Below are 72,089 nucleotides of genomic sequence, written 5' to 3'. Positions count from 1 at the left end.
TTTTCAGTTTTTAATTTTATTATTTAATATATTTATTACAAAGATAATTTGTTATTACTTAATGCATTATAATACATGCAATCTTTACTAATGTATTTAATGTAATGGTTCAAGTGTGTTTTACTTATATATATAGATTGTTATCCTGGAGTAGGAGTATTTGATAATCACACATGTTCTATGTAAGGTGCAAGATTTAATGTTTTTTCAGGAATAATTCATACTTCAATTACTCAAAATAGGCTGAAGCCGTAAATACATCAGATTGAAGGATAGGTTCAAGACCCACAGCATGATCCTCTATCCAAGTAACCACAGGACAAGAAAAATTAACTGTTCTGATTTAATTTTTTCTTCCAACTTTTAAGCTTTTTTGAGACTGGATCCCTCAAAAACTTAAAAATTTGTGTCTTCGATTCATTAATCACAACTCTCTTGTCATAATTCTCAATTGCATGCCTTAATATAGTCAGCACACAGTAATTATGGAACTAGGAATATTTTAACTACAAGAGAGTTGTGATTTATGAAGTTTGATCTTTTGCTTTGAAGCCACTTCATAAGAAATAAAAGAAGAAGATTTCAACTACAATGATTTTTGTAAAGGAAATAGTAATACAATGATGCAACTGCTTCTATTTTAGTAAGATTTGAGTTAAATCATCTTAATTTTACACTTATTTTAAATATTTTTGGGGAGTTGTCTAAAATGAAATAATTATATTAATACTGAATATTGATAAAAATATTGACTATAACTCTTCACACATGTGAAAGAATGAGACAATAATTTATTGAATAAGTTGTCTACATAAAATTCTCCACAAAATAGCTGGAAGTTGTTAAATCCTAGTAGTGACTCGTGTCATTACGTTTTCATATACAGTTGTAGTATAAACTTTAGAAGCCGCGGCTGTTAACGAGTTTTGGAAGTTGCGTGTCAGATTCTCAGTGGAGCCTACCTAACCCAATCTATTCACAAGCTTCCCCACGCGCCACTCCTACCTTACCTTGAGTAAAGGAGATAAACAACGTGTCACGCTTACACGCGCCACCTCATGAGCGTAGCCTTACCACAGTGTTCTCTTGCAGTCCAGGGGACCTTTCAGCAACGGCTACTTTCCCACTTGCTGAATACATCCCGACAATGAAATGAAATATACATCCATCCAAAGTAACCCTTTCTTTCCTCTCTGGCCACCTATAATATATTAATTATTAATCAATTAATTTCCACCATACTATATATATTTACCCAATATGCACCTATAACCTACCACATTTCAAGTGTTAATTAATTGTTGCAGGTTCTTAAGCCACACACATAAACTCCATCGATCATCGATCTTCCAATTCATAATATTCATGGATTGTTTGGTGATGCCAGTTTCGTTGATACGGCGGCGCTCCATGGGCTCACGGCTGAGCTACAGGCCTCTTACCGACGATGGGATGTTGGAGGAAGAATATTCCGACAGCCGCGTGATGGTGGTGGTCGGAAAAGAGAAGAGGGTGTTTCTGGTGGACCCTTTCATCTTGCAAGAGAATCCGTTTAGGCTTTTGATGGATATCTCCATGAGGAAGGTCCCTGCAGCGGAGAAGAAGAAGAATCATTTCCACCATTTTACAACAAGCAAGAGGAAGATCATCTTTGTGGATGTGGATGACATCTTGTTTGAGCACATGTTGTGGCTCATGAACAATGATGCTTCTTCTCTGTTCCAGCTTAATTTGAAGGAGATTATTGATTTCTATGCTCAGGATATGTAATTAATCATCTCAATTATATTAGAGGTATACTCTGTTTCACAAATTTCAGTTCTTTTTGTAAGACACGAAATTAGGAACACCTAGCTACTTGTATTGTGTGTCTAATAATTAACACTTACCATTACAAATTAAACATATTATTATACTCATCAATTGATCTTACTCTTTCTTTTTATTACGAAATTAAACCTTGATCATACATTCACTTGATATATGGTTGGTGTCTGTTAATTTCTGTTTCATACTTTCCTTTCTTGTACATAAACACAACACAAGCCATATGCTTGGCTTTCATCGCTCCTGTATTATGCCAAAATTTTCTCTAATCTTTACTTGCATTAATAATTAATTCTAGGTTAATGGTTATAAAAATAATAATTCTAGATTACATTAATGAAATCTTGCAGGAAAAATATTGTGAAGCTTGATTAATTTTTTGCCAGGTAACGTAGGTGACACTTTGAGGGAGGTGGGTGGTTGTTGGAAAGGTCACTTCGTCCAGGCTCCAGAGGCTTAAATGAAACGTACATTTAATGCTTTCTTTGAAGTTTTGAACTGAAATAGAATCGGCGCTAGCTACTTTCTCTGTATCCCTACGTGAAGCAATCAAATTGCACAAATTAATTGATTGGATGATTAATTGATCACCATCCTTACCTCTCTCTTGACCGGGCTGTCTGGCACTAATTTACAAGTTCACATGGTTGGAGTTTGGAATTTAGTGTGTGTACTACAATCTCAGATAATTAGGTGATTATCAACTATCTTGATTTTGTAAAATTAATTTTGCTCAAAATCGAGTTTGAACTTTGAAGTGAAGCATAACTTATTAATTTGTCTTCTGAAACATGCTTATTTGAGTATTTTTAATCATTAGTTTTTCAATTCATGGTTAATATTTCATATTTTTTCCTCCTGATTACGCAGATGGATTAGTTGGTTGACATGTGGTTATCGATCAGCTCCCGGGATTGCTGGCATGTTTTATAGCCTAAATAAATGAAGTATTGACTAATGCCTACAGTTGAAAAAGGAATGAAACTATCACTATATGTGCCTTTTGTCTTTTGGGCTAAATGTAAGTAGAAGCACTGCAGACAAGATATATATAGGCCCATGTTAATGAGTATGTGCAGCTGGACACAGCACTGCAATTTGCCAATGATCTCTTTACAAAATAAAAAAGGCCTCCGAATCAGGCTTCACCTTCTTCTTGTTTTATTTTTGTCAAAGGCCTCACATTCTAAATTCTAATATATTTTTAACACAGCATGACTTACAACCAATGTTGGCCCAATAGACATGTGTTTCGGTAGTGGGTCGACTGCGCTTAATGGGCTCATCTAATGTCCTTAAGGTGGCTTATTAAAGAGAAGTAACTCGATCCCCCGCTTATTTTAAAGTTTAAACTATCAGGATTATCCACTGAGACAATCATGTTTAAGGATATGGTTTTTTTAAGCGGAAAAATTCTTTCTACTAAGTATTTAACGCACTGCATTAACATGAACTTAAACCCAAAATCTTTCTTAAGTTATAACAACATTTGTGTCAGTTGATCTACTCACTAGTACAGCTACACAATATACTTTTTTCTTTTATCTCTCTACCGATTTTTCTAAAATTATGGGTTGCACAATGTCATTGATCATATATATGTTTATTTTGGCAGGTGTCCTTGATCATATATTAATGATGAATCCCAACCATATTCTTTTGTGGATTTTATAAATATGTTAATCCTCAATGTCTTTTGGATTGAGTTACTGCAGTATAGTTATAATTAAATCAACAATTTTTATCATACATGAAGTGATATAAACACATATCTACATCATGACTTCAATTTATAGTAGTCATTACTCCGACACCACCATTTTTTATTTAAAATTTGATTAAGAAACTCAAAGCAACTCCATAGTACTCTGAGATCGACATCATTATCATGTTTAAGCCCATCCATCATGGGCATGGCCGCTACACGACAACACCATTAGCAGCTCGAAACGTGATTATCAGTAATCACTTCAGCTATGTTCCACAAACACACGTACACATAATACACATAATTATATCAAAACACAAACTAAATGTTTTCTTTTGAAAAATATAAAACTCAACTGCTCCCTAGGTATGATTATATTAAAATATACGAACGAAGTTGACAGCCAGCTTAGGAACAAATGGGTGCAAACATTAAAATGAAATGATTATATTGCACAAACGACTTAGTCAGTTTGATAATTTAATTAATTCAAACCTTTGTCATCTATTTTCCCATTTAATTAATTGCAATAATTTATCTTTTCAGTCAGTCATAAGATGATGCAACTTGACATGGTCAAGATTGTTATACAATTGAAAGGATCCTTATCCTATTAGAGTATGATCCAGAGATACATAAGACACATGAAGAAATCAGTTTAAGAAATGAGACCAGATTAGTGATTGAACACCACATATTGATTAGTAATCTAACTATCTGAAGATTGGTTGGACAGAGAAAACCAGTATATTGAAAGCATATATCCTTAAAATGATGTGCTTAATGGAATCAATCAACTAATGCGAGTATCGGATAACTATGAAGCGCCGCTTCAACTTGTTTGGACAAAGCACGGTATGGCTTCACTACTGTGTCTGTGCGCAAATTAAAAGCCAGCACTTTGTTTTCTCCATAAGAAAACGCAAAGCATTTTAAGTGGAGAATGAATAATTAAAGTTAGTTGACGTTACTTCTTAAATTGCAATATTTAAGCCGTGGGCGCCGGCAACCTAGCAGCTACCCCTATAATTGGCTGATCTACATATATAAATAAATAAATTTAGGGTAAACTTGCAATTAACCTTCTTAAGAGCATCTCCAATGGGGTTGCTTAAATCTAGTTGGCAACTTAAGCAACGTTGCTTATTTTGGAGCACCACTGGAGCAACATAACGTGGTAGTTGGGTTGCTTAAATTTAAGCAACGATTGCTTATTTAAGCAACGGTTGCTTATTTAAGCAACGGTTGCTTATTTTCTCTCTCCTTACTTTTTGACTAAAAAATCATATTTTCTCTTTGATTCATGTACTTCTATAGTGTCATTACCTTGAAATAATATAAATATAAGAGGTATAATGAGACCCAACTAAAAGTAAACTAAGCAACCGTTGTTTGAGCGAATTCTGATTGGGTTGTTTAAATCCTATGTGTCAATTTGGACCCACCGAAATAGTTTTTAAGCAACCCAACTAGCAACTATGCATTGGAGATGCTCTAAGAAACTCAAATGTAAGGGGCGTTATATTCTAAGGTAACTTTCACTATTTTTTGTTTTTAATTAAAGTTCTATTTTTTTATAAATCAAATGATTGCATTCAAAACAACACAAGAGGTGCTAACCCGAATACAATAAAAAGAGGAAACTAATTAGAGTTCTCAATTCTCATTGCTAATTTGAGATGGATCTAATCTCTCTGAATGATAGTTCATATGAGTTGGGGAGGGAAAGATCCACGATTCAATTCTTGGAGGGTGTAATTTAATCTTTCAACGTAAAAAAAAGGAGACGGAACTAATATAAATTGCTTATAAATACCGGTACACCGGTGTAATTTAAACAAACCTAAATAGCTTCCTAATTAATATTAGTAATTAGGTATTAATTAGGAAGCTAGCTATTTAATCATACATGATGTAAGTTATACAACTCATGTCCTCTCTAACTTAACTACAAATTAATTGCATGCAATGATCTTTCAGATTTGAAAGATGAGCAATATGTCTAAAACCCAAGCAAAGCATTAGTATTTTTTATAGGCCCCAAGCTAAGCATATATTGTAATTAAGCTGGTGCAAATCCAAAGTGCTCAGCGACTTAGTTAGAAAAGAACAATTCCCCACAATCTATAATTATGTTGATAACTAGCAAGCTTAAGCACATAGATAAACCAAATGGGGGTTTTAATATGTGGAAGGCAACATGAAGCTAATTATCTGCATGCTGATCACTTCTCTTCTCCATTGCTCCGCTAAAAGGTTAGGGCATTTACCTTTAGGCAAAGACGACCCCTTTTCTACCAAAAGATGATTAATTTACTAGCTGGAGAACTGGACTTTTAATTCACTAGCTCATCACTTAATCTAAGAGCTATATAGGTTTCATCGTATAACATCTGACCATGAAAATAGAAAATTGAAAATTGAATCTGAGACAACGTACTCTTTTCTGTTTGCTAAACTCTTATTTTTGTATTGAGTTGAAATCTTCGTTGTACTTTCTATTCACTTCAATTTTGTCTTATAACTAAAAAAAATTAAGTTATTGAATGTATTGATGAATACCAGTTTTCACTTCCACATCAGCCTCAAACAAAATGTTAGGGAGAAACATAATGCATCTGACATGTGATATGACTGCTAGCTAGCCACGATAAACATACATTAATTAGGCAATTGAGTTTACCAATAACTAGCTTGTTGTTCCGGTATGGAACTATCCTCTCGGGCTAATCGATTTAGAACGAAAGAATGTAAAATAGACCAATGAAAAATCAAGCAAGGGCTAAGCAATTGAGAGCGATAAGGAACAAACAAGATGAAAAATGCGTGAAAATGTTAGATCCCCCACCGCTTGGGTGGTGTCTGTCTTTTATAGCTTGGTTTTGACCCGCTAGGGATCATGGGTCGCCTGGCCCAATAATTGTACCAATAATGGGAAGCCCAATACATAAAGCTGATACGCCCATACCAGTACACAAGCCCACAAGACACCAAGTCTTAAAAACTTTAAGATGAAGTGTGTCTTCTGATCAAGCCCACAAGTAATCAACTCACCCAACACTATACAAAGACTAACAAGTAATTGACACGCCCAAAATGTGCAAAGGAAATAATGGGCACACAGGCTCCAAAATCAAAATTTTAAAAGGCATAAAAAAGCTAAGTAATCATTCCTTTGTCATTTCAACTTATGTTGTTACTTCTTGATCTTTGTGTAGCGTGTGCAACCCAAATCGTCTCTTCGCATCAATCACAGCCTCACTGTCATTATCATGATTAATTTTCTCTTCCCCTAAACCATGATCACAACCTGCTCTCATAATACCACAAGTAATAATGCACAATAATTTGAAACTTAGACAAAATAAAAGTTAAAGACTTAAATGTAAATCAATAATATGGAACACACTTACTTCACATCGCTTGCACATTCATCTATGCTCAGTGTAATGCATCCTTTGTAAGATGAACTTTATCATAAAAAACGATATTGTTTAATATCACCCAAAGGACGATATTGTTTAATATCGCCCAATAATCTTATCATTTTTCTATCAAGTTCGAATACGACTTTTCATCAGAATCATCCCGCCTTTCTTTACTGTATATAGTAAAATACTCTTGAGTAAATCTCAGAAATTTTGTAAAGTTTAAACTTAATCAACTACTTTGGAATCATAAGGCCTTTGTGTATATAACTTAGTCAAAATTTTTATTTTTGACATAGTTATTCATGGAAATCAAAGTCACGATATTTGATTTCATTAATATGCTCGCGTGGAGACTTGTGCTTATTTTGGACAAGCTTAAATCCAATTTAAGACTGTGCTTATGAATTCGTGGTCAAATGCTCTTGTTTTAAGAGACTTACTCTTTTCTCAATTGTCTGACGTCGCCCAATTGATAGACCTTAGTTGATAAGTTTCCGCTATGGGAAGAAATGAAATGTTACGCCCTTGAACATTTTTAAAAAGGTTATGCCTCGTTAAAAACTCTCCCGCCTGGGGTAGAGAAAAGAGTGCATATGAAATGTTACGCCCTTGAACATTTTTAAAAAGGTTATGCCTCGTTAAAAACTCTCCCGCCTGGGGTAGAGAAAAGAGTGCATACCTGTTGCTCCTTTCTTTTTCTGTACATAATGTTTTATGCTTTGACTGTTTTTAATCAACTCATCACCTGATTTACGGATAGCATGAAACAAATCAAATCTGCCATGAAGGGGCTGATAAGCGAACCAACCTCCCGGCGAAGGACACTTTTGAAAGTCACCAACACATATGCCATATCTTTGCGCCTTTGAGACTTTGGAAGGGCGGTCCAATTTGCGTCTAACCTTGACATTGAGCTTCCTAAAACAGTCGATGTGCCAGAAGTATTCCTTTACCCAGCGGCTTTCACAATCCTCATTTTCGCAAGTAAACTGTATTAGATTCTGAGAAGCAGTAACTCCCAGGAGCTTTTTCTGAGTTCACAATTGCAATAGTTAAATAATCCAATAAAATGTTAAAATACAAGCATGGTGGAAAACTTGGAATTTTCACCCTCTTTAAGATCCTGAAATATGTGCTCTATGTGCAGATTTTCAGCTTAAATAAAGTATCCGAAATAAAATCAGTTCCAGCACAGGCGTGTATATTTAAAACAAATATAACCAAGCATAATTCTGTTTTGATACAATGTCCATTTACTTCAAAACTGAATGGCATTGACAGGATAATTGATAGTACAAAACTAGCAGGTATGGATGAGCGCAATAAGTGAGGAAAGACTAAAACATTATGAACATTAATAGGGAAGTACTTAGCACAATTAAGTAAAAGAACTAACTAATTAACTAATGACTATCAAAGCATGAAGTTCAAAATGTAACCAATGTCCTTAAGACACTCACTTTTCCTGTATCAAAGACCATTTTACAGCCTACTCTGCCACTTTCTTTCATTTGGCCCAACTCATGGCAAATCATGCTTCAAAGCATAAATAGCAGAAACAAGCAAATCATGCTTTGCAACACAAACATCAGAATCAAAATCACAGCAAAACAAGTAGCATAGCACGTAGAGCTTAAAATAACAGGTTCAAGAATATTTCCCTTTAAACACTTTTAAAAACTGTTCAGCAAGCACAAAGCATAAGAAATATGCATTGTTTAGGAAAGAAGGTTAACATGCTTCAATTACCAAAATCAAATGATCACTCATTCTATTTAATAGCTTCACAATACAGATAAGATTAATTTCACCATAATTTTCACATAATGAACTCAAACATGTCAACATACATTCAGACTCATATTCAATTACTGATTAACACAAGCACATAAACATTTCATCCAACACATAAAAATTCAGATAAAGATAAGTTAGAATGTGCAAACCCAACATGTCATTTGGACTCCAGTTCTTGGCATTGTTCGAACACTAATGTCAATCAGTTCGCCTAGTCACCATCGCCTCAGTTTGCTCAACCAAAATCAATAATCTGCCATTTTGTTTGCAATCACTCTCCGCTATGCCGACACTGGATGTACCGCTACCAGCAACAGGAAAGAAGTCATCCTCTTTGTGCCGATTCTAAAACTGTGGCATGCAAAAAAACAATGCTTTTCTGAAGCATTTCGTCAAACAGTTGGCATGCTCCAACTCATAGGCTTATTCTTCTTAATCTACCATGCTCCTCTCTGTCTCATATCAAAAGCACAGAAGAGAATGATGAAATTAATTTTAAACTATTGATAATCAAAGCACAAATCTAATGGAAACAGAACCGAAACAAAAAGTAGAAGAAAAATTTGAAGAAACAAGGATCTATTGGAATGGTCCTGAATCAATTTGGTTTGATGCAACTCATATGCAAGTATGAACAATTTCGATTCAGAGATGGCGGTTGAGACAAAATGAGCGGTTCCAACTCCGAAGTGGCAGTTGAGACAAAATGGCTATTAAATTTAGAGTTGGCGGTTGATATTGAGTGGGCGGTTTCAACTCAAAAGTGATGGCTTCAACTCCTAATTGGCGGTTGAAATTGTATATCCCGTCGTCAAGCATCAATTTCGCCCGCGCCTGAACTTCCGCCCCGCCGTTGGAGACCGCGCCGCTGCGAATTTCTGTTCTCCTCTTCGTCCCCTTCCCTTTTCCTCGATCTATTTTGTTTTCTGGTTTTGTGAATTATGGGTAGTTTGGTGGCAGATCGATGATGACGGCTCAGAGGATGATGAAGAGAAAAATGGTGCTTAGCGATTGTAAATTCAGAGAAGAGGATTGATATCGGTTGTACGCTGCCATGAAACTTAGTTACTTGCTTGTGACCAATGATGAAATGCGAGATAACATATTTGAACTCCAGATGAGGATTGGCAAGGGAAAAGGATGAAAGCGGTGGTTGGAGAAAAGCTTGTCATGATGATCCGGTGACGGATGAATTTGTGGAAGTGGGGAAGTTTTACCTGGCCCCACGGTGGGCGCCAATATTCCGGTATGGAACTATCCTCTCGGGCTAATCGATTTAGAACGAAAGGAATGTAAAATAGACCAATGAAAAATCAAGCAAGGGCTAAGCAATTGAGAGCGATAAGGAACAAACAAGATGAAAAATGCGTGAAAATGTTAGATCCCCCACCGCTTGGGTGGTGTCTGTCTTTTATAGCTTGGTTTTGACCCGCTAGGGATCATGGGTCGCCTGGCCCAATAATTGTACCAATAATGGGAAGCCCAATACATAAAGCTGATACGCCCATACCAGTACACTTGTGAAGACTGATAAATGTAGAACCAAGAGTTTTTTTATTTTTTATAAGCAATGCAGAACCAAGAGTGTGATTTATAGTTCAGTCTGATCAAGCAAATATAATTAAATCTGATCTTATATATGTGCGATTGTTGATGAGTTCTTCCAGGAATAAATTAATCACAGTAAATTCAATGCCAAAACTTAAGTACCTATACATACAAAATATAGATATATCTATATATATAGAGAGATATTTAATTATTGATACATTAAACCATGGAGGGAAGTTGTTTTTAGCTGGATGGTATTTAAAATAGAAACCAACCTGCAAGTTGAGATGTGAAGTAGAAAGGTGAAAAATCTAAAAATAATGGCTAGTTGGTATGGGAGCTACTATATTGCTTCATGTTTAACGACAACAAGGTGTGCCATCCATGTGGCCTGTGTAAATGCTTGTCTAAAGTCTGAATCCCTCAAATTAACATTTAAAGCAGAAAAAGTAAGAAACTGACTAAGATGTATAACTAGTTCACCATATACATAGTAGACACAAGGGAATAATCCCAAAGATCGATATTCATATACCAAAACCCATGAGAGTACACCAATTAATTAAGTCGAACAAGTACAACTCAAACTCACTACTACATCTTACAATCCATGAGCAACAGAAACAAGAAAACAAGATGAAGATGACCTAAATTATATCATCATATAAATGAAGTGCATGAATTTGCTGACCTCAATTCACCATAGTTTGATCATCAACTAGCGATGGATCAATATTCAACCACATTAGATTAACAAAACAAACAAACACCCTCAAAATGAAGAACGTGCCGCCGCCGAATTTCCCGCCCAACCATGATCCACAGCTGGCAATGAAACATTACTCTGCATCGCCGTCGTCAGCGGCAAGTTGAAAAACGGAAGCCCCGACGACGGGTCTGGAAACGCGTTGGTGGTCACCACATCGCCGCCACCACCACCAGGCGTAGGTGGTTGTTGCATCTGAAGCTGTTGTTCTTCTTCCTCATCCAAAGGTAACCGCTCATAAGCCACGTTGGTGAACGAGGCCGCGATCACAATCACGGGACCCGCCGCGGTCAACTCCCCCACCACACTCCCACCAACTACCTGCCCCTGCCCTCCGGCCAAGTAAATCGTCAAGCTGGTTGCCCCCGGCGGAGCCGGCGGCGGCAGAAAAGATCCCGAGAGTGACAGTATCTCAAACCTTCCATGGAGGGAAACAACGGATCCCGCAGACGCCGGCTGCCTCAGGCTGACATTGGTGACGGTGCCGCTGCCGCTGAGCACACAGATCCCGCGCTGGCGCCGCCGCGCGTAGGTGGCGACGCAGTCAAACACGTCGCAGCCGTTCCCAACTTCAAGGATGTGTGCCCGGAGCGTGTTGGCGCTCTCCCGAGTTATGATAACCGGCGGCTTCTGCTTGTTCTTCGACCCCGGTGGCCGGCCGCGTGGTCGACGGCCAACCAAGTCGCCGGAGCGTGGTCCATCTTCAGCTGAAAACGGGTCGGAGTTGTGGTTGGGTTCTTCCTCCGATTCCTGTGGTTGTTGCTGTTGCTGCTGCTGAAGGTTGAAGTGATCTTCTCTGTGGAGGTTTTGAAGGAAGTGTGATGATGATGGTGTGCCTAAATCCAAACCAGCCATGGACATATCAAACGAAGAGAGAGATATACAATTTTTATTCATAAAAAAAGGAAAAAAAATATTGATATTAGTAAAAAATAGTAGAGCAAACTATGTTTTAAAAAACCCTTGCTTTTGTGTTTATGGTTTATTTTAAGAGAAGTGGTGAGTGGAGTGAATATAAAAAAAAGTTGTGTTGATGGAAAAGGAATTGATAAACAGACAGAAGGAGAGTGCAGATAAAGAAAAGGGAGTAGAAAGAGAGCTGAAGAGAAGAAGAAGAAGAAGCAAAGCAAGAGAGAGATGAAGGAGACAAATTAAAGACCCCAGACACAGTCATTTGTTTGGGCAACCAAAGTTTAAATAATATATATAGCATAAAATAATGGGTTTGTACTTTGTACTTTACATACCAACTTGTATATTCACGATGAGTTTAATTTTTGATGTATACTATTCACCGGTGTAAAATCACAATCAATAATTATTTATTCACACCTCAAAATGAGGTGGAATAAGGTGGAGGAAGAGAGAGATAGGAAGAAAATAAAAAGTTAGAGTGAGAAAGTATAAGATGTGATAGATAATAAGATGAGAGAGATAGAAATAAAAATAGGTGGAAATGAAGTGTATAAAAAAAGAGGTGTGTATATATCATTACCCAAACCACAATCATTCAAACTATGTCATATAAATTAAAAATAAAATAAATTTTTGATATGATGGAAATCAATTGAATATTGTGTAAAAAACTTTTCCAGTTTCAGAAATTTTTTCTAAATTTTGTGTAGCTTGTTTAAATGAGATATCTAAATGAGGCATTTCCTCTGGTACAAGCAAAATTTTTTTGGGTTAAATTATTTATTTATATTATTTTGGACTTCTTGAAACTCTGAATCCACCCTGTATGTTTATTGTAATAATAAACTAACCCTATAACATTCCAATTTCCGAATTCAGTCCTTATGTTAGGTGAAAAAATAGGATGTTGAATGAGATCAATTTGTTGACCTTCTTTCACCTCGTTTCACTTCTGTTCACCTTCTTTTCATCCTCTGGTTTTAGGGTTCTATCTCTTCTTCTGATTTGGTCGCCTCACCTTCTGGGTTTGAATTCGCCTCACGTTCCGGGTTCCCTTCGCCTCTGATTTTCCAATTGTGATCAATTCGCCTCACCTTTTGTGCGCAATTTACTGAATCTGCATCGAGTTGGTGGTTTGGGGCTCCATAGAAAGGTTCCAGTTAGGGTTCGGAGTGCTTGGGTTCGAAGGCTTTAGTGTCAATCTGAGATTCGTTTCCCGTTGATTTTATAGATTATGGAATCCTTGTTGATTTTATCGTGTTCTATAGATTATTTGGAAATTGGGTTGCCCTGCCTTGTTTTCCTATCACGAGTGAATACATTTTGGGGGTTTTTTCTGTATCCATTGAGAGTCACATAAGCCTGGTTGACTACCTCCTTGTGGCGTCTGGGTGTATTTGTGATAGTTTGGTAGGAAATCGTGTCTGTGACTGTTTGAATTAGTGTTGGTGGGTTGGGTATTTTCCCTGTGTATACTTGGCAGATGCAGGGGAGTTATGCGTTGTTTCTCCCTGCCCCTTGCTCTGTTTTAATTCGCATATTATATTAATCAGATTGCAAAGTACATTTCTGCACTAGGATAATAAACTTCTTGCGGATCAAAGAGCACCTTGAAGCTTATTAGGTGTTTCAATTGTTGATAAAATTCATCAAGTGTTGGCTCTCCTCTAGTCTATATTAAACTGGTCTCTAATTGAACCAGACAAGGAAGAACACGACAAACACAAGGAAGAATTAAGCTTGACGGCGTGCACAAAGGGAAGAATGACAGAGAATACATACAATCCACGCATTTGGTGGAAGTTCAGCCACCCTAATCTCAATACATGGTAAAAAGTAATATTAACAGTGGCAAAATATTTACATACATAATTACAAAAAAGAGTGAGGGCATATTTAGTAATCTATAACTCAATTGGGGTCATAATTGAATAGTGTAAATAAGGATATAGTCATCACTTGTCATATTAAGTGTTCATATATTACTGGTACACCTCACTCCTGTAGCCTACACTCATTTGAATTTATGGGCATCCAAGCAAGCACCTCTAAATGAGACTAGACACGGTTTGAGTTAAATCATCACAGTTTTAAGTAAACTAATAATATTTAAGATACAAATACTTATATGTCATTAGTCTACCAAGAAATGGAGTGACTTAATCTAAATTATATCTAGAGTCATTTAGATAACTCACTCGTTAAATAGACGAAAAAAAACTGATCATTTTATCAAAGATGAAAATTCACATATGTGGAAGGAATTTCCATAAGTTAATTAATGTGATATTTAATTTCCGTGAATTTTTTTCCAGGCCAAATCATTTATCAACTGTCTAGACCACCGATTATGTATGGTTATGTCAATACCTAGTCGTGGGTAAATTTTACTGACAAAACTTATACCTACGAATTCTAGACTGTCAGCAATTCGTTAGAATTTTTTTTAAGTTCCAATTTGCATTAACTAAGAGGTAAAAGCTTCAAAACGGGTACAACTTGCAGCATCATGCTGGATCAAAAGAGATGTACCAGAGGAATCAAATCCTACCTAAACCTGATCCTGGTAATCAAAAGCTAACTTAGCTAGGTGACCAACTACACCATTAGACAATCTATTACAACACTTTAAACTACAATTAAGAAAGGAAGAGCAAAGTGACTTGCAATCCTAGACAATTGAAGGCAGGTAATTGTTGTGGGGACTTAATCTGTCCCAAGCTTGGACAAGTTGGAGGCAATCTGATTCCAACTCAAGGTTTTGAAATCCCAATTCTCCGGCCAGGATGATGGATCTTCGAAGAGATAGGGCCTCTGCAGTCGTTGGTTCATAATTTGCCTGGATGAATGAAGTTCCTGCTGCCTACGTGGTCCCTGTATATCACTCCCAGACTAGTCCTCTTCCTTCGCGGATGGAGGCGTCGAAATTCGCTTTGCGCTAGCCTATTCCTGGGGGTTTCCAACAAGGGGGAATTGGGGACTCCTGGTTCGATTGGCGCTCCTTTGGCTCAGCTTCTGGTATCATCATTCTGGACGCTTGGAGGATCACTTGGTCAGGTGGCAACTTCTTTTGGTCAAAGACCCACATATTTCTTCTTTTCCAAATGGCCCAACCCAAAGAGAAAGCCATTGTTGTCCAGAGTCAGGAAGGGTAGATAGCAAATACTCTAGCCAAGCTTTGAAGTCCATGCCTTCTACTAAGTTGATGTGTAGCCCAAGCGGGGAGATGAACCAAATGGCTCTAACCTCTGGACAAGTGAGGATAGCATGGCAAGCTTATTCTTGATCTTCACCGCAGAGGGGGCAGATAAGGTCTGTGGAGATACCTCTTCGTTAGAGATTCACCTTAACCGGTAGGGCGTTATGGGCTACACTCCACATAAATTCTTTGCAGCGCGGTTGAGTGTTCACTTCCTAGATAATGGGCCAGATGGAGCTGGTGTTTGGATTGGAGGTGGAGCCCTCATCGATGTTGGAGAGGATTGAGTGGTGCCCCGACTTGACCGTGTAGTTCCTCTGCTTGGAGTGATTCCACATGAGTTGATCTTCTGTAGCTTGAGATGGCAGGGGGATTTTTAAAATCATTTCCGCTTCTGTTTGTGTGAAAATTGCAGCAATCCTTTAGGTGTCCCACATGTTAGTTTCACTTTTGACTGACTCTGAAACCCAAACTGGTTGTAGTTCAGAGTTTTTTGTCTCGATACTTGTCCTTGGTGCTAGCATATTAGGCAACCATTTCTCCTGCCAGATTCTCACTGAATTACCATTTCCTATTCTCCAAATTGACCCGCTGTACGTCTATCACTGATTTAGCTCCCAGGATGCTTCTCCATGTGAAGCTGGGGCCAAAGCCAAGTTGTGCTTGTTGATTTTTGGTCATTACATATAGATGAGAGTAATACCCAATTTTCTTGCGATACAAGTTTGCCTAAACAATATTGATACCTCAATCAAAAGTTAGCTACTAATCAATTAAACAAATTGACGAAGGCCAAAAGCTCCTATCACTACCGACTTGATCAACATCTCTTTTTTTTTTTTGCTACATCGGAAAATAATCAACATCTCTCTATATATAAAAGTTTAATTACATTGTAACCTAAATATGATTAAATTGATTTATATTGCGCTTTTAGATTTAAAAAAAATTATATAATTTATTAGTAACTTGAGCATTAAAGTATCTTTTGTATGAATTTTGTGTATTAATTCTCATTTTCTCATTGTTCCACACCTGATCTCAGCCACTCACACGATTGTGCACCACCACGATTAAGCAAAGAATTTGTCTACTTATAATTTGGAATAACAGTATTCAAACACAAATTATTTAGTATTTTTTTTTTGAAATGTACAAATTATTTAATTGGTTAAATGGTTCTATGATTTTTCCCAAAAAGGGGGGTTAACTGCTCCCACACATGTTCATATGACTATGCCATCTTTGGAGGAGAAGTCAGTGCAACAACCAAACCAATTTTAACGGGACATGAGCAGCAGGAGAAAAAATAATAAATTGGGAAGAGCACGTGGAATGGAATTAAAAATTTCGAATGGATTTATGGTTCAAAATGCAACATCTTTGAAATGTCCTCGTAATTGAAATATTTAATAAGAAATATTGAAAACTCATGTTGACTATATTTTTTGTAAACTTTGTAACAAGAACGACATTCATAATTGATGTCTTGTGCTAGTTGTGTCAGTAATGGTGGCAGTTGACATAACATGCTAAATTTATTAAATAAGGAAAACTATTGAACTTGTCAATTTTTTTTTTCATATACTGATATTTAAATTGGTTGCTCCTAGCTACATATTATGCTCATGCGAGAATTGTAGGAAATAATATGCATGTAGCCGATCTTATTGGAAACTGATGAAATCGGCTAAAATTAGTGAACAAAATCGGTTCAAATAAATAAATCATTGGTTATGACCAGTTCAGTACTAATTCTTCTATGGTTTTAATAAGCTCCAATTAATTATGAGGGTCGAACCGAACTAGACAATGGTTCTTAATCAGGTTGGTTGAATATCCAGTTTGATTCGATTCTCTCAACAATGGTAATAGTGTGTGGCATATATTGTGATGAAAAATGCTAGCAATAAATTAATTGTTTCAAAAAACAAACTTTAATATATTTATTGTAATTGATTTACTTTTCAAATACTTTCTCCCACTTCTTAAAAAAATGAGTTGAGTTGTTAAAGAATAAATTGAATTCAATAATGAAAAATCATAGTATTTTTTAAAATAGTCTATTCTATTGGTACATATCAAATCGCAAATTGTTTTTTCCCTAAAAAAAGAATACTATTAGCATATGAACAGAGAGTAGTTTTATGTGGATGGGGTTAGTTGATGGAAATTGGAAGGTTGTGACACTTGAATTTGGGAATGTTGTGATTGTGGGCTGTCAGTAGTGTACTAACCGTGGTTTATTAAAGTTGACTAAATTGGATTGAGTATTTGAGTTGGGTTTACTTGGAAACTTTCTCTTCAATAATGAAGCTGTGGAGAGAGACAGCTATTACCTCCACCGCTAAATCCACAATAATTTAATTTAATTAGTACAGTAGCTAGTAATAAACAAAACTTTGGATAACAGATACACATCACTTAAACGAGGGTCGATTCATGATAAAACAAGTGGGAGTGATGATGATTCATTTCGGACGGCGCTGGGTCCCCCTTTTGTCTTCAATTCCTCCACCAAGGACGGCACTCTCCCGCCGGCAAACCCATCGTCTTTTATTACAGTTCTTGTGAAGATGAATAATTGTTCCTTCATACCTTAAAGTTGAGGTGAAAAGGTGGAAAGAGGTGAAATGAGAGACAAATAGAAAGAAAAAAAAAGTAAGAAAAAAAAAGTATAAGATGTGAAGTGTATAAGAAATGAGGTTTGTATATATTATTGTTGGTTCTTGTTTTCACCATATTCAATTCACCCAAATTTTACATGGACTAAAAACATATTTAACCCTTTTATTTATTAGTGACACTCAGAGTGTCTTTGCTTTGGGCCATCATAAAAAAACGAGTAATGTTACTCACACACCTCTCTTTTGAGGTGTGTGAGGTGGAATGATGAAAGAGATAGGAAGAAAAGAAAAAGTAAGGGAGAGAAAGTATGAGATGTGATAGATGGTAAGAGGAGAGAGATAGAAACAAAAAGAGGTGAAAATGAAGTGTTTTAAAAATGAGGTGTGTATATATCATTACTCTAAAAAAACAGATAATGAACTAAGTGTCTTTAAGTGTTTTCACTTTTCATTGTATGTAAACAAAAATAGCAAAATGAAATGACACATTAACACTAAAGTTAAGTATGTCAAAACTTTAGGACAAAATCGAATAACCTTTTTTACAAAGTGTTATGTCTCAAACTGGCTTCTTAATTATAAGGTGTAGTTAATTATCGGATGTGTAACCACAACAAACTTTTCAACTATGCATAACGATAATCCCTGTGGGCATTTTGAGAGGGGACAACGCCAAGGGGATCTTACGGAAATCAAAAGCCCTTCCTCAGTGTAAAGAGTTCGATTGTCGATGGTGCTTAGGTATTTTGCTGATGCATAATAAGTTGCAGGTTCGTGGCTTCAGGCTTGGATGTTGATTCGCTTTGCCATGCGTGCTTGGAGGAAGCTGAGACAATCATATCTTCTCTACTCCTTTGCCAGGAAGCTAGACTCAAATGGTTCGCCTTCTTTTTGGGATTGTGCCTAGCTTAATGTTATGTCGTCACTTGATGGCTTTGTACGTCAGTTTGTTGAAATTATGTCTCAGTAACTGTTTGAATTTCAAATTTAAGTTGTTAGTTTGAAGTTGTTATTTAAATTTGAATAAGTCATAATTCTATTAGGATAATTAGTTAGACTATCTTTGAATTTTGTTTAGAGTATCTTCTGTTAGTATTTCAAATCTAGCAGATTTCTAGTCAGTTTGTTAGTTACTCTTTGCCTTTAAAAGAGCAAGTTCTGATTAATAAAAAATCTGCCTTCCATCAGAAATATTTCTCTTCTCTTTCACGTTAAAAAAAACCAACAAAGTGGTATCTAGAGCCATCTTCTTATGGACCTGTGAACATGGATGCTGAATCAAATTTTTCCAAATTTGCACCTCCAGTCTTTGATGGAGAAAACTACGATCTATGGGCTGTCAAGATGGAGGCTTACCTAGAAGATGAAAGAGTCTGAGACAATCAAGGAATACTCAGAAAAATTGTTAGATATTGCTAACAAAGTAAGTCTATTGCCTCACTTGAGAATACGAAGGATCTTTCTAAAATCACTTTGGCATAAGTGATGCATGCATTGCAAGCCCAAGAACAACGAAGGCTGATGAGAGAAGATCATGTTGTTAAGGTGTTTTTGCAGCAAAGCATCATGATAATGGATCCAAAAGAAATAATTCTTTTAAGAAGAACCAACCAACCAGTTGTGAGAATTTTCCAAACAACCAAAACAACGACAGAGGTAGAAAAAATTATCCACCTTGTCATCATTGCGGAAAGATGGGTCACCCACCGTTCAGATGTTGGAGAAGGCCAGATGCAAAATGCAGCAAGTGCAACGAGATGGGGCATGAAGCTGTAATTTGTAGAGACAAAATCCAGGAAAGTGCAAATGAAGCAAAAAATGCGCAAGAGGAGGAAGAAGACGTGCTATTTGTTGCTACTTGCTTCTCTAGTAATAATTCTTGTGAATCTTGGTTGATTGACAATGGTTGTACTAATCACATGGCCAATGACAAAGAGTTGTTCAAGAGTTTGGACAACACCAAAGTCAAATGGGTCAGAATCGGGAATGGCGAAAAAATTCCAGTAAAAGGCAAGGGGACAGTAGTTATAGAAAGCTACATAGGTACAAAAATTCTCTCTGATGTTTTGTATGTACCTGAAATTACTAAAAACTTGCTTAGTATTGGACAGTTGCTTGAGAAAGACTTCAAAGTTATCTTTGAAGATAAAAGCTGCATAGTTAAAGATCCAGAAGGCCTTGAAATGTTCAAGGTAAAAATGAGGAGCAAGACTTTTTCATTTGATTCAATAAAGGAGGAGAAAATTGCATTTCATGGTGATTTGGCCAACGAGTCTGTCACACTTCTTAGTGAAGGTGACGACGAAGAGAAAAAGAAAGGGAAAGCCAATTGCAATAACGACAACATGGGTGTTACTGTTGAAGATGATGGTGGAGTTTTTGCAGCCACTGGTGTTTTAGGTCGCCAGGCAAAAGATAAAGAGCCTCAAGGTCATGTTCATGTGCCAGGACCTCAAGGAACAGATCAAAATCCAAAACTACCTAATGAGAGTTCTCCATGTCATCACATGTACCCTACACATTACTATGTTCATCCACTTCCTGCTTTTATTTACAACAACTATAGTGTGGCGTATTTTGCACCTCCACTACCATATTCTTATGCATACGTGATGTGTCCATGGAATGGAAGCGAACCTGCTGGAGCACATATTCCAGTATGGTTGACTTTTTGAACTTTGAGAAGTTAGAAGTTTGCAGCTACTGATCTAAGGAGGAGTGTTGAAATTATGTCTCAGTAGCTGTTTGAATTTCAAGTTTAAGTTGTTAGTTTGAAGTTGTTATTTAAATTTGAATAAGTTATAATTCTGTTAGGATAATTAGTTAGACTATCTTTGAATTTTGTTTAGAGTATCTTTTGTTAGTATTTCAAATCTAGCAGATTTCTAGTCAGTTTGTTAGTTACTCTTTACCTTTAAAAGAGCAAGTTCTGATTAATAAAAAATCTGTCTTCCATCAGAAATATTTCTCTTCTCTTTCACGTTAAAAAAAACCAACACAGTTTCTGTTAAGCAGTTGGTCCTAAACCCTATAATTCAAGATTGAAGGAAGATAGATTCTGGTTTTAATTTCTTTAATTTATCTTTTGTCTATTATTTTAGTAATTGTGTTGCACACTATATATTTAGCTAGGAGCTCTTTCTCATATCTTAAAATGTTTGGGTGGAGGATGTCTGTTTGGCTCTTGCATTGCGATTAATTTGATTTACTCTTTGATGCCATATATATAGTTAACTTGCACAATAAGGTATAAATCTCTGCACTCTCTCAAGAGATGGCCTTTTGAAAGTGTGAAGTAGATTCATAACCTAAAAGTTGAAAGGCAAAACAAGCTTAGCTTAATCATAAAGCGAAAGGGCAAGAACGATTGTGAGGGCTTAGAATACCACACACGCACACTTGTAGCTATGCTAACTTGTAAAATAACTCCCAATACAGAACCTACTCCATTGTCAAACACAGCATCATTTCAAAGAAAAGCTTGATTCATTGTATGATCCTGATAATTTGTAGTAATGTTCCTTGTTATTTCCAAGAAAGGGTTACACTTTAAAAAATTGATTTGATTAAGCATTCCCGGCCAGTTACAAGCATAGATTCCGCGTGTTTTGTTTTCTTTAATATATGTTCATGAATTAAGGGTGCCTAAAAAGTTAAAGGAAAACCATGGCTACATTTGAAGTGGACCACGTGGTGATAATGACACCATATTGTCGTTTTACTACTATCATAATTCATATTGGTAGCTTGTGTGCTTTACATCTGTTGAACATGTATCAATAATATTGTTTATACTTAATTGAACTTAGTTAATTATGCAAGTAACTCAAGTCATTATGCAGACTTTTTCAGCAAATTTAAAGTTTTTCATGTCACTCTTGAATGTTGTCCTTTCATAATTTACCTACTATTATGTAATTTCTTAGTATATAATATAATCCTCAAAATTAGTGAAGACCCCTTCTTAGTAATGAATTCGTGATCCAATTAAGTAAGATTACGAATTTAATTTGCGTAAGATTGAACAAATGGTCAATACAGAGTCCTTTTCATTGTCTAGCTCTTTTTGAGGATGAGAAGTTATCATCAAAGGTTCTTTATTTGGTGTTATTGTCAATTTTTGGGTCGAAGGTGCCACAGTCCTTGTGTAGTTTGGGTATGTAAAAATGGACTGTGGAAAAAAGGAGGCCCACTTAACTAACGAAAACAGGCTTTGACCAATAAAAATAGGCTATGTAATGCACATGCCAGGCGTGTATGGAAAATAGTTTTTACTTTTTACACATGTCTTTTTATATTTATACTTTTTAATCTCTTTTGAAATTTAAATGTTGGTTTTATTAAAATTTTAAATATTAAATTTTGAATATTGGTTTTATTTAAACATGCCACAATATATCACTAAGTCGTGTACTAAAGTTAAACGGCATGAACTAAGAGACATCTAGAGTAAAAAAAAAAGATTTTGCTCCAATAATCTTATAAAATGAGAGGGATCAGTATCATTCAGTCTATTTCTTAGAATATTAGGACTACAAAGGAAATTACAGGAATTTATTACATAGGCTAGCATAACACATTAAGGTAAAAAAAATTACTTCATTGTGAGCACTAGAGGAATTGAAAGGAAAAGAAAGTGAAGACAACAAGTGGCAGGGGCAGGGTGCAAGTCGAAGCAGTTGCTAAGAGTGGTTGAGACAGAAAGCATCTTCTCCTAACTGCACCGATTAGATATGGATGGTAGCCAACTTTGATCTTGTGCAAATTATACACAGTTACACACTACCTTTACCTTTTCATGGAATCTAAAACTCACATTTAAAGGTCAATTAATACACCTTATACCCAAAGTAATCTGCAATAGAGACTTCTCAAGTTGTCATTTAAATAGAGCTCAGAGTTATTTCTTGGATGCAATCTTGTCAATCACCGTTGAGATTATTGACATGTTTTAGTTTTTGAAATTGGAATTGCTTTTTGTGGATAATACATGTGTTAAGGAGTAAAATCCTTATAATTATAAGTAAAAATTAGTAATTGGTGTTATTAGCTAGAAGTTGTCTTTTAAGGGAATATTATCTATACACATATTTTTATCATTTTGAATGGATGAGTAAATAGTAAAAGAAGTGAAAAAAATTTATTCCTATCTTTTATTAACCGAAGCTACGAATCGGTGGTTGGTTTAAGTAGTACATGTTTGATTTCTCTTAAGCAAAGTTTTGAGTTCGAGTCATATAGATGAAAGAAAGTTTTTTTTACTAAAAGAGTTAATCTCAACATAATTGACTATTTTTTACTCGAATAGAATTATCTCCGTGAAAAATACATATGAACACAAAAAATTAAAGAAATAAGCGCTTTTTTTTTTTTGAAAAGGAACTCAAGAACAAGAAAGCCCAAGAAGCTGTGAGACTGTAAAAAAAAAAATCTTCAGCCCAATATATACATCTTTGCTTAGTCCCATTAGGGTGAACCTAATATGCACCAATTTTAGGTGGTGTAATTTTACACCACCAACTTTGACTGGGTATAGCAGGTCAACACATTATTTTTTTAAAGAAAAAATATCATTAAAAATTTATTATGTATTAAATTTCTTTAAAAAAAGATGTGTTGACCTATTATAGCAGGTTAAAAAAAGTGGTCTAAAATTATACCACTTTAAAAGTGGTCCACATTAGGGGTCACCTAGTCATTATGCTCACTTTCTCTACCCGTCCTTTTTCTAAGACAATAATTACTTGTTTACCAGAAAAAAAAAAAAAGACAATAATTACTTAGATAACAAAAAAAAAGAGAGTGCGATTTCTTTTTTATGCTGAAAAATAAAAGAGTGTGATTTCTATGAGGGCGAAATTTTTTTCTTACTTAGAAAAAATTGAAATTTAATTACAAAGAAAAATTAAAATATACTTACAAAATAGTGAGAACACACAAATTTGAAAATATTATTGGACATGTATTGTATGTGAATAGTCTTCTTACGTGAAAATGATAGAATAAAATCATGATTATTTGATTTATTCATTAATTATCAAAATGAAAAGATTAAGCCATGTGGTTTTTTAAAAAATTCTCATAGCATTCTTAAATGAATATGTGACCATTAAACAATTTTTAATTCTAACTTGGAGCTGTCAGATTGGGTTGAGTCTCAGGCAAGAGGTAGGAATTCAGTAAAGTTTGTGGCTGGTCTTTGAGGCGTGTGGAAATGGAGGAATAATATGGTTCTTGATTCTCATCATGGCCCCTTCATGTGGCTTGGCAGAATTTGTGTCGTGAGCATGACGAGTTCTTACACGCGTTGCAACCTGACCAACTTTGCATTGGAGCGGGGCTGCTAAATAATACTTGGCGACCTCCGTTGGATGATTTTGTTAAACTGAATACTGATGGTAGTTATCGGGAAGCCGAGAATTGCATGGGTGGCGGAGGTTTGTTGCGTGACAAGGCTGGTGGTTGGTTGTTTGGGGTTTCCTCTTATGCGATCGGTGGTGGCCCTTTTGAAGCGGAAACTACAGTGTTGCGGGATGGCCTCTTATGGGTTGGCAACATGGCTACAAGAAGGCATCGTGTGATGTGGATTGTGAGGATTTAGTGAACATTCTTGATAGAGCAAACCTGGATCACGTCGTGCATCATCCCCAGGTTATCATTCTCAAAGAAATAATGGCAACCATGGCTAGGGGTGACGCGTGACTGTCAATTGGGTTCACCGGGATGGAAATGCAGCAGCTGATTGGCTTGCAAAATATGATCATAGTCTCTTGGCTCCTTGTGTTCAAGTTATTAGTCAGCCGGCGAGTGAGCTTCAGCTTCTTCTGCTGAAGGACTCCCTAGCTGTGCCTTAGTTTTCTTCTTTTCTGTTGTTAATTTTCCGACGTATCAAAAAAAAAGTGGTGATTTAATTTTCACATGATAAAATCACCTATGTATGTGTATATTTTAATTTATTTAGTTCAAATTTATAATGAACTCTTTAGATCTTTTTATTAAGCCGAGCTCTCAAGCCCAGAGCTAGCCTTTTTGTCTGAAGCCCAATAGGTTACAAGCCCAATACATACCTCGGAACCAGATATTCTGGGTTCGATCCCCAGCGAAATCGTTTTTGAAAAAAGAAAACTCAAAAGATCGACTACACAAACATGGTGGGAAAAAATCATACTTGTTGACCAAAATTTTCTTTTTACTGTTGATGTGATTAAAAAATATAAACTCCTATTGTATGATGATTAAGTCCAAAAAATAATCGTCATGACAATGTGACATGATGATTTGACAAGGAATTCAACATTATAATGGAAAAATAATACATGTTTTCTGGACTATTTTTGTAAAGGTATGCACCGTTAAATTAGATACATGATATAGAGTTATGATAATCTGATGATTATTCGGACTTTACATGGGTAAAAAATTGAGCTTATGATGAACAAATTCTAGCACAATCTGTAGATAATTTAGCTTTTTAAACATTTAGTTCAAAGTTTGATTCCTAGATAATGCGGATGGAAAATAATTTATTAAAGAGTTTTACTCCCTCTACGTGATTCTCAAGTATCAATATGGGATTAATCTCATGCCGGCTGACTTAACGAAAAAAATAGACTAGCTTTATTTCTATTTCCTTTATACCTTTGTGATCGACCAACACGGCCACTCTTTTTTGGCAGTTCAAACCGGTTACATTTAATACCTGGGACTTGTGACCATCTTTTCCCTGAATTGAACTCAGTGCATGGGTCGATCTTACTATAGTGGTCTTCTTATCGCAAAATTTTCTGCTTCCCTTTCCTGGACCACTGGAATATATAGCTTCACATGGATATAAATCTTTGTTTAGTCTCTGGTTAAGCCTTATAAGATATTTCTAATTGATTTCTCAATCCTACACCTCAGATAACTCATCAACTCATCATGTTACCTTAATTAAAAACTATTCTCGCTATATATTTTTTTTATTCGATCATCACCAATTTTTTTGGTTTCCTGCAAGTCTATTATTGTAAAGATAATGATATTAGTTATATATATAATTAATTTGACATGGACGTATCCAAAATTTAATTTGTAATTGTCATGCAACTTTTCAAGAATTGTTCTCTTTTGTCTTGTTTCTGAAGGAGCCTTATCATTGTCTTTAATTAAAGGGGATATGATATTGGAGACTCCTGGTAAGGTTTTAATGAGCCATATTTTATTAAGTTGTGCCTCCATTGGGCGGGGGTCTTTAGGTTCTGAGATATTTTTTCTCCATTACTTCTTCTTTTTCACTCTTCCTCTTTATATTGGGTTGAAGTACCCCTTATACTTCATTCAATATATTTTCTTTGCTTATAAAAAAAAAATCTAGGTGCCAACAAGCGAGAGCTATGGGGATTAATTACTCCAGTCATGTGGAATATACGAGCTATTGTATGAAAGATAAGTTTAATTATTCGATAACGACAGTGACATATTTCAACTTAATCATATATGATATTTATTGCCATATATAGGACCCAAACTATATAATCGTTACTCACTAGATTTGAGACAATGAAAGAAATTGAAGCTATACTAAAGATAGAGTTCTACTACGTACGTACTTGCAACTTGTTAAATAAGTAGGATATTTTTTTTTATAGGTAATTAGAGATATATTGAATGGAAGTACAAGAGGTTCTTCAACCCAATACAACAGAAATAAGAAAATAAAGACAAGTTAAAAAGTATTAGAGCATCAAAGACCCTAACAATATCGGAACTACCCCACCTAAAACTTCCATGAAAATAAACCTTACAAAACAGCCTCATGAAAATAAGTAGGATATGAAATTGATTGTATATTAATCAATAATTACAAATTGAGTATTCTGAAAGTGAAGCATGAATTAAGAATAATTATGAGCTTAATTTCATGTCTGTACATTTGATGGCAAGTAGTACTACTAGCTAGTGGGACGACATAAACAATGGTACTACGTGTGAACGTGAGAAGGGTGTTTCTTGGATTGGCCGCACACTCAGGCGAAGAAAGCTATGTCTTCCCGGACGTGTTTCTTAATCATAAGCTATATATCTTTCATTAATAAAAAAATTATGTGTACATATGATTTTTTCAATCATCCAATCGACATACTTGTTAAAACCACTGAAACTAGGACTAACTAGTGTGTTGATTAGATGACTGCTACAAATCGCATGTACAAATATAATCATTATTTCATTAAATATTGTCCAATAAAGTGAGTTGATGAAAGTTTCAAGGGTATGTATTGTGGGCGTAATTTAATACTTTTTTCGCTGCTCCAACCCCTTTTGAGTCCTTAAACGCGCGTATTTTGCAGGTGGCTTTTGCGTATTGACAAGAAGAAGCTTACAAAAGAGACCCTTAGTGAGCTAGCTAGCTAGCATTCTCTTATCAAAATATACTAAAAAAACACTGTATATAGGAATAGCATTCTTAAGAAATTATTAAAAGCCGTCAAGTATGACTACTGCTTTTGGAAAATTCCATGTTTAAAGGCTAGAGACTAGAGAGGCGGACGCCAACAAGGTGAAACAGTACAAAGTCCGATTTATTGTGGTTCGGTATCTTGACTCAAGTTAACGTTGTTCTTGATGTTCGTTAAGCTGACTCTATTATAACTAAGTTAACTGAACTCACTTGGCGCTTGCCCAACGCAAATTCATGATAATTAGCATTGGTTGTATATGCTGACTCTAAATAGAGATGGCGTTGGCTTGATTAATACTATTTATGGCATTGAGTTTTTTTTTATCAAATGTTAGTGCCGCTATGCAAAATTGATAATTTATAGTCATTTGCTCACTCCTTGCTTATAAAAAAAATTTGCTCGCTGTTTGAGTGCCTCTATATTGGTCGCTTTCGTCCAAACCAAACAATACTCCATAACTTGGAGTTGTTATGCTTAGTACCTCCAAACTATGGATACTTCTTGGCTGCATGAGACCGCCAACTTAGAGGTTGCTACATATTTAAAAAATGATCATTTAAGTCGTCACCATATTTACATTAATATTTAGAAAAAAGGTAAGCTACACAACATAAAACAAATCAAGACAAAATGCACCCATCAAATGTTATGAATTGTAAAAAAAAAAAAACTACACCACATGAATGTAAAAACTGAGAAATTAAAGAGCTTATCAAAATGATCTAGATGTATGACAATAGGGAAAACACTCAACAAAATTACTACGAATGCATTTCCAAGAAACACGAACCTTGACAACCACTATACATATTGGTGCGAAGTCCCAAGCGTGGCATGGGTGTGGGGTCGGGGCACTTAGCTCCTGCCTCATAATATTATTGGCGAGCGAGGGAACAATCAAAGATGCCTTACTGGCGAGCGAGGGGACAATCAAAGTGATAAGCACTGTCGTGGTGGCATCGGTGGGGGGTGGTGACTACATGAGATTGAGGGTGGAGGGTTAAGGCATTTATGAGGGGGGAAGTGAGAGAGAAAGAAGCGACGAGGTGTGGGTATGAGCAAAATTAACACTATAGTACTAGTGCCGATAGAAAGGGGAAGCAGAGGATTTTGGAAGGGAGGTTTGGGGAGTGGATTGGAGTGACAAGACTTATATATAAGGCTTTGTGGTGGAGATTTCATCAAACGTCAGCGTTGACAAGCTAATGATAACGACACCGACCAATTTAGCGTTAGTCATGATCGACTGACTATTGGTTCATGTGAGCTGAGCGAGGATATTAATTAATGTCGACTTATCCCACGCCACATTGAAAAAAAAAAACTAAAATTCGTACGCTTTGCGTCAATTTTGCGTCAGTATACTCGACAATAAAAAACACAAATTAGCATTGAGGCCATGATCCACATTAAATTTTGATGTTGAAATGTATTGATAGTAGTGAAGCAAATATAATTTTTTTTGAATGTGTACAATTGATATACACTATAATATACAAACAACTAATTAATTGTGTATGTAGTATGTACCAACTATAAAACACAGATCTATTTTATTTGGACTCTCATTTTTATGGGAATGTTTCACATTCTGAATCCCTCCTATCAATCAATTTTAAGGATTTGATGTCATGATATGCCAGCTGATATATGGCGGTTTGCTGCTAATTATAAAATAGAATAAGGGAGGAGGGAAGGATTATAGCATAATCGGAGATCAATTAAAAATGTACAGTTGGAGTGCCATGATTCCAATGGCGTAGAAACTGAAGGAAAGAAATTGTCCATATATAGCAAATGTAGTAAACCAGTTGTGTTGTGAGCTAGCTAATATATAATTATTTAACTTATAGGACCAATTAATTAGTATGACTAATCAATGTCGACAGTGTCACAATGTTCCAACTGCTTCAAATATTGGTGATACATTCTATTTGATGTTTTTAAAAGCTTCATTTTGTCTTAATCATAACCCACATTCCCCTCCTATTTAATCATTTTTGTTGCCCCAATTTCATCCCCATCACCAATCTAGCTATCCACCATCTATCTTAAATGTCAGTGACAGTACATGGCTGCATCAGAGATTGGCCTTCTCTCCATGACTCAGATCCAAAAATTATCACCATCACCATCAACATCATCACAACATCCCCAACCAAACCCTAACTCCGCCTCTACCACCACCACCACGACCTCCGCCACTTGGATGTGGAACCCTAGCAGCAGAGAGAACCACCGTGAGGAAGCTGAAGAAGATGAGTCATGGGAGGTCAGAGCCTTCGCCGAAGACACAAGGAACATCATGGGAACCACATGGCCTCCGAGGTCCTACACCTGCACCTTCTGCAGAAGGGAGTTCCGTTCAGCCCAAGCTCTCGGCGGCCACATGAATGTCCACCGCCGTGACCGCGCTCGCCTCCACCAAGTTCACCCGCCCAGTTCCATCCCCTCTCACCCTACACCACCCTTCATAAACATTCCACCTCATCACCAGGACCTTGGTTTGTGCCTTCTCTATCATTTGCCAAGCCCTAATAGTACTACTGTTCCCAATCTTAATGTAAATGGAGAATCTCCCTCTACTCTTCTCTCCATCTCACCCTATCAACCAAACAACTTGATGATGCAAACTTGCTCTTCACCATCATTTAATTTTCCACTAGCTCAGGTTTCTTCACCTCATATCAATGGCAGTGTTCCTTCTTACTTCTGCAACTCCACCACCAAACTGGAGCAACCTCCAACCTTAAGATCTATTGATAATGGCCACCTGGAAGAGCTTGATCTAGAGCTCCGTCTCGGGCACAAGGCAACACCAACATGACAAAGTTATAGCATGTTTGGACCAACTTCTATTTTCTCAGAATCAACTTTGTTGCCCGGAATTATGTTTTCGCCAGAATTGATTTTGACTTTAAAATCAATTAGAGAAGCATTTCCTAACATGCACTGAACTGAGTGGTTTTATAGCTTGTGAGTCAAATCAAAGTTGGACAAGTACTGTTATTTGCACTCTGTGGTGGAGATATTGAACACCGAGAATGTTGTAATTTGTTCATGTTTGATACCATATTGTTCACTTTTTTTCAAGGGGTTCTTGAATTTTTCATTTTGTTTTGGTTGATTTTATCAGTGTGTGCGTGTTTTCAATTTGTGACTGAAGGTGCACATGGAGGAGCGCAGGTTGTGGGAGGGTGAAAGGAAAGGGGAGAAAGGAAAGGCACCACACATGTATATTTTCAAAGAATTAAAAAGAAAATGTAAGTTGGTATTGTATTTTTGAAGAATTTTTCAGAATTTAATAATGGAAGAAGATGATTAGGGTTTTGAGAAAGACACTTGAAAAAAGTTGCAGTGAAGTGTCATTTTCTGCCATGTCTCTGGGCATACATTTCCGTGGGGATTATTATTTTTCTATCTTTAGCATAAGTAAATGGAGTAATATTGTATTCACTATTTACACCCTTATTGTTTACTGAAATCTTTAAATATGTCAATTTCATTCAGTTTAATTTAGTTCTAAATTTGTTGGTTTGCTATTGATGATTGTTTGTGTGTGCCTCTAGATAACAATGAATATGTGGTAGGAATGTATTTAATTTAGGATTTTCATATATGCACATTTTTTTCCTTTTATATCTCATTTTCACTTTTTTTCTCTACCTATCTTTTTTTCTCTACCTATCTCAAAAGCACATTTGCTTTGTTAAAGCATCTCCAAAATGATTTATCTCCCTATATATTTGTCATACACCCACTCGATTAACCTCTTTGCAATCAACTCTCCCACCCCTCCGCTATAAAAGAATCACCCTCCATTATAGAAGAATCACCCTCCGCTATAAATTCTTGAAAAAGGAGCAGAGAATTCAGAAGAGCAAGAATTTTAGCTTCATATGCCTATTTGATTCCTATGAATTTTTAGTAGCAACCCACCACATTCCTTTCCTCATTTTGAATCACAGCACCAATTGCGCTTGTATCTAGATTTTTTTGAAGCACTGTCCATGTTGAGTTTAAACAAACCACTAGGACAAGCTTGCCAGTCTCTAAGTTGAGGGTTGGCATGACTCTTAGGCAATCGCAAATTTATGGGTGTGGGCTCTATCCTGAATCTTAAGATGATATCAAAACTTATTGGTGGATGCGTGTTAATTTGGCCCATGGCCCTAGGGTCAGCCCGCCAAATCCATATCACGACTCTAACTTTTTCAGCCTACCAAGCCTAGCCTTACAACCATCGGCTTTTTAGCCCTAATCCCTTACGACCCAATGATGATGAGGGCTAGATCAAGGCCAACCCACATCCTATCAATTTTATTAGTTGATTAAAATATTACAAAAATAGTTGACAAAAAATGAGATTACATTACATTATTTAGTTTTTTATTATTTTAAAAATGTTATCTTAAAAATTAATTTGATAAAAAATATTAATAAAAAGTAATTCCCAAATGTTATCCCTGAACTCTAATTCCAAACTGACTGGGCACCGACCTGCTTGACTCTACGCTAACACGCATTGAACCCTAAAATTAACCTAATGGCCAACACCTGACCTGGACCCCTAAAACCATCCACAAATCGGAAACGCCCATTTGAGATGTTCGATTCGTCGTCGATCCGCCTGACCCGATGCCAACTAGACCGACTTTCCCTAACCCTAAAATCAGCCTTAAACCCCACATGAACCCATCAACCTGACATGTTCGGATCGGACAAGTTTAAGGTTTAGGGTTAAGTGTTTATAGATTAGGTTTTAGGGTCGGGTTTAGAGATTAGGGTTTAGGATCATATTTATGTCACCCAACTCGTTCAGGTCATGAGTTCGACATGTTCAAGCCGACTTGACCGACCAGTTTGTTCCGACAGGGTCATGCCGAGTTTAGGATCCAAAGTCGAGCTTAGATCGGCCTAACACGTTTTGGTAAGCCACTGATGTTGGGTTTAGTATCTGGATTTAGGTTAGTAGACCCATTCAGATCGATTCCACTTGTTCAAGTCGGCTTGAAATGTTTAGGGCGACCCAACCCATTTAGACCGCCAACGCTAGTTCAAGTCTGAAATTAAATTTAAAGTTTAAATTTAAACTTTAGACAGAGAAAGAGAGTTGCGTTCTTAAAAATTATAGGCCATGGGCTGCCTCTAGCCCAAAGGGCTTTTCTCGTGTGAGACTTTTTGGCCCTAACCCTCATGGGCTAGGGCTTGTGAGCCAATTAACAACTGTATTTATTGGTGGCCACTTATATTTGAGTCATAAATATTCATTCCTGCAATTACCACCTCTAGACCACAGTGGTAAATTTTTTAATTTCTTATGTTGATTATTTGTTCGATTGAAAATTATTTATCAAGATTGTTTAGCCCTCAAGGTCCATGGCTAGCCAATGAAATGTATCATCTACAAGTTGGAGCATAAATACTTCCATTCCGTTTGCATTCCCAAACGTGTATATGTTGTTTAGATCTTCCGCCACAATAAGGGAATATAGGAAAGAGGCTAATAGATCCCTTTGATGAAGACCCTTCTGAATCCCAAACTCTTCACACATACTCCTTTTTTACCAAGACCGACTCTCTCATAAATTCAAGGCACCCGTTAACCCATGAGATCAATTTCGAGTTAATGAAATCGTCATGTGTTTAATTACTAAAACAAGCTGGCCCTCATTGATTGACACGCAATGAACATGGTTTCGAGGATCGATCGGCAATGTTAACATTTTTCATTGTCATGTCAGTGTCAAGATGATTGTTATGTAATTAGTCTAAGATATATATACATATAGGGGACCATGTCTAGCTATGTGACTTAAGGAGGCTATAGGCTAAGGCAAACTAGTGCTGCTATTCAAGCCTTGCCAAATCATTCGGCGATCCAAATTAAGCTTACTTTTTCATGGAAAATAATAGGGTGTCTATTTAGTTCCATATATGTTTGTTACAGTGTTATCTCTGCAAAATCTCAGCTTAATCAAGCTGCAGCTCAGACGAATGCGTAAAGAACAGGTATTTCTTTTATCGTTGCAGCTGCGTACACCAGAAACTGCACTAGTCGTCGCCGAATGGCTGACTACCCTTTTCTTCCACTAGCCTTCTGATCATCATCCACCTCCACTCATTGCTAGCTTCATCAAAAGCTGAAACATTTTCTCATCCTCAGCCACCCTAGTTTCCTCAAAAGTAGATAAAAATTAAAAACAACACGTCCCCTGAAGCCTCTAACTTCAAATTCATCCTTATATTAATACTATATAGCTAGCGTTTATTATTGTACCAGTACCACTTATCTATAAGAAACACCTACACCTATAATATAATTTATGACAGTTTTTTCATGCTAAACAATCAATTATTTCAAAAGTTTAAATTGTTGGATAAGAATCATATAAATAATTTTGTATTATATTCTAACACATTCCACAATTATAAATTGCATATGTCTAGGTGTGTGTGATAGAAATAAGTAGTATGTGGATATTCTTATTAATATAAAACATGGTACATAGGTAGTGTACATACATACATGGGGGGACATAAACTAATTAAATGCGATCGAGTCAGTGGGCTACAACTATAAAGGGGAAGGGGCCCCGGGGTTCTCGTGCATGTGTTCTAGCTAGCCTACTGTATTAAGCAGCAGCAGTCTGTGCTATCTTAGTTGAAAAAGGCTAAAGCAGAAAACGCACATTCATCAGCATACATAGCTTTTATCAGGGCAGTTTTAATGTCCCCATGCATATATGTGGTCCAAACCAAAAATATCACCAAAATTTAAATGTGAGTGGTCATATGATCTTTGTTAGGTTCATGATGTCGTTTTATTATGATCTGTTTTCAATTCTTCAGCTACTATCATTCAGCACTAACTCATTATCCTAAATCATAAATCAGATGTATTCTAGTTATATATATGTATCGATCATAATATAAACGGCGGCAGCGCAGTACACAACATTCATTCGACTCCATAATGTGAATTAATTAGTGGATAACATTTGGTTGGTAGGATATATATCGGTGAGTCAATTAATATATATATATAAATATATTCCATGTTCTGATTTAATGCAGTCTATAATTTTTCCATTACTATATAGTACTATTGGTTTACGACACTGTATGTTGTTGTTCTTGGTGCCTGCTAGTGTTACACTACGCACTACCCAGAAAAAGAAAAGTTGTGCTTTCATTTTTGGTCATCAATATGTACAAGCTCACGAATCAGCTCATCATTAATATCGCAAATAAGCACAAATATTCACAAACAGCAAAGGGAGGCCACTCAGAGGTGTGGGAAAAGCATTTATCGTTGGTACTTTTTAAGATGCAGACACTTTAAAAACAACATATGTTTAATTTCTCATCATTGCTTTTATAGGGGCGAATATTCACATCTCGGAGCTTTTTTAATTTACAAGACTCGAACGTGAGATATTGTCATAAAGAAAGTTGGGCTATTATGAGGTTTTTAACTGACCAAGTGGTTATGAGAAGCTTCGGCCCAAGTCAAGTAGAAATATGCGATTAGCAAGTTAGCTAGCCATGTTGACCAAAATAAAAAGTCAGCTAGCCATTAATAGCTATTAGGATTGATGTTCAGATGCATCCTTATTCAACACATAAATTAATTAAGCTATAATACATGAACCCATGGTTCATAGCTTATAATTAATTAGTAGTTACATAACGTACACACATGAGTGTTTAATGAATAAAATATGATTGGTGAGTGCCTAAGTGCTGTAGACACGACCTAGGCAAATAAAAGAGATAAATGTTAGATGTGATAACATGATATATGATGTAATGTGATAAAAATAAATAAAATGAGGTATATGTAAGAAGTTGATACTTTTAACAGTTAGAATAATGTTTTTTTCACACCTCTCTTTGAGATGGAAAGAAGTGGAATGAGGAGAGATAGGAAGGAAAAAAAAGTAAGAGAGAGAAAGTATGAGATATGATAGATAATAAGATAAGATAAATAAAAATAAAAATGAGTGAAAACTAAGTGTTTAATAAATGAGGTGTGTATATATCATTATTGATTCATATATCGAGATATCCTTAATGAATTTGTAGTGATAATAGAAACATTTAAAGGGGATGTCTAAATGACTCATGATAAAGTTTGGGTTAAATAACTCATCATCCAATCACATTAGTAATAAATGAGTTGGAAATAAATTAATAAATAAAATATAGAAATTTCAACTCACTTATCTCCAATGTGATTGGATGATAGATTATTTAACCCATACTTTATCATGGGTCATTTAGACAACCCCACATTCAAATCATCTATAATTAAAGAAAATAAAGTATATATATGAATTGAGGTTGTTTAAATCACCGAACGTAATTGTTTTGTAAAATCACATTAGTTTTAAGTGACTAAATAATATTTTAATATGTGTTATGAGTTAAAATTTTCTTAAATATATATCAATATATTGAGGCACCTAAATTATGGTGATTTAACTCATACACAGTTTGGATGATTTGCTTATAAGAAAACATTTTGGATGATTTACCCCGTATGAGTTCATTAAAAAAAAATTTAGGACAATAAGAATATAAGATATATTCTATATAAACACACAATATACTAATGATAATTAGTGTTACCCTGTGGAGGACCCCAGGAAAAGCATAGGAGGACAGAGGAGCCAGCTAAGAGGAGCACATATATTTATGGGCTCTGCCTCTGCAATTGCATGACTACTTCAACTCTCATTTGGCAGAACACTGATTATCTTCTCTTCTCTATCCTTGGTCCCCCTCTTCTCTTCTCTTCTAGCCTGCCTAGTAGCTACAATAACTTTTTATTAACACAAACACCAAACACATTAGCCCCGGCCCCTTCTCCTCATTGTCTCTATCTCCGATCATATATATATATACTAATATTTCTGAACACCTCTCTCTTCTGTGTTGTGTCTGATATTGATGTCCAGAAATCTCATAACCATGAATTCAGTGTCCATGCAGTTTGCGCCTTTGCATCCACATGTGGCCAAACAACTTACAACCAGGGCCATCAATGCTTCTTAGGGAATAAACCTATTTATAGATAGTATTATGATTATCATTGTTCTGATAAATAAAGTATAACTTTGCAGAATAATGGGTTTATACTGGTAACGGATCCAATGCATGCAGAATTGCAGTGCATTCATTTTCAATAAAAAAAATACATGTGACAAATCATGTTGTAAACCATAGGCAATGTCATCGGAGCTCCATCCTAGATGGAGACTAAATAATTCCTGCTTTTCTCTAAACAGAGAGGAATGAAAAGTAAATTTTTTTCTTGCGAGGAATGAAAGCCACCACTCGGTCATTTTACGGGCCGGGATCAAAATTTTACTTAACTCAAAAATTGCTATAATATAAGTAGTAAAGAAAGTGAAAACTATATAAATAATAAAAGGAGTTCTCATGTTGCGAAACTAATTTCTCGCATCAGTATTAGTACACTAAGCGATAAGTTGTGAATTGAACCTCCAAACAATTACTTAAGGGACGAAATGATGAATCACTACACTAATCCACTTGATTTTTCAATTCACTCTATGTAAGGATATTTTTCACTACATTCATATATTAAAAAATAACCATTTAAACTCTACTTGTAAATTTTTTTTTTTCTGAGATGAATATTTTCCACTAGAAACAATCATGTTTGAGTCGACCTAATTCTTCCAACAATGTTTTTTTATACAAAACTGAAACACAAAACTTAATTAATTAAAGGAAGTACAAAATTAAATTAAATTGAAATGAATAGAAATAGGGGTAACAGAATGCAGTTAAAAGCAGTAGAAAGGGTGGGTGGATATATAATAGTGACTTAGTGAGTGGTTGTAAAAGTGAGGAACTGGGAAGTGGGGGGATTGAGGTTTAGTCGTGATCAGAGTTTGTGTAGGCACGGGTATCCAGTGACTCACTAATCAGTAATCATTGCCTTTCTCTTATCTTCATCTGCATGTAAACCTGTCTCTTTTTCCTTTCCCTTCCTTCTAAACAATTGACTGTTCTGTTCTTAACAGTGACACTTCCACCACAGAAATAGACACAAAAATACTCAGATTCAGAATAGGACATTTCCCACTTGGTCTTTTTCAATTTTTTATTTTAATTTATCACATTGCGCTTTTGCTTATCAAATGTCGTTTTGACCTAATTGAAATTTATATCTGTTGTTGATGTTCCCCCAATTTCTCACCGGCATGCACATACATATTTGGTGTGGTGAACACCACATGTCTCCCTCAATCTAAACTTCATACCTTTTAAAGTTAAAAATTAGCAATACTAATCTTGATCACCGTGATACTCTTCCTCTCAATATTTTGGGGTCTAACTATTCTAAAGTAAGAGACTCACTCTAAAATATGAAGTAAATTGTCACAATTATTATTTAAGTTGTTTCATTAATTTTTTAAGTGTGTAAATCATTATGAATTATTGTGATGCACCCTCTCTCATTTTAAAGGAGTCAAATTCACTAAGCACTTCACTCACCAAAAGGAAGGCATTGCCTCCTGCTCGCCGACAAATGACGTTTGAGTTCGATGTTGTGTGCCATTAGAGAAAATAGAAAGAAATTAGAGAGATGACAAAGTGTTGTATTTTTACCCTATGATGTGACTGTTGTAATAGGTAAAAAAGGAAAATGCTCTCTTGACACATTTTCCCTCTGTTGTTGTTGTTTTTTTTTTTGTCAATTTTCATTTACTTGAAATCCTTAAAATTTTCTATATAAACTTGAATTTACAATGAATTGTTAAAAAGTAAAAATAAAAAATTGTGTTCTCAAATGATAGCTCAAGTAGTAGGGTCCACCTAATATGCACCACTTTTTAGTGGTGTAATATTGCACCACTATGTTAATTGTCCATTTTACCCCTGTTCAAAAAATTAATCCCATCAAAATCCACCCGGTAATACCAATATTTTTTTCTTTTTATAAAATAATTTTTTTTAACAGGGATAAAATGGACAATTGGTATAGTGGTGCAAGGTTGCACCACTAAAAAGTGGTGCATATTAGGTGGCAACCCAAGTAGTAAGAGTTATGAAACATATGATTGAGGATGAGAAGGTTGAGAGATCTATTACTAGAGGTGTGATTTATCTATAAAAAATGACAAATTGTAACATCCTCTTTTTTTTTTTGTCAAGGGAGTCTCATCTCATTAAACTGAACTGGGCCGAACCCAGACAACAGACATAAGTAAGCCAAAGCCCAAAGAGTAACAAGAAAAAATTTAAACATTTGAGTTTACATGGTTTCAGTTATTTTGCAAAAAAAAAAAAAGAACATAGTTTCAGTTATTTAGTTGACCAAAATAAAATTATTTAATATACTTACGTTACATAGATAAATAGATATAAAATAAAATTTAAACATTCGAGTTTTTGCAACATTTTCAGAAACAGGAGAAGAAGAAGACGAAGAAGAGTAAGAAAACAGTTTCAGAATTTCCATGGCGGCAGCGACGACGTTGTTAGAAACCTTAGGCGATCTGGACAGAGATTCCTTCGTGCCCCTTCTCTCGAAGCTGATCGGCGAATCCAAACACCTCCAGAACAACCCGCCGGAGCTTATCCCGGAAGAGGACAGGGCGGTGAAGCATGTCATGGACGTCCTCCTCCCCTTCAGCACCACCACCGGCGGCGGCCCCTTGATCCTCAACCACGTCACCTACTTCCCCGGCAGAGGCAACCTCATCGTCGAGTACCCTGGTACCCACCCTAGCAAGGTCCTCTCCTTCATCGGTTGCCACATGGATGTCGTCACCGCCAATCCCAACGACTGGGTAACTATCTATCTATGATTTTTTCGATTTTGTGTTTTGCTATTGGCATTGATTGATTGATTTTGGTTGTTATTGAAGGATTTTGATCCGTTTACGTTGAGTGTTGATGGGGATAAACTCAGGGGTCGTGGAACTACTGATTGTTTGGGACATGTGGCTCTTGTCACTGAACTCATGAGGAAGCTTGGGGAAACAAAGCCGAATTTGAAATCAACTGTTGTTGCTGTTTTTATTGCCAATGAAGAGAATTCTGCTATAACTGGTGTTGGTGTGGATGCACTTGTCAAAGATGGTCTCCTCAACAAGCTCAAGAATGGCCCTCTGTAAGTCATTTTTTATCTATTGAATTGCTGTGTGAATGAGTTTGAAGTTCTCTGCAAAACTTTATTTTATTGGTTTTGTAAGTTGCAATTTGTATTCTAATTATTATATGTTTGCAAGGTTTAAATTTGTGTGGTTTTGCTCAGGTTTTGGATCGACACGGCAGATAAACAACCTTGTGTAGGCACTGGTGGTATGATACCTTGGAAACTTCATGTCACGGGGAAGCTCTTTCACAGTGGATTAGCTCATAAGGTTTGCTCTAGCACTATTCTCTTGAATTCATATTCTGATGTTTTCCCTATCATGTAATAGTTAAAAAGTTCTCAGTCCTGATTCTTCACGAGCCTATAGCATAGTATGAACTAACATTATGATGTTATGTCAATATTGTAATAGTTAAGAAGTTCTTACTCCTGATTCTCATGTTAAAAAAAATAAAAATATTCCTTTTCTAATGTTAAAAATATGCAATGCCAATAGCCATTTAAGGGAAGTTGCATTGCTATATGCAACATCGGAATCTGGGTGAAGTATGCGGTGCTATTGTTAAGAAGGCAAGCAAATATGAAGTATAATAAGTATTGCCCACTGTAGAGGAAAGTAAGATGTTGAATACCCATTGTAAACCTGAAGCTAGTAAAATTATAGGAGATTGATAGCCCTCAACGTAGTTTAAGCTTGACATATGTGCTTACTGATAATTTTCACTTGATTAATTTGATTGAAGGATCTGTATATTACCTGTCCCACGGAAGCTGGTAGTTATGGTAGTTAATTACAGCATACTAATGCGTTGTGTGAATTAGGACATGGTTTGGCTATTTTAATATTGGGTCATCTGACCAAGAAAAGGCCAAACCAGCATCAGTTCTTTTATAGAATAGAGGAATCTAATCATTGCTACGATGGAAAAGGAATTAATAAATAATAATTTATTCTATTTCATCATGTCCAATTATGGTACACTAGAGCCATAATATGGCTCTAGCCCTCTATTGAGTTAAGCACATATTTAAGTTAGTTATCAGTTAACAGATTACACAATTTAGAATACCGGGAATGCTATGGAATAACTTTCATGGATTCAAATGTCATAGAAAGGAATCCGGGCTAGTTTAAGATGTGCAGCTTGTGTAGGCTTATGAGCTGTATCCTGGGGGTTTGTTGTTGATTTTTTATCAGAGTGTCCAGGTTAGTTTAAGATTGGTTTGGATTTAAAGTAAAAGTTGGGGATTAACAAGGTATTCATGAAGCCTAGAAGTTGCTTTTATTTGCTGGAGTTTAGGGTATGCAATTGAGCTAAGTTTGGCAATTGGAGGGCAATTTGAGAGGGGAAAATTTTTTGGCATAATAATTTTTGCATGTTATAACAAAATTGTGGCACCATTGTAATGGATTGCAACTCTATTTCACTCCACCCTACTATATTTGGTAGGTACAAATGATATTCTACCATTTTTCTACTCTACCTAGCATCAGTGAGTCAAAGTTAATATATTTCTATTGCACTCGATGTTCACTCCTGACTGTACACCAAGCATACCCTTGAGGATAAATTAGGGGGGAGAAATAGCTTAGGCTGCACCTTGTACTTCATTCTATAGATATTGAAGAAGACATTGATTACTGGAGATTCTCAATTTTTTATTTATTCTTTGGACATACCCCTGCTGCTTGAGAACTTGATCAAGTATACAAAAAGATAATAATGTTACTGTACCCGTGAGTTTATAGAGTCGATTATGAATCTGTGACATCCAAGATGCAGTCAGGACATATTTGATGCAAGTATTGTAGCTGTAAGCTTATTTCATATTTGGTTACTTGTAGGCTATAAATCCACTGGAACTAGCCATGGATGCTATGAAGGAAATCCAGTTGCGATTTTATAGAGACTTCCCACCTCATCCTCAGGAACAGGTTTATGGGTTTGCAACCCCTTCAACCATGAAACCAACCCAATGGAGTTGTAAGTTTTGGGGCCCAAGTAACAATTTTCATACTTTCTTTTAGTGAGAGAAAAAAATTTCAATTATTGTAATTATAATCTCAACTACAGATCCTGGAGGTGGAATCAACCAAATTCCAGGGGAATGCACTATTTCAGGAGATGTCAGGTTTATTCTCCTCCCTTGTCCTTAGAATTTACTCGAGGCAATTTGTTAGGAATGATGTGAGTGGGCATTAAAGATATTTTTTCTCTTGTTTGTTTGTTGCAGGTTGACTCCATTCTACAAGTAAGCTATGCCAAATTTTTACTCTTTATTTTAATAGCTTGTTGCAATTGCGAATGGTACAGAGAGAAGCAAACATGTGAGAGTGAGAGATTTCAATTATCCTATGAATTTTCATATCTAGTGCTCTAATACCTTGTTCAGTGTCAAGGATGTTATGAAGAAGTTGCAAGAGTATGTGGGTGATATTAATGAAAATATAAGTAAGCTAGAAGCACGAGGTCCAGTTTCAAAATATGTCCTATCTGATGAAAACTTAAGGGGAAGGTGGGACTTGTCTATCTCTCCTTCAAAATTTAACCACTTCATATTTTCTTTTGATCTCTTGATTAGGCCTTTTTTTTCATCATAGATTCTCTCTAACTAGTTCCGGTTCTCTTGCTCTTTTTACAGCCTTACTATAACTTTCGACGAGGCAATGTCTGGAGTTGCTTGTGATCTTAACTCTAGAGGTTTCCATGTTTTATGCAAAGCAACTGAGGAAGTAGTTGGGCATGTAAAGCCTTACTCAATGACTGGTAGTTTACCTCTCATTCGAGAACTTCAGGTGAAAATATATGCTCATTGATCCATCAAAAGCTTTTGTGCAATTCACATTTCTTACTTAACCCCTCTTTCTCTTTTCATAGGATGAAGGATTTGATGTTCAAACTTCTGGCTACGGTATGATATGACTTAGAACAAATTATGCATTGTATTGATTTTGGAAGTAGTTAAGTACTTACTCATTGCATTCCACGCTATTTCCAGGTCTAATGGCAACTTACCATGCCCAGAATGAGTACTGTCTTTTTAACGACATGTCCCAAGGATATCGGGTGTTCACGAGTGTCATCTCTCAATTGGAAGACTAGGAAGGACTAAGTTTGTATTTGGACATCAGTCAAATGCAACGTGAATGAACTTTCAAAAGAAGAGTTCCATTTACTTTTCGTTTGGAAGCACATACTATGCCCGTTTGTACTGATACCCCTAATATCCAAATACTGGCGCTCTGCAAGCTGAAACGATTGTTGAGTTCAATTTAATTAACTGCTAAATTGTGTAAAGGATCAGCTTGGTGTTAGGTTTTCCCTCAACATGATGGACGAACTATAGTTTACTGTTAGCCATGAGTTTCTCTTTTAAACAGTACCATTATTTTATTCAATCAAAGTTAATGTCCCTTCTTTATTTTCCTTTCATTGTTCCTCATCACTTTCTTTTTTTATCAATCGTGCTTGGATTAAGACCAAAGTTAATAGCACAAAGATACACAATACAACCCAAACTAGATAGCCATCAACATAACATGGCAGTAAACCTAACAAAAAGGCACAGAAATTATCAGGTATGAAACAGCAGAGAAACCCCATCACTTTCTTTATCTTGACTGACTTACTGTAGTCCAAGTCCAGTTAAATATTTAAACCATACGTCAAATTGGCCAATATTGTAAATGGAAATGCATACATACATTAATTTAAATCAACCCAACTTTGGGATTTTATTTCATTTTATTAGAAAACACTACATATAGTAACTCGAAATTAGAAAATTGTGAACAAAACCTGAATATTCAGTGTGTACGAGACCTCAGCTAACACAAGTATATACATCTTTTCTCTTTACATAATTAGCAGCTCTAATACATACATATACATTTTTTGTATCACAGCCAGACATGGAAGGTATTTCAAAGTCTACTTGGAATTTTGTTCTTCAGATTTGAGCTGTTGGATTCTTTGACGTAGTCTTCGCCGGTGGTCGTTTATCTTCCAAAGGCCATGTCCCAATATAACTGTGGAGTATATGCCATGTGTGATAATGGGAGCAAGAATGTTATTCGTCTGCCACACAAGCATCCCAAACAAAACAGAAATTAGTTTCATCATTTGTAATCTTAGATAAACTACATTTAAGAAAGATGTGAAGTTAAATAGAATTACTTGGATCCACTCAAATCCTAGGTAGAGAGCTAGTAGTCCTTCCAGAAGTGGTGAATATATTTTTTTCATTTGCCGTTTCTCATACCAGGCTGCAAACCGGAAATAGAGAGTGGATTAGATAAATATATCATACTTCTCAGACAGGAGAGTAATAGCATGCTTGGATAGCAGTTGTCGAGCTCAAAAAGCACATTTTACTCTTTAATGCACAAAAGTAAAAGGAGTTCTCTCTCTCTCTCTCTCTCTATGGATTGAGACAAAATATTTTCATTTCTGAACCATTTTTAACCACCTTCACAAACTACTAATCAATGGGAAAGATCAAAGATGAACATTGGAGTGAAATTTTATTGGTTTGTTCCATCATTTTCTGAACCAAATGACAATGAATGTTCTTCAAAGATATTCACATGATCAAATCAAATCCACCATCAGTAGTATTGGTAACTTAAAATTAGCCCCAAATCTTCTATTCAGAAAAAGGGGCTGAGGTCATATCATATGACAACTTTTCCTATCCTCTTCCATGTCCCTCCAATGAAAGCATAACATCTCTGCCAAAAAAACTCTCTCTCTCTGTCTGTCTCCTTCAATAACTAACATTCTCTAACTTAGCTTTTGAAATTTTCGCTCAAGTGTTATATTTCTACAAGGGGAACAGGAAAAAGGAACAGATGATTACAATCCCAGAGAATAGATAAAAGAATGTGATCAAGAAAACAAGAATGAAAACCATAAATGTAAGCATTAGCAACTTTTATTGTATGAATAATATAATTCTGTTGATTAAGAATCATAACAAACTCCTAGTCGGCAAATAAGAAACACACAAATAGATTATAATACAACTATAGGAAAAAAAATTGAACCTTCAAATAGCTTTTTCAAATCTTGACGACCAGAGCGAGACTGTAAAACAGGTGCCACAATATAAGTAGGATCTGAAAGAGAGAGAAAAAGAGAGAATTGGTAAGGGAGGCAATCATTCATTAGGCTGAGAACAATGTAGGAAAACTTTTAAGTCACAGAAGAGGGAAAATGTGTAAAGGGAAATAACAAAAGTAACCTTTAGGAGAGGCAGCCACATAATAGAGAGAACCAGTAAGGACAGCTGTAAGTACAGCTGCAAATGCCTGAGCAAATGGAACAAATGGAGGCAGTACCCCTGTCTACATTTTATCATATAAATTGTAAGCTAGTCACAGGGATGAAAATTTTAGCTTTGAATATTTGTGACAAAAAGGAACAACTAAGTAAAGAGTACACATACCAAAGATGCCATTCCTTGAGCTTCTGGTATAAGATTACTGCCTCGTAAAAATATATCAGCCAACGCACCCTGTAGAAATTAGAATTGTGAACGTAAGTTACTAAGATCAGATATAGAATTCCTCAAGATCATTCAGCCTGCAAGTTTCTTCTTCTATTTACATAATGAAATCATTTTCATCATGAAACTCATGTTATTCATCTTCTTAGCAAGTTTATACGGACCACCAGAATTGTAGTTTTTTCAGCAATCTTGAGAGACAGATATCAGGAGGGGAAAAAACAAAAAGCAAGGCTTTTATTCCCTTCTGTATAATCATTAAGAAGAAAACCAAAACAGTACAAGCGATGACTTCCAATATTAGATTAAAACTCTGAACTATAGGATGAATTTAGTGCTAGAAGATTTTATAGAACTTCCATTCCCATGGTATTATGCAGCATATGTTGCACAACTATGGTGGTCTTTCATGTCAGACAATAAGACCAACTCATCTGAAATCAACCAACATTATTTGAAGATTATTCATTATATGGCTCAACCTAACATATAAGTTTCATTGTTCCCGATTTCAAGCTTATCCATAAACTATTGCTTCAACATTTCTAGGAAGATACAACCCAAAACAGGCACAGAACAGAAGCTCGTAAACAAACCTGAACCGCAGCCCTGTAGAAGAGCTCCTCTCCCACTGAACTTGCAGCAACCATCAGTACAAACTGCAGAGTAAATTCAATGAAATTATTCTTCATGGTTGTTTTGTCAATCCAGGTTGCCAAAACAAGCAAATCGTTTTGTCAAGTTACCTGCCAAGCGGACATCCCATAGAAAAAACTCCAGAGTTCTTCATCCTCCACATCTCTGATGGCACGAGCATGGGGTGATAGCTTCACAACTTCATCCTATTAACAACAACCATGTCAATTAATTAATATAAAGTTCCATAAAAGAGGCATATTAATATCGATGAAGGCCGAACAAAGGAAACCCATTAACATTAGAAACTCACAAGTATAAATGAAGTAACTTACATCAAGTATAAAGAGAAGAGCCATGATTGGAGGAGCTGCATATCCAAGCCCATCCAGAATGGCATCTAATGATAGATGGAAACCCCCTAGAGAGTCAATTCCAGTGATGGAGCATATAAAACTCCCCGCAACAGCCATGGCACCATAAATCCCTGAAACAGCCAATTCATAAATAAATTAAAAATTAAAAATTGAGCTAGGAAAAGCAAACCCCAACTTCAATTTAAGTGAAAAAAAAAAATCTATTCATTCAAATTGAGCAAGGAAAATCAAACCCCAACTTCAAATTGAGCTACAATGAATACAAATCTAAAATTTCCTAATTGGGAAATAAAATTGAATTGATTCAAAAAGAGATTGATTGTTTTCCTTTTCAATTTAACTGAATATACAGCAAAAAGACACTTTTCCTTCCTTTATTGAATGAATGAACAAAGCAAATCTAAGTTCAACACTCTAAAAAGCTTGTAATCTTATCTCACCGACGCCATAGCTGAGTCTGACAATAGCACCAATCTTCTCCCAAACAGGGAAATCAGCATCGTTGAATGCGGTGGTGGTGACCTCCATAGCCGCCGGGGAGGTGAACCCGGCGGTTCTTGCATCCCTATCGGTGATGGTCTCCCCGGTTCGCTCAGCCGAAGCCCTGACACTACGCAGCGGAATCCTAGCTCCATCGAAGAAGGGAACCACTCTCTGCTTCTTCCTGAGGTGAAACTCACATAGCTTGTGGGAAAGTGGAAGCGATGAAGTTGAAGAAGGCTTGGTGGTGGTGAGTGCAAGAGATAGCTCCATTCAGAAGGAGTGAAGAGAAGAAGAAGAAGATTGAGAACTCTTCATTGGTCTGAATGAAGCAACGTCGTAAGAGAACAAGAACAAGAGGTTCAGGTTCAAAGAATTTCGAACAAGAATAGTCAACTTTGCTAGAACAAGACATTGATCTTTTACGAGAATATCCGCACGACCATTCATAGGATGACACGTGGAGATAACGTTTTCCATTTTGAGAAACTCCTTGGTTATTAGTTAAACTAATTTCAAAACTATAATAACATCCTTAATTAAAATGCTAAGTGTTTTCCACGTAAAATTTATGAGATCATTAAGTGTGGTGTATCCCACGTAAGATTTATTATTAAGTGTATTTCACGTAAGATTAGTTGAGTTTCATTCATTTTTTCATTTAATGAGATGGTGCTTGTTACTATGTAGGGATGGCAAAACGGGTTGGCCCGCCCCAGCCCGTCCCGCCCCGCCGGTAGCCCGCCATAAACGGGACGGGTTGGATTAGCCCGCCAAAAAAATGGGCTCTAAATCTTGTCCCCCCCGCCAAATGGCGGGCTGGCGGGCCAATCCATGGGTCACAAATATCAGACATTCATATGGTTTGAAATTAACAATGATTTTTGCGCATAAAAAACAATTCGGTCTTTTTTCTAATTATATTAAAGCCACATAAAAGAGACAACCATACAAATAATAAAGTAATCTTCAAATTATTAAAAGATGAACAAGTAAATGGTAAAGAACCCACATCATCGTATATATCATCATCAAGCAAATCTTTTGCTTTTTGTTTGGGATATTTAGGAAGATATGAATGAGAATATACTACAATTATCTAAACGAAAAACCTAGTAAAGTTATCAACACAAAAAACCCCATGCTAGGAAATTGAGACCTAACGGAACAGTTACACAAACGGTGATGCATAGTTAGGTTAGGTTTTTATCCAGAGAAAATAGATGACAACTGTAGTGTGAAGAATATGTGCTTGTGTGTGTGATTATGATTCACAAAATTGACTTGACTTTGTGCTTGTGCGCCAGAAATGGATATTTTGTGAGTGAAATTGTGTTTAGCCTTGTTTTTTTCAACCAACAAATTAATAACTACAACCCATACCCCTCCCAGCAAAAAAAAAAAGCCAAGGAACCCGCGGGCCAGCCCGCCCCAGCCCACTCTTGGCCCGTAAAATTGCGGGCCAAAATGGGGCGGGTTAAACGGGTTTGAGGGCTGTATCTTCCAGCCCAGCCCGCCCCAAAATGGTGACGGAGCGGGCTGGCCCAACGGGCTGAGCCCATATTGCCACCCTACCATGCCACAACATTTAATTTGGGTATGATACATGAGATGATGTGGACCAATTAGAATCAACTAGGTGACATTAATTAATCATTTTCTCCTTTTATTTTTTCTATGAAATAAATGTTATTTTTAATTTCATTCTTTACTTAATAGTCCTCAATAAATGTATTTTTGAGAATGACCCTCCTCCTCCTTCTCTTCCTCCTTCCTCAATCCTTCATCAAGTTCTTCATCTTCTTAAAAACAAAATCCAGAAAATCAAACTTCTTCAAATCCAAAAAAAAAATGAAGATTCAAGCTCTGCGCCAACACCCCCTCCCTAGGCCTCGCAGCACCAAATGGACTCGCTGATTCGTCATTGCTGGAGGAGTTTCAGACACAAAACCATCACCCCCTCCACGATCCAGCACCAACCTCGGACTCTCCCGCTCAAATTCGACGCTAGAATCGCGATAACCAGAAGATCTGGCAGGAGGAGGAGGAGGAGTAGTAGGAGGGAAAGATTTCTTCACCGATTCTGCCTCATCCGTCCTCGACGGCTGACCGAGTTTCGAAACCCTAGAAATAGGCGGACCCCTACGCTCATTGTCGAAATTTTTTTGTGTTACTCTCTGTGTTTTGTGGCTCAACAAGAATTTGGTATTACCATAGCAATTTCATGGTGTTTGTAAATTTGGTAGGACGTATTTTTCCTTAAGTTTTATGAGAAAGCTGTTCTTTTCTCATACTCTAATCACTTCTGACTTCTGTAATAAATACTTGTTTTGTCGTTTAAAAACTAAATTGATTTTAGATTTAATACTTAACAAAGCATTTTTTTGTTTTGATTTAAATTTTTTTTTGAAGTTTACTTTTTTTGATTTGAAGAATTTGATTTCTGGATTTTTTTTTAAGATGAAGAACATGATGAAATGATGTTTTTGAAGGTGATGAAGAGCTTGTTGAAAATCGCAGAAAGCTAGTGTTTTAATACAGTATAATGTGTGGGATAAGGTTGTCCATAGGTCGGGTTCGGTCGATTCCGGGCCCAATCTTCGGTTTTTGTCTGTTGAAAATCACCAAATCACCGAAACCGCCACCGTCCGATCACACCCTTCGAGTAGCTCGGGTTCGGGTTTGACGAATCATGTATTGATCGGTCGGATCTGTCGGTTAACACAACAGAAGGAAAAAAAAAACAAGAGATAAAGAAGAAAGAAAGCATAAAAAACCAAAGACAAATCTTTAATAGAAATATTTTTTCATTATAAAGTTTTGATTCAAATATATAATAACATCCAAATACAATCAGATCTCGGAAAATCTCAACAAAATTTTAAAAACTTCAGCATAAGCCATGGCATGGAGGTTGACGAAAACACGTTGAATGAGGTGAGAAGTGTCGCTATCAACGAGCTCAAAGGCGAAGAACAACAGATCGGAACATGCGACAGTGGTTTCCTTCGGTCTGAGACAAGAGATGAGGCGGCATCGACGACAGTGAACTGAAAGGATGCGATGATGGAGGGGGTGCGGAGATGGAAATGAGGAGAGAATGGTGAGAAAGGCTAGGACTTGGACAGAGCAGTGAGAAGAAAATAGGAGACTCTAGTACAGTTAGAGTTTGTTGGAAGAGAGGATAAACATGGTGGTGGGATCATGGCGGCGGCTAGGGTTTGAGTGGGAAGGAGAAATGAGAGATTTTGAGGCTTGAGAGTTGAGAATGAGACGGCTGTGAGAAATTTAATAAAAGCTAGGGTTTGTTGGAGAAATTGTGTGAACTATGAATGGGCTGGACGGCGACGATTAGGCCTTGGACTAGGAGTGGGTTGGACGGAGATTTTTTAATCATTGTTCGGTCGGTGAGTGGGATGGACCGAAATCGACCGACCAAAGCCATTCAAAACCGATTTTTAACCATCGACCAACCCGTTTTCTGACCCGATCCGCCCGAATGCAAGAAATTGGGCTCAGTTAAGTCGGTTCCAGATCAGTGTGGACAAGCCTAGTGTGGGACTCTGATTGCACATTCCCATTTAGTGAAGGACCAAAAGTGAAATTAATTCTCAACTCCATATTTAAAAAAAAAAACATAAATAAAAAATTGACAGATGGAAATTATTTATTGGCCACATCATTCAGGTATGATACATTATGGGTATCATAGAAACCACGTTCTTCTTAGTATTTGAGTAAATGATTGAGGAAGGACATGTTAAAAAATGATGTATCACTTTTTGTGAGATGATTAGATGAATTAAACCTCCTAACCATGGTATTGAAGAAGCTATATCCATGGTATCTTGTGGCTTTGGGGATATAGAATATCTTTATACAAAATCCAGCACAGGAAATATAATCTTAATTTGTAGATCCAATTTTAGCATTAGTTTTGATGCAACTGGTAGGAGATTTTAATTGGTTTATCATGTAATTTACATTTTGGGTTTTCATTGAGTTAATCATCTAGGTTATAATTGCTTACATGGCTTTATTGCTAGATTGTCTCGAATAGCTATTCTTAATTGAAATTTGAAAGATTTTTGTTAATGCATAATTCTAGCTTATAACTAAATGAAATGCCTTGAGCAATACTACTTCAGTACTTATTGGCATAACATGTCATGTATGTTCCACTCTTGCGATTTCCTAGAGCTTTTCATTATTCTGTTTGACTTTCATAACATCATAATATTAATGCACATCAAATACATTCATTTTTATCATTAACTATTTATCTCAATGATGTTTCCTTCAAATCATAAAGAAACTGTTTCAATTTGATTATTGTATAAACATCTGTGTCTCTTTTTGTTTACAAGTTCAATTTGATTATATAAAGATATGTGTATACCATTTACTTTTTAGGTGGATAATGATCTTAAGCAGTGCCTAAAAACATGATTTCTCCAAAACTCTTATGTGGATTTATAATCCAAGAATGAGCTTGATACTCGCAGAGTTTGTTAATGGCAGACTTTATTGACGTGTGGGTCTTATTATTTTCTTTCCTCCACCTCCATTTCTGTCATAGATATTTCAAACCTTTGAGAAATACAATTGAATTTCTTAGTTACATATTCTAATGTTTTGTTGGTTATTTTTCCTCGATTGTACCAAGAGCTATGATTTATTTATGTTTAATCTGTTTTCCAATCCTTTTTTACTTTACTGTGTTTTTATCTCTCTCAGTTATATCATCTATCACATCTCATATTTTTGTCCTCTTGTCTTTCTCTTTCGCTATCTTGATTCAAACTCTTCCTACTTAAATTGGGGTGTGAAAGAAATTGTGGTCTTGTACTAAAAGACATCTTTTCTTTTTTTGTTACAAAGGAAAATTAAACCAAGACTAAACAAAGTATCTTGACACAAAAGAGGCACAACAATAAAAGGAGAAAACTTCCCAAACTTGCCAACGACAACCATCTCAGGTTGCATACTTGTCTAAAAGCATCCGCAATCATGTTACTATCTCGCGGAAGCTGAGCAACAGATAGCTACCACTCCTACAAAACACATTTATTTATGCATTCTAATACATTTTAAAAACAAATTCTTCAATGAATTTAGTACGCAATTGTGACTAAGTGCATTTTCTAAATCTCTATTTGTCAAAGATTTATAAAATTTAAAACTCAAAGGGTAAATTATGAAAAAAATATTTAAATGGGAATAATTCTTTTGATATTTAATGAGATGATACAATTTTTCAAAATGAGTTGTAGATTATTCTTTCATCAAACAAAAGAAACTACATATATTCTAAAAGATTTAAAATTTAAAACATAATTATAAAAAATACAAAATGGAGTCTTAATTTTTTGTGGATCAAGGGCTGGATTTTTTTTTAGATAAACCAAAATGTATTCAATTTTAGCACAAGGGGTGCTAAACCCAAATACAAGAGAGAGAGGTGAAGTAGCCAGAAGACTACAACCAAGAGAAAATAAAAGATACATGAGAAAGGGAAGAGCATGCTAACCGCATGAAACCCAACCACCTAAAGTTACCCCACCAAAGGTATAATCTAACCTGAATGATTAATTACAATATAAGTAGGAGTAAATAGTTCTGAAAGGAACTCCAAGCCCACACCTATAGCAAAGCATAACCGTAATCCCCACTGCCAAATTTAGAGCCCTTGAACGCAAGCCACGGGATTATTATACCACTCAAACAGAGAGTTCCTGAATTCATTCAAACTTGATTTATTCCAAAACCAAGATCTCCACTTGATGAGCTCTAACACTGTTGAAGCATCCAGAATTCCCCCTCTAAAAATCACCTCGTTCCTTGCCAACCAAAGTGACCAAATTGTGGCCATCCAAACAGAAAGCAGACCTCAATTTTGAGCTAAGTTCCAGCCAAACTGAAATTGCAACAGATGGCCTCGGGCATCCTCAGGTAGTACAGTGGAGTATCCCAACCAATTATAGCAAGCACGCCAAATATCCACCGAGAAAGAGCAGGAGAATAGTAAGTGAGAGCATGACTCTGAATGATGGTAGTGAGAAACTCTACCGACCAAAATTTAAGATAAAAAATACAAAATTAAGAAAAGAAAGATAAAATAAAGCTTCTGTCAGCAAGTGGCATTATCCAATGATACACTTGGGCATTATGTAGAAATAAATACAATTATTGACCAAAAGAAAGAAATACAATGAGCAGATCCCAACAACTCCAGTGGTTCCAACCCCAGCAGACCAAACAACCATCCTTGTTTAGTTAATTCAATGACAAGCCTAGCCTCGATGCAGCAAAACAGGAAGACTGCCGAAAAGGGAACCTGCAAACTAGCGAGTACTGCCCAACTGCCCAAGGTAAGTTATCATTTTTTGTCTTTAAATTTGTTGCATATAACTTTATGTAATTTATGGTGTAATTATATTTATATCTTAATTTAAATTTTTAATGACATGTTCAAGATTTTCCATAGGATCAATGTGGGAGCATGAATAGAAAAGAGATATGGGGACGAGGAGTGGGAAGACACTCCCCACCTCCGTCTCGCGCGGATACCCATCTCTACTGAAAATTACTACTCTTGATATATGATATAAAAAATTTCTACTCCATGTAAAAATAAAATAAAAAATATGATTTATAAATAACCACATTCGAACGAAATGAGAACAAGATGAACACAAAACCATAAAAATACGGGCAAATAGCCAATTTTGTCTTTAAATGTGTCACTCGCTTTCAACTTGGTCCCTAAACTTCTAAAATATCTTATTTGGTCCCTGAAGTGGCAAATCCCCTTCACGGTAGTCCCTGGGTTAAAAAAAAAGTGACGAACATTAACAAAAGGCTGATTGGATTTTTTTTTTGTCAACGCTAAAGCTTATGTGACACTTGAATGTACGGAAATTTTTTAAAACTTCAATTTAATCCCTATGGTTGAATTTTTTTTCCTCCCCATCTTCCTCTACCTCTCCACAGTCCCCACCACCATCACCCTCTCCATTTCCATCTTCTTCATCCCTCCTCCTCTTCTTCCCACCCTCATCCCCTCAAACAATTAAACCCGGGCAAGGCGTGTACCACTCTACCACACCACCACCCAGTCCACCCTCATATCCCCTCAAATAATTGATAATCATGACTTTTTTTAATGTGACTATAACTACATAAATATTATCTAATTGTACATAACCAATTTGAATTAACTTCATTTTTTAGGAAATATAAATTGATTGTCTCTTATAAGTTGATCGAGTCCATATCTATATCACCACTTATTTCTAGGTCCCTGCATCCGATAAATATTTGGTTTTAATGATTTTATTTCGAAAAATTAACAGAGGTTAAGTTTTGATATTTTGTGTGGTTTTTCTTATCATGTCACAAAGCTTTCCATTATATATTTTTCGTAGTACGGATACATACTCTCAATTTGACTATACAATTGTAACTAACAAAAAAATTGACAATACAATATTTTTAATTTAACCCAACTTCATATAAAGATAAAGATATAGCAGTTAACTTTAGAGAATCTTTTGATCAAATATTTTTTTTTTAGAAGAATCTCAATTTGTTAACAAAACTGGACAAGTACTATGTCATCATATGAAATATGTTGAAGAATGCTGTAAACATGTTTTTATATGTGCTTTTCATCATTGAACAAATTTTATTTGGGACTTAGTGAATAAGAATTGAACTCAAGTATCAAGCATAACGTCATTTCGGGATGAGATAAGATAGTAGTTAAATAATTTATGCGTAGTAAATACCCACGAGCACGCGTACCACAATACCCGCCCCTACCCTATTTGTATACGGATAGTTAAAAAATTGTTTTTCTAACCCACGGATAAATGATAATGGAAAATGATGTGTGGATAAGAATTGAACTCAAGTATCAAGCATAACGTCATTTCGGGATGAGATAAGATAGTAGTTAAATAATTTATGCATAGTAAATACCCACGAGCACGCATACCACAATACCCGCCCCTACCCTATTTGTATACGGATAGTTAAAAAATTGTTTTTCCAACCCACAGATAAATGATAATGGAAAATGCTGTGTGGATAAGAATTGAACTCAAGCATCAAGCATAACGTCATTTCGGGATGAGATAAGATAGTAGTTAAATAATTTATGCGTAGTAAATACCCACGAGCACGCGTACCACAATACCCGCCCCAACCCTATTTGTATACGGATAGTTAAAAAATTGTTTTTCCAACCCACGGATAAATGATAATGGAAAATGCTCTGTGGCACGAGGTGGGGTCTCGAGTACCCATGACATATATTTATATATTTATCTGTGGGTACGAATATTCTTATCATCCTTAGGTGTATTCCTTATGTACGAGTTTCTGAATCTGAGCAAGCCAAAACCTATAAAGTTAAAATCATAGCATTAGAAACAAAAATTAAGAAAAGATGATTATGTTCATCATGATATTAATTAACCGTGACTTCCTTCTAGGTGTACCCCATAGATAGATTAATTTTTTTGGGTAGATTAATAGAAAATTCAATTAGCATCGTTATTTTTTATACAAGTACTGTTATATGGATGAAAAAATCAAATACGAATTCAACAAATTCACAATACGGCCAATCAATTAAGTTTTGTCACAACACACAAATTAAAAGTTATACACTTCAAATAAATTTAAATTTGGATTAGATTAGCTAGATTAAACATGTAAGGCACTCAATGAATATCATCGCGTACCATATGACATTTCAAAGGACAAAGATGCCACTAGAGTTATGATATATACACACCTCTCCACTCCTTTTTCACCTTCTCCCTCCGTTATTTCTCTTTTCTCTATCAATCAAATCATTTATCACATCTTTACTTTCTCTCTCCTTTCTTCCTATATTTCTCTTCCTCCACCTCTCCACACCTAAAAAATGATGAGGTGTGAAGAAATAATTATTCATGCCACTAAGTTAGCAACTACTTGTGTTTATTACCGCACATGTAAGGCACCTAATGAATATCATCTCATACCTGCATATGGCATTTCAAATGACAAAAATGCCACTCTTATAAGACCATATACAATGGTTCAACAAAAAATGTTTTGTTTACCTCTTTTCTATCTCACTTTTTCTCTTCCCAACACTCCACACCATCTTCTCTCTCCAATTCAACACTCTCTCAACAATTACCCACTCCAATGGTTTTACTTAACTCTCAACACCCTACCCCACCACTCACCACTCACCATACCCCACCACTTTTTTATTTCACATTTTTATTTAATTTTATATTTTTGTTTTTATGATTACATAAAATTACAATGTTGAATTAAATTAAATTAAAACAATAAACACTTAACAATTTATTTTTTTTTAAAATATAGACTATATTTTTTTTTCTTAACTTAAAATGCAAGACAACAAACTAAGCATACAAGATGGTTAGAGAGATAATAAGAGGGTGAAAAACTTGGTTTTTTTTGTGTCCAAATCAAACGAACCAAGTCTCTATTTATAGAGAAAAAAAATCATGAATTTTGGTATAATTTTTTTTTCAGAAAATATTTTTTTTGATGAAATAATTGAGTTCAAAAGATAAGGGTAAAAGAAATTTGGAGCCACGAATCAGAAGCTGACACGTGGCAAAGAAAAAAAAAGTTTCTCTTTCCTGCACGCGCCTTGTCTGCGCGTGTCGTGCACACGCCAACGCCACTGGCCTCGCGCCACATGGCACACCGCAGGCTCTCCAACTTTGTTGAAAATGTTCAACATTTTTCCTCTCTCTCTCATCACTCTCAACAAACTTCAACAACCACTACAACCTATCAACAAAATTCAACAATTTTCAACACCCAATTCATCTATCCATTGTAAATGGTCTAAGCTAGCAACTACTTGTGTTGCCGCATATTATATAATATATATATATATATATATATATATATATATATATCACAGTGGGTCACCCAAATCCCTCCTCATCCTATATCCACACTTCTCATGAGAAGGAGCACGAGAAGAGAAAAAAAAGGTATTACTATCATCTTCATTATAATTGAAAGATTGTCTAAAACTCTTTTACACTTGTTAGTGCATAATTACTAAACACTAATTAGAGTTTTTTTTATGCATTATGTTTCTATTACAAAGCAGGGTACATAAGTATAAAAAAATTAAAATTTATGTAAAGTTAATTTGTTTTGTAAAAAAAAGTAAATAAAATACTAAAATTCAAATTTTTAGTTTAAAAAATTTGATTTAATCCCTAGTTTGAATAATGTGTGATATTAATCCACTGATAAATTTTTGAACACATTAATTAAGTCCCTCAAAATTTCAATTGTTGCAAATTAAGTTTTCATATCTTTGTTTTTCTATTTAAAACTCTCAAGATCTCTTTTTTTTTTTAAAAAAAAAAATCTTCACAAATTGAATCAACTTAGTCATTGTAGACGTTAAGAATTAATAAATTGATGATAAATGTGAAAATTTGTATAATTTTTTTTAATCATTGCGGGTGTTAACTTGTTCGGGATACAGTAATCGTCTCTCCCAACATTTATTTACGAGGATCTAGTTTGCCTACTCCTAGATCAACACCTTATTGGTGTATAATATTTTTTTTTTTAATTCAATGCTTTAATTAAATTCAGTATAATTGTCTTAAAATAACCTTATAAGTAGGGACAACTAGAGTAAAAAGTGGTACCTCCATGCATCACTCACCCCTTGCAGTTACCTCAATTCACTCGAGCATAAAGAATACCTAAACCTTTTGAGTAAGGGTGGTAAAATGAGTTTGACCGCTGGATCAGCTCGTTTGGCTCACCTCTTTTGACGGGTTAGGTTCAGACTTAAAACCTAAATCTTAAAAGTGGGACAACTCGATCAACCCAACCCATATATTGGCGTATTGAGTCGGTATGTCAACCCATATTTCCACCTTTATTTGTAGGTTATGTTTTATCTAAAATTTTCATGATTTCTTGACATTATCGTTTATAATTATTGGTTGATAACTATTGGTTAAAGTAAACTCTTTATGTAAAAAAAAAAGTAAACTCTTTATGATGATGTTAGAGCACATCTAGCAATGTTAAGAAGATTAAGTGAATGTGTATTAAAGAAAAAATGACATTTACAAATGATTTGGTAATAAAATGTCACTGAAACCAACACTTAACCGTTGTTATTGATGTCCCTAAAAGGTTCTTTAGCGCCCCTGTTTCCTTCTGTGCACTTACTTGAATTGGTTTTTTCCCACAATTTCAAACCTTACTATTTTTGTTGCTCTGAAGTCCAACTTCATCTGAATTACTCTGTATGGCAAAAGAACAAATAATGTGTGAGAACACAAAGTGTGTGAGTTCATATGAACTACGCAGTAAAGAACATTTGAACTAAGACCAGAACTCTTTCACTTACTCAGAAAAATCTCTCCACCATGCCAATGAATTGGCAGGATTTCGGTACCATTGTCGCCAACATGACCAATTATGTAGGTTACTCAACATTAGGCTGCGTTTTGGCGGTGATGGGATTGACATTTCCACGTTTATCAGAGATTTTCGACTTCTTGAAGATTTTCATTGCATTTCCTTACTTGTTTGCTCAATGTGGGACTTTTATGCTGTTCACAGCTTGGTCGGGTATTCTTCTCTCAAAGCCTACTCCATTGAAGAAATATCTGCAAAGAAAGATGTTGGCAAGAGTGGCTTTCAAAACCTATTTTCTGGCCAATTGTGTCATGCTTGGGAGCACCACGGATAAAGTTTCTCATTCTAAGGAGATGACTTTGTTAGCTAAGTGGTCATTGAGTTGTGTTAGTTTGTTCATAATAATTGTCGTATACATCTTCATTCTGCATATGGGAAGCAACCTTAAGCTTTCCCATGTTTCCGGCGTGTTATCTTTCACCATGGGTTTAATGTTAACCTTCTCAGTTACACTTGGTGATATGGTGAAGTCTAGGTACTTTGGCATGGGTGTAGGGATTGGATGGGGTGCGTTCTTGATTTTCCTCTGGGAGAAGCACGAGAGCAAGGGTGGTGGTGGTGGGGGAGGCGGAGATAATGGAGATGTCAAAACAATCGGACATGTCGATCACGGGAAGACGACGCTCACGGCAGCAATCACCAATGAACTACGTGCGCACTGCGTGCCCGTGTGCATGTTGATGGATAGATAGATATATTAGAATTCACAAAGTCAATATAAGTTAGTTTCTATAAAAAGAAAAACATGAAATCAATTTTCTAAACTCTATGTGAGCTTCATAAAAATACTAAGAGGAACCACTCTCTCATCATCATTGTGGTCAACTATGTCAATGGCCCTAAAATGGAGTAAATAACATTAGAATTATGTGCATTTTCAGAAGCCATGTAAGTTCCACTAGCATCACATACTCGTAAGAATGGTAAATGTGTATGATAACAAAAATCACAAGTAATTATATGGATAAAATTGAAAGAAATAAAAAATATTAGAAAAAGTAATATTAGAATAAAAAATGGTTATAAGTCATTATGCTCTATATATTATTCAAGGGTGGTAATTTTGGTTCTCTTTATCATAAAATACTTTCATGATATATCATAAAAAGCTTCTTTGGCGTCATTCTTTCCTTATGTGCAATATATCACTTACTTGAATCGGGTCTGTCCAACGTTTCCAAACATTGCTATTTTTGTTCGCTCTCAAGTCCACCTTCCTCTGAATTACGCTGTGTGCAGAAGAACACAAAATGTGTGAGAGTTTATATTAACTAGGCAGCAGAGGACATTTGAACCTCTAACTCTAAGACCAGAGTTCTTCAATTTCCTAAGAAAAAACTCTCCAACATGCAGATGAATTGAGAGGATTTGGATACCCCTGTGGCCAATATGATCAACTCTCTATGTTACTTAACATCATGCTGCCTTTTGGTGTTGATGGGATTGGCATTTCCAATATTATCAGAGGAGTTTCATGATTTGTTGATTGTCATAGCATTTCCTTATCTTTTTGTTCAATGTGAGACTTTTCTGGTATTCACAGCTTGGTCTGGTATTCTGCTCGCAAGGCCTATTGCGTTGAACAAATATTTAGAAAGAGAGTTTTTGGCAACATTGGCCTTCAAAGTTTATTTCCTAGCCAATTGTTTGATGCTTAGCAGTGCCATTGATAAAGTTGCTCATTCTGAGGGGATGGTCGTGTTAGCAAGGTGGACATTGAGCTGTGTTTCTTTCTCCACAATTACTTCCGTATACATCTTCATACTCCATGTTGGAAGCAACCTTAAGCTTTCCCATGTGTCTGACGTGTTATCCTTCACCATGGGGTTGATGCCAACCTTTGCAATTGTCCTCAGTGATATGGTGAGGTATGGGTATTTTGGCATGGCTATGAGGTTCACATGTGGTGTCGTATTGCTAACACTCCAGGAGATGTACCTGAGCAAGGCTGCAGTTGGTTGGTGGTGGTGGGGGGACCAAAATAATGGAGTTCCAGTGCAAGGGGTTCAGGGAGTTTCGGTCACACTGCAAGGCACTGCTTCCTCTGCCTCCTCTATAAGACTCGTGGCGCGAATGTAACTCTCTCACTCTCTAACTCTTTGAAATTTTATTGTGATCCTCATTTTTTCTGTTCTTCCTGACAGAAAACCTCACGTTAATGTCGGAACAATTGAACACGTTGATCGCGGGAAGACGACACTCACTGTAGTAATCACCAAGTGAAAGATATCTTAAAATTACTCATTACTCAAATTTTTTTATTTGGGTCATTTGAGTTGAGTTGAGATTTTAAATCCAAATACAAAAGTGAGTTAATCCAACCTGCATTTTGGTTGACCAATGTCAGGTCGGGTTTGACCCGCCAACCATATTGCCACACAACTTTTGAGTTTTAACATATTGCTTGGCTTAAGCAATTATCATCCATACATTAAAGTGTTAAACCCACTTAACTTCATCATCATTGTGGTCCACTATGTCGATGACCCTAAAATGGAGTAAAGAACATCATAATTATGTGTATTTTCAGAAGCCATACAAGTTCCATTAGCATCACATGTCAAATCTTTTACTAATGGCTAAGTTCAACAAACTCTTGAGACTCTGAAGAATGACACTTAAATTGGGTATGTCCGACGTTTTCAAACATTTCTATTTTTGTTCGTTCTCCAATCCACCTTCCTCTAAATTACATTGTGTGCAGAAGAACACAAAATGCGTGGAACAGAGTTATATTAACTAGCCAACAAAAGATATTTGAACCCCAAGGCCGAAGTTCTTCATCTTCCCAAAAAAAACTCTCCACCATGCCGATGAATTAGGAGCACTTAGGTACCACTGTGGCGAATAGGACCAACGTTGCATGTGACTTAACATTAGGGTCGCTTTTGGTGTTGAGGAGATTACCATTTCCAAAATTATCATAAGAGTTTCACGATTTGTTCATTGTCATAGCATTCCTTTATTTTATTTTCAATCTGGGGCTTTCATGACGTTCACGGCTTGGTCAGGTATTTTGATGTCAAGGCCTACGCCGTTGAAAAAATATCTAGAAAGAAAGTTTTTGGCTAGAGTGGTCTTCAAATTCTATTTACTAGGCAATTGTGTGATAATTAGCACCACCACTCACGAAGTTGCTCATTAAGATGAGACTTCCCAAGTAATAAAATGAGACATTGAAGAGTACTCTTGCGCAAAACTTGTTTTTCCATATATTTTTTTCTCCGGTGTAGGCCTTGGCATAAATAATACCAGACTAAGCAGTGATTATCAGAAAAGTCTCAAATTGAAGAAATAGATAAGGGAATGTTATGACCATGAACAAACGGTCTTGTGAAACTCGTATGAAAATTTGGAAATTGTCATCCCATCGCCAACTAAAGCCACCCTAATATCAAGTAATAGACATAGTTTGTCCTATTCGCACTCGTGGTACCCAAGTGCTCCCAGTTGATCGACATGGTGAAGGTTTTTTTAGAAGGATGAAGAACTGGTCTTAGAGGTTGAAATGTCTTTTGTCGATGAAGATGTTCGTGCTGGCTAATTAATATAAACTCGTTCCCCCCATTTTCTGTTCTTCTCTAGACAATGTTTAGAGGAAGGTGGAGCAGAGACATTCACATCAAAAATAACAATTTGGAAAACGTCGGGGGTAAACCTAATTGAAGTAAATGGGATATATTTTGAACAATCGCGCCAAACAAGTTTCTAATGATATATGTCAAGTCTTGGCCAAAACTGTTCCACAAATTGTAAAAATGTAATTACAATTTGGTATATACTATGAAGCACTGATGTGACATAACACTGCAACATGACACGACATTGATACCCTGACATGACTAATCTTTAAAAAGCAGAATACTGGAACACTGCTTATATACATATATGTGTGTGTGCATGCTATGTGCGTGCTACGTGTGTAGATAGATAGATAGATATATTGAAATTCTCAAAGTCAATAAAAGATAGTTTGTTTACAAAAAAAACATGAAACCAATTTCCCAAACTCTATATCAGATTTATAAAAATACTAAAAGGAACAATTTTACAGAGTATCTTTGTCTAAAATAAAAAAGAGCCGCACTTTTCACCATATCACCTAGGACAACTGCGAAGGTCAGCCCCATGGTGAAGGATAACATCCCAGGCACATGGGAAAGTCTAAGCTTCTTTCCAACATGGAGTATCAAGAAGTATACCAAAGTGACCGTGAAGAAATAAACACCGCATAATATCTACCTTGCTACTAGGATAGCCCCATCAGAATGAGTAGCTTTATCAAGGGTGGAACTAATCATCATATAAGTGCTCAGGAAATAGACTTTGAAGAGCAGTCTTGCGCAAAACATTTTTTTCGGGGTAGGCCTTGACAGAAAAAATACCAGACCAAGCAGTGAACGTTAGAAAAGTCCTAGATTGAAGAAATAGATAAGGGAATGCTATGACCATGAACAAATGACGCTTGTGAAACTCATATGATAATATAAACCTGTTCGCTTTATATTGCACAAAACGCTATAAATAGATATTTGACATTCACAAAGTCAATAAAAGTTAGTCTCTTTACAAATAAAACATTAAATCAATTTCCCAAACTCTATATGAGCTTTATAAAATACTAAGAGAAACCATTTTACAAAGGAACATCTTTTTCTAAAACATAAAAAGAGTTAATCTATCTAATAGTTTTCACTTCCTTCTTGACCATCCTCAGTGAAAAGTATAACCTTTAACTTCAGTTTATCAAGTGAAAATGTAATTTCTTTCACGGTTTGGCTTTTTTTTTTTTTTGAAATTATAAGTTTCCAGGTGTCCGAGCTAAGAAGATGTGTCGGCTCAAGTGTCTGAATCGTAAAAATATACAAACAATCATGAAAATATATTTTTATTCTGTTCGGTCTCATTCCATTTTATTCCATTACATTTTATTTTGTGATTTGTGATGTTTCATTACGTTCCATCAATCCAAACATGGCTTTAGTCCTATCGATATATAAATTATCTTAGTGGTTCCTCATCCAGCTAACACTGAGTTGATCTTGTTTAATTAAATGTAACAGATTTGAACTTCGATGCGTGAAAGAGAATATTAACCATATCCCTCATTGTTCCACACATGTCAGTTAATTTGGTAAAGATATATTACTTTTCTTAAATATATTGTATTCATTTCCTGTTGCATCAGATTTGTTGTGATGAACGTAAATACCTCTATCGATATTATCTCATATTTGTTAGTTTTTCATTAAATGATATATAAGGTATCTATCATTTAACATTTTTTTCTCCTTCCGAAAACTAAGAAAAGAAGTAAAACTCACTACGGAAACGACATAGTCGTTCTCCACATCAGGTCCATCAACCACCATCTTGGCCGCCGGTGGGCTACAAGCGCCTTTCCTAGCAAGCCAATCCACCACACCATTACTCTCTCGAAGAATCCAAGCTACGCTCACCCTCCAACTCCGAAACAACAATTCCAAAATTCACCACAACACAATAATATCTGCGAGCTACCTATGTTGGTCGACTCATGTAACCATTGGTTCCTTTTTCTCATTTAACAAAAATTTGTATTTTGCCGTCCGCAAACTGAACATTGTGCTCAAGTATAAGCAACTCATTCTATACTAGTATTGGACAAGTTCATGTAAGTGAACTTTCTTTAGTATTTTTTTTTTTAATTTTATGCTTCTGCTTTCTGTTACTTGCAAACCCAATTTAATAACTTATAGGATGCTAGCTGCTGTTAACTATGAAGCAACAAGGCATCTTATGGAGTCGTGATCAAGAAATGACTGCTTGAGCTGCATTTTATGGTTGTACTGATATCATGATAGATCTGATATGGGGTGATCGTGAGGGGTGAATAGTTATCTAAATGTTCTTTCAAAAAATTTCAGGTTGGATTTCATTATCTTCTTGAGGCCGTGATTTTTCTTTATGGTGCAGAGCCCGTCCTGCTCAATCACCTCTGGGTCCTCCAAGTGGTCTTCCTTATTGACAAATTCAGTGGGTGTTCTTTAAATTCTACCATCGTTTAAGCCTTTAAGCTTCCCTTCCTGCTACCTTTTTCTTGATGGCCATGTGTAGCATGATGTTTGAAACTAGGCTAGGGATGGGTGAAGCTTCATGGTAGAACCGAGAAAGAAATAATTGCTGGGATTATGTTTCACCTTGTTTTATCCAAGCTTAGGAAGTGAAGTTCTGAAGCATATTCTGACTATTGATGATGTGATGAATGAATTATGGTGAAAGGTCATGCAAAGTACAAACGAATCCAAGCTGGGGAATGGAATGATTGAATATATATTGAATTTTTTTTTTATCAAGAAAGATTATATGAAGGCATGAGACGCATGACAATTACGACTCAAAGGGTAATCAAACTGAGCATCACAAATACTCAGTACTATACAAGCTCTCTTACTCTAAATCAATTTCAACATATAATAACAGAAAAAGAAAACACATCATTAAGTGAAGGGACAATGACTTGCTTCTGTTTCCCATTTGACCTCCAATTAGTATCCGCACCTATTTAACACTAGACTAAGACCCGCGCATTGCGCGAGCGGATACAATTGCTTCTTTCTTTTTTTTGGTTATTGGGAGAGACTAAGCCAAAAAATACACATGAAACGCCATCGGGTAAACAACACCCGTGAAATAAAAAAAACAAAAGGTTTCGACAGCTAGGAGGAGGATCCTCATAAATAAAGGTATCCAACTCTAGAGAGTGAGCAATATTCGTCAAACAATTCGCAACTTGATTAGCTTCACGCAAAGTGTGATCACTGTGATGACACTTGACCTCCCAATCCTTAAGCATCAAATCCTTGATCTGCAGAACTAAGGAGGCATAGGGATGACTCCTCACACAGCCGTCATTCACAAGGATCACTGCAGGGGGAGAATAATTCCACCTAGAATAGATACTACATTGTAAATTTCACTTGAAATCTTGCCTGATAATTCAGGACCTAAAATTCCATCTATTACCGTATTTTTAAAGGAATTATTCTCCCCCTGCAATCTTGCCTGATGTGGTGTCTTGTTGATTTTGCTGGTTTGGGGGAGTGGAGGGTGGCTGTTTGTAGTTTCAGGGCATGATTGCTATCCTTGGAGGGGCCATGTTTGGTTAACTATTTGTGTGGCAGCTTGATGAGTTCCTTTTTTTCTTCTCTGTCATGGGAATGGAACCTGGTTACCTATATTGGACTACATCATGGGCTGGGTATTAAGTTGTAGCAGTACTGAAACACGTATAATTCTATTGTGCTTTCATTTCCAAAGACTATGTTTGCTTCTGATGGTGGCAGATACTTTTGGTGGCTTGTTACTGATGCAGTTTGGATGGGGTTATTAATTTTAGGCTCAAGTTTTTGTAATACTTTGCTATTTTGGCCTTCTTGTTGATATCTAAAGTGTAGATTCCAAGAGGGTTCTTGTTATTTTGATATCTCTTCTTTTCTCCCCTCTTTGATGTATTATGGGTTGAGTACCCTTGTGCTCCCATTAATGCATTTCTTTGCCTATAAAAAAAATAGAACATGCTCCAGAAATAGTAGTTTATAAATATATATATATATATACAAGATACCATCTATACGTACCAATACAATGTAGTATCTATTCTAGGTGGAATGAAGTGTTTCTAGGAAGCAAGAGCTAATCTTAATCTTATAAGTAATGGTATGTACCTTGTGGTTCTGCATCCGGAGGGTATCATTTCAGTTCCTATCATGAACCAAAACAAAAAAACTACATGAGAAATGTTAATGATTGTGAGTAAAAGAAAAATAAAAGATATGGTTCACAAAAGTCATGTTTAATTTGAAAATGGATAAGCAAAGACTCACGTATAGAATCTCATAGTCACAAATGAAAACACTCATCAAAGATATGTAACTACTGAAAAAAGAGAAAAAAAAATCAGCTTTTAAGATCAAAATTAAAGTAGACCTGGAAGAAAAGAACCATATAATGCTTGTTCTAGATCTCCATTCTCACATGTAACCGGATCATGAACTGTGACTAACTTTGTCCCATTAGGAAAGGTACCTTCAACCTATATTAAATAGGGAAGAAATATATGAACTTCTTCCGTAATATAGAAAATGTCAAATTGCTTTGTTAAAAAGTTATCTATGAAGTTTGTTCCATTAGAAAAGGTACCTTCGTATCATAGTGGCAAAAAGAAAGAACATTAGTGACAAACTAATTGAACTGATGACTTCTTTTCATGCACACATTGTCACAATGAGATTTTTTACCTGAACTGCATTCAAGAGATGTGGAACCATAGTAGAAGAAGTTGTTTCCTTTTAAAAACGGCTATTTACTTATAAAACACAATTCCACGAGACTAAGACCATGATATTCGAGATTCCCAATTTTTAAATTACCTTCGATAAAGAAGCCAGAGGAATCTCCACGAGGTTACGACCATTATGATTATAGAATCCAAAAGTTTAAGGAGTACTTGCTCCCTTATGTGCAAGAAAACGTGTCATGTGATTTCTAAATTAAACCTGTAAAATCATAATGCTGGTGCACTATATACATCTTGTAATGCTATCAAGAATTATAATTTTCAAAGGTTAGAGCTCAAACTTAACAAACAACTAAAAATAATGTATGGTCGCATAGAGAGACAGACATAGTTAAGAGGCCACAATTAAAAATGCAGAGTATTTGTGTATTTGGTGGTGGGTTCAATTAGGAGACGAGGAATGTGGAGAACTTTGCTGTTACGGGAGGTGGTGCAGTAGCAGAGGTTGACATGTCAGTCTATAATCTGATATGGCAAACTTTAGAAATAGAAGGAAATGCAAGTTGGCATCGCCACATCGCGTGCTTCAGGATTACTATATTATAAATATAGATAGACCAGAGATGAAGCATAAATAGACCAGAGATGAAGCAGACGTAGAAGTTTATCCATAGTATATTAGAGTACAGCAAGTGTCAAAAACAAACCCATAACTAGGATAGGTGGCAAAAACAATCCCAACAAGTCAATAACCCAGCCTAGAAGAACAACACCTCGATTGAAATTCATAAGAGATTTCAGAATCACAGCACATGTAAAGAATTTATCACCTCCAATGTCAATTGCCTTTTTATGCTACTAATTAACATATCATTAAAGCAGCCGAAAAATAAAAAAGAAGAGAGAAGGATAGAGGGATATGGAAACAATCTTAATGGATTACATTAGAATACTTTTCGCAAATTATATGATGATCATATTTGTTTTTCTTTTTTTTTTGGCTTAATTGCAAATTTGGTCCTCAACGTTTACCAATGCCACGATTTTGGTCCTCCACCTAATTTAATTACATGGAAGGTCCCCGACGTTGTAGGTCGTGTGCAACGTTAGTCCTACCGTTTATTTCTTATCGGAGGAGGCTTACGTGGACGTCCAGTTGGAGAGAGAAAGGAGGTATGAGGACAGAGGGAAGCACATGAGTTCAGAACTAAGGTGTTAAGCTCGTCTAAGCATGCACTTAACTACAACAACTCAAAACATTAGTTCTCTTCCCTCCTTTCTGGTCCAGAATTGCTCTAAGGTCACATGCAGTACCTACACAGCACGTGCAGAGCTAGAGTAATGGAGGATTCCCATTATGGAGGTGGTGGCCATGGAGACCGAGAAGAAGAAACTTGGTTTCTCTTCTCCCCATCCTTTTCCTCCTTCCCTTAGCACCTTTATGCAACGTGAAAGGCTTATAAATATTCCAGAACATCTCAGAGATCAATTCTGATGCACAAGACAGCCTAGAATTCAACAAATTTATCTTGCATGTTCAGGACTTAGTTTAATTCGAAAGTGACATGCCCAGGGCCTAAAACTACATTTTGCATGTCTTAAATGTAGAAACAGAGCTCAAAAACCCGTTCAGGAAGGTCATAACAAACCAGAGATTGATTCTACGATTTTTCGGCGAGAAGGCTTGCCAGAGAAGATGACCGGAGCGGCAACGTTCGCAGTGTTTGAGGAATCTGGGACCAGGGGCAGATGCGCCTCGCTTCCAGGAAGAGAATGGAGGTGGTCTCGTGCAATGGGTCGATCAAAGGAGGGAGAAACATGTGGTTGTAGGTCGTAAAATGTCGCCGAAAACTAGGCAGCGTCGCCGGAGAGCTTGAAGCTTCTTGTTCTTCGCGATTTCTTGCCCGAAATTATCCTATGATCTTCCAAAAACACAATGCGACAAATTTGGAGAGGAATTGATGAGAGAAAAGGAAGAATCGAAGAGTTGAAGCTTTGGAACTCACATGCTTCCCTCTCTGCTCAGACCTCCTTTCTTTCTCCAACTGGACGTCCACGTAAGCCTCCTCCGTTAAGAAATAAACAGTAGGACTTACATTGCACACGACCTACAATGTCGGGGACCATCCATATAATTAAATTAGGTGGGGGACCAAAATCGTGGCATTGGAAAACGTTGGGGACCAAAGTTGCAATTAAGCTTTTTTTTTTTTGGTCGAAATATTTGTTTTTCTTTAACTGTGTGGTTCTGTTTGCTTCTTTTTCTCTTGATGGCAAAACAAAGTGAAACAATGTGGGAAATAAATGGGGACAAAGGTGAGCTATAAAGCCCAAGAAAAGCTTAAACTCTCCTAATCTAAGCTAGTTCTCTTTTTCCTATCACAGGACACAACAGATAAACTCATGCTTCAGCAATAAATGCAATTAGTGCTACATGTAATAAAGAAATGCCACAGGTAAATTTTTTATGTCACAAGTGCAGCTGTGACATTATTATAATTCTTGTATGAGTCAGTTCTACCTATCTGAGTTTTCTTATTACACTTAGAGTACTTATTGAAAATGGAAAAAAGGCTCCAAACAGTGCACAAAGACATCAAATTTTTGCAGATAAATGGACTATTTGTGAAATGTTTAGGGTATTGCTAAATACATACAGATATTGTGGATATTGTCATGGTGCATCATCTTGATAGTTATATCTCTCGTAATCTAGTTAGTTGAGTTGAGAAAAAGTTTCAGTAATGCTATTCTAATTAAGGGTTCGCAATGAATTTGTTTTTCAATTAACTTGTGCCTTAATCTAAGTAGAATTCAGTTCTTGCAAAGTCCATTTCCATGGATTGGAGGTTTCATGCGGGAGGTTTATTGACACCTTCACAACATATCCTTTGTTTGATCCTGTAAATCCTGTTACGAGTTGGAGATGTCCAGATATTGGATCAGTTATTTACAATGCTGATGAATCAGTTCAAGAGAACAGTAGTGCAGAATGCAGAGGGGTCCTTGCTGTAAAGAATCGTGTTTAGTAAAGGGGAGTGATTGTAAAAGCCAGCCAGATAATACAGCTGAACATAAAAAGAAACTTGCAAGAACCCAAGTGGTTTGATGACTTTGATCTATAGACCAAAGCTCCACTGTCATGATTCACTGTGGACAAAATTGAGATGCTATTGAGCTGAAACTTTTAACTTCATTGTACTCAATCTCACTAGAAATATGTTATTTATACAGTTATACTACACAAAAACAAAGGACATTCAAAAAGGGCATCTATTAATATTAATATATTGCAATTGAGAAAGGTGTTTGCTAAATATCAACTTTTTATTCGAATAATGAGGGGTAACGAGAATTGAACTCTAGAACTTTGTCATAAAAATTCTGTTACAACAATGTCATGAACTAACTACCTCAAAAACTCATATTATTAGGCGAAGATACAAGCAATGTCAGTGTTTGCAAGATGAGGATTGTTCTGAATTTTTAAGATCATGGCATTTGTAAGCTACTGGTTATCTGGTGTCAAATGCATCATCATGGCCCTCAATTTATTTTATGTTATATTCAAGGGTGGATGCTTATTAGTGTAAATTCCACAACTCTTATCTGCTGTATAGTAGACCCCACACTTAGTATGATTCTAAGAGCATCTCCAATGGAGTCCTTATTTTGGGACCTTAAAATAAGATCCGGATCTTATTAAATCTCACCATTGGGGGTATCCTACATGGCATGGGATCTTAGTTTTTGCTAAGATCCGTGCCTTAGCTCATGTACTCTCAAATTTGAGATCTTAATTAAAATATTATTTTTTCTCTCTCCTTCAGTACCAGATCCAAAGTGAAAAATAGAGGGAAAGAAACTGAAACTGAATCTGAACTAATTTCATTGATAAAGAATGATAATAATATACAGATTACAAACATAATATTACAAAGATCAAAGATCAGATTACAAAAAATTGGAAAAATGGAAAGAAACAAAACCCTAAATTTCCTAAAAATAAAAAACCCTCACTGAGACTTCTCCTCATTGTGGTTGGCTTGACCGACCGTGTCCTCACTGTGGCTTCCTCATCGGAGATCGGAGGTGGATGTAGGTTGGTGGAGGAGAGGAGATGAGGTGAGGTCGCGGCGGTGGAGATGAGGTGAGGTCGCGGTGGAAAGAGGAAGAGAGAAAGGAAGGGAGAGGAAGAAAACTGAGGGGCGGTGGTGGAGGAGTAGGGCGGCGGCGGAGGAGAAGGCCGTTTGGAAATTAGGTTTGTGTGAGGGAGGAGAGAGCATCAGAGGGTGAGAAGGAGAGAAAGGAAAATTAGGGTTTGTGTGTGTGAGAAGGGCTTGGCCGGTTTTAAAACTATATGTATTGCCTTGGACCGGCTCAGCCGGTAACGGTCCAGACCGTTGGGCCTTCTTTTGACCGGCTGGGCCGGCCAGTCATTTTTTGCCCGTTTGAGCCTTCTTTTTTAAATTCCGTTTTTTTTTAATTCTATTTTTTAAAATTCCGTTTGGGACCGTTTAATGATTAAATTGTATTGAATTTATAATTTAATATTACGTGGGTATAAATAATATAAATATATTGGGTAGTGTGGGTCCAACTAAAAGTAAAATAAGATACCAACCACTGGAGCAAAATGTGCATGGAGACCTTAAGAGTGTCTTAAATCCTATGTGGCAGTCTGGGCCCACAAAAAGTGAGATAAGTCCCAAAATAAGATCCCACCATTGGAGATGCTCTAAACATGACATTTTGGTTTGTCTTCAGGCTTTCTTCTTAAAACAAACAAGTAACTTGGGGTCAATTCAAAAATACCTTGCAATTCCAAGAAAGATAAATGATTAGCCATGGACTAACATATACTAAAATGACGAGGACATTATGTCATTCATGATCAAAATCTATCCTTATAAGAGGACATTATGTCATTTATGACATTATGTAATATAGAAAGGAACACAGAATATGAGGTGAAGATAGCATGCCAATGACTGTATCATAAAACAGGCAATTCAGCCAACAGTGAATGATTATGGTTCTGCTTTAAATGTCAGAGGCATCTGAATGCTGAGACGCATCACCTTTCAAAGAAGAAGTACAGGCATTATCTTAAGGGGAACGCAAAATGGTACCTCCAGCTAGAAAAGGGTTACAAAAAACTATTACATATTCTTGGGGTTGTCCATATTTTTAGAGAAGCTAACTACTTTGCAGACTATTTGGTTAAGAATGGTTGTAATAGAGTAGATCCTCTTTGGGTTTTGCTAGATTCAGTTTCAACTTGCTGTATTTTTCTTTTCCGACTTGAGAACGATGTTCTCAAGCCTATCTCTTAATAATCTTTAGCTTCCTAAAAGAAAAATACAAAACAAAACATATCAAATACAATTTGAAAATTACATAGTAATGACAACTATCCTTCCCATTGACAAAAAATGACAGAAGAGGCAGAACAAACAAGTATAGTAAATGTGATGGGTTTTTAAAGTTTGATTGTCTCTCCCACTAACCGACTTACATTTGTTAATTCATCTAATTCAAAAATTTCATATATAATCTTTTATTAGGGTTTTTTTTATATGCAAAGAATATTGATTAAGTACAAGAGGTGCTAACCCATATACATAGAGAGAAAAGAAAAAGAGAGAAAACAAAGTAGCCAAACCCCACCCTAAAATGAAAACAAACTAAGTCAGGGTACTGTAAGTAACCAAGTTAGCAAAGATCCCCCAACTACATGACTATACCAGCCAATAATTGCTGCAATGTTGAAGCTGCAATGTTTACACCACTGATTTCTCACAGCTAAATTTTGTACAAAAATCATAAACTCTTAGTATTGCAATAAAATAACTTGAACTAGCCTTGATAGAAGATTATTCTTGAAATTGATCATTGAAACAAA

The 72,089-nt window shown here is 36.1% G+C and overlaps 5 protein-coding genes and 1 long non-coding RNA gene across 6 annotated transcripts; 4 read left to right on the top strand and 2 right to left on the bottom strand.

The window, feature by feature from the left end:
• Window positions 1-1,264: 1,264 nt before the first annotated feature.
• Window positions 1,265-1,932, top strand: LOC130740963 (uncharacterized). Its single transcript, XM_057593701.1, has one exon. The coding sequence runs from the start codon at window positions 1,366-1,368 to the stop codon at window positions 1,768-1,770; it is 405 nt and encodes a 134-aa protein (XP_057449684.1). The 5' UTR covers window positions 1,265-1,365; the 3' UTR covers window positions 1,771-1,932.
• Window positions 1,933-2,177: 245 nt separating this feature from the next.
• On the top strand, window positions 2,178-2,991 carry LOC130740964 (uncharacterized). The gene is made up of 2 exons (XR_009020285.1): window positions 2,178-2,520; window positions 2,698-2,991. It is a non-coding gene; the product is annotated as an uncharacterized LOC130740964 (long non-coding RNA).
• A 7,831-nt stretch (window positions 2,992-10,822) lies between these two features.
• Window positions 10,823-12,265, bottom strand: LOC130740962 (AT-hook motif nuclear-localized protein 23-like). The gene has a single exon (XM_057593700.1). It carries the CDS (start codon window positions 11,975-11,977, stop codon window positions 11,087-11,089), a length of 891 nt encoding a protein of 296 aa, XP_057449683.1. The 5' UTR covers window positions 11,978-12,265; the 3' UTR covers window positions 10,823-11,086.
• Window positions 12,266-29,264: 16,999 nt separating this feature from the next.
• On the top strand, window positions 29,265-30,773 carry LOC130735865 (transcriptional regulator SUPERMAN). Its single transcript, XM_057587741.1, has one exon. The coding sequence runs from the start codon at window positions 29,336-29,338 to the stop codon at window positions 30,089-30,091; it is 756 nt and encodes a 251-aa protein (XP_057443724.1). The 5' UTR covers window positions 29,265-29,335; the 3' UTR covers window positions 30,092-30,773.
• A 7,907-nt stretch (window positions 30,774-38,680) lies between these two features.
• Window positions 38,681-42,831, top strand: LOC130740959 (acetylornithine deacetylase). Its single transcript, XM_057593698.1, has 10 exons — window positions 38,681-39,095; window positions 39,174-39,418; window positions 39,563-39,671; window positions 41,250-41,388; window positions 41,479-41,536; window positions 41,639-41,656; window positions 41,798-41,920; window positions 42,047-42,200; window positions 42,283-42,316; window positions 42,404-42,831. The coding sequence occupies exons 1-10, from the start codon at window positions 38,763-38,765 to the stop codon at window positions 42,505-42,507; spliced, it is 1,317 nt and encodes a 438-aa protein (XP_057449681.1). The 5' UTR covers window positions 38,681-38,762; the 3' UTR covers window positions 42,508-42,831.
• A 283-nt stretch (window positions 42,832-43,114) lies between these two features.
• Window positions 43,115-46,793, bottom strand: LOC130740960 (uncharacterized). The gene is made up of 9 exons (XM_057593699.1): window positions 46,365-46,793; window positions 45,883-46,034; window positions 45,658-45,753; window positions 45,508-45,570; window positions 44,852-44,920; window positions 44,648-44,750; window positions 44,451-44,522; window positions 43,582-43,670; window positions 43,115-43,482 (listed from the first exon to the last, which is right to left on the bottom strand). The coding sequence occupies exons 1-9, from the start codon at window positions 46,675-46,677 to the stop codon at window positions 43,336-43,338; spliced, it is 1,104 nt and encodes a 367-aa protein (XP_057449682.1). The 5' UTR covers window positions 46,678-46,793; the 3' UTR covers window positions 43,115-43,335.
• Between the last annotated feature and the right edge of the window lie 25,296 nt (window positions 46,794-72,089).

The sequence above is a fragment of the Lotus japonicus genome, chromosome 2 (assembly GCF_012489685.1).
Source record: "Lotus japonicus ecotype B-129 chromosome 2, LjGifu_v1.2".
Classification (NCBI taxonomy): Eukaryota; Viridiplantae; Streptophyta; class Magnoliopsida; order Fabales; family Fabaceae; genus Lotus; species Lotus japonicus.
This window is presented reverse-complemented; position numbering and strand designations above follow the sequence as displayed.

What these genes read in the sequence shown, in the direction of transcription:
- LOC130740963 (XM_057593701.1), top strand. Translation starts at nt 1,366, where the DNA reads ATGGATTGTTTGGTGATGCCAGTTTCGTTGATACGGCGGCGCTCCATG.
- LOC130740962 (XM_057593700.1), bottom strand. Translation starts at nt 11,977, where the DNA reads ATGAATAAAAATTGTATATCTCTCTCTTCGTTTGATATGTCCATGGCT.
- LOC130735865 (XM_057587741.1), top strand. Translation starts at nt 29,336, where the DNA reads ATGGCTGCATCAGAGATTGGCCTTCTCTCCATGACTCAGATCCAAAAA.
- LOC130740959 (XM_057593698.1), top strand. Translation starts at nt 38,763, where the DNA reads ATGGCGGCAGCGACGACGTTGTTAGAAACCTTAGGCGATCTGGACAGA. An exon ending in AAGCTCAAGAATGGCCCTCT is followed by an intron (nt 39,419 to 39,562) that starts GTAAGTCATTTT and finishes GGTTTTGCTCAG; the next exon opens with GTTTTGGATCGACACGGCAG. An exon ending in TGTTCAAACTTCTGGCTACG is followed by an intron (nt 42,317 to 42,403) that starts GTATGATATGAC and finishes CGCTATTTCCAG; the next exon opens with GTCTAATGGCAACTTACCAT.
- LOC130740960 (XM_057593699.1), bottom strand. Translation starts at nt 46,677, where the DNA reads ATGGAGCTATCTCTTGCACTCACCACCACCAAGCCTTCTTCAACTTCA. An exon ending in CTCTTCTCTTTATACTTGAT is followed by an intron (nt 45,754 to 45,882) that starts GTAAGTTACTTC and finishes TGTTGTTAATAG; the next exon opens with GATGAAGTTGTGAAGCTATC. An exon ending in TTTGAAAAAGCTATTTGAAG is followed by an intron (nt 43,671 to 44,450) that starts GTTCAATTTTTT and finishes TCCGGTTTGCAG; the next exon opens with CCTGGTATGAGAAACGGCAA.